Source organism: Capricornis sumatraensis, chromosome 18 (assembly GCF_032405125.1).
Source record: "Capricornis sumatraensis isolate serow.1 chromosome 18, serow.2, whole genome shotgun sequence".
In the NCBI taxonomy this organism is placed as follows: Eukaryota; Metazoa; Chordata; class Mammalia; order Artiodactyla; family Bovidae; genus Capricornis; species Capricornis sumatraensis.
Window position 1 is genome coordinate 11,697,603 of NC_091086.1, and position 71,403 is coordinate 11,769,005.

Genomic DNA, 71,403 nt, shown 5'->3' on the forward strand with positions numbered 1-71,403 from the left:
ACACAAAGGGACGGATGTTGAATTTCAGTATAGTTGGTACTAAAAACAGCCACATTCTTAATATTAAAACCACAGTGCTGGTAAGTGTTCTTTGTTAATGTCTTTTTTGAAAGGTCAACTTGTTTTTAGTGGCGTTTTCAGTGAAGTTACTTTGTGTTGTTTGACAGATTCGCACAGAATTATTAAGAGAAAAAAACAAGTGATCCAAGCAGTTGATTTGACGGCATCCTGGGAAACCTGCTGTTTGTTGTGAAAATCATCTTTGGTCTTGAAATAAAAGTAAAGCTGGAAAGGAATCTACAAACAAGAACAAAGAGAAGTTTGGGCTCAGACTCGCAGGATCCGGGCTTGGAAATGCCTCAGGTAAATCACACAGGGCAGGGGCAGGGCTTCCTAGTTCCTGCTGCGGCCAGGTCTGTAAGTTCTCCGGGTCTTAGTGTCTCTGCTGTTTGTGAAGACGTTCTGCTGCTGCTGTCAGCTGGCTCTGAATAGATATCCTTCCTTTGCCACAGCTTTGAAATTTAGTGAGCTTGACACAGGGAGCAATGTGAACGAAAAATTGGTTAAAAGGTGACAGAAGTGCTGACTTTTATGGGGGCTAAACCAACTCCCTAGAACATTAATCTGCCACAGAAAGCCCATTTCATTCCCCTGTATCTTCTTGTTTCCCATTGTTCCTCCCCCTTCATGCCCATCGGATTCAATTAGGAGGAAATGGTGAGGGACTGCAGTGTCTCTTTCACACACACACCCACACACACACACACACACACACACACACCCACACCCACAAAACATGTCTAAGAATGACTATTTATTTATGTTATGGTAATTACTGGTTTGAGGCAATCACTGAAAGAATAAATGAAGTCCTCCTATTCCCTGCTCTGCATGTCCAAACATCCTCCCTTCCCCCTCCAATGGCTAGCTCTTATCCTTTCCCTTTTTGTGCTGGTGAAAAACCTAGAAATAATGAGAGGACAGGGACTGTAAGGTGGTTTTATGTGGGGCCAGCCAGAACTATGCCTTGAGCACAGGAAATCAACAACTTGCTGAGATGGTCTAGTAGGCAGTGAGGGAAGAAAGGGGTTTGTGGACCAGTGGCCTATCTCCACCCCAACCACTAGACCAGGTGGACTACACATACCTGTTTCAAGTTTTTTCCCATTCACAGTTTCATTTGCTGTTTATTGAATACTTGAAGTTATGTCCATAAAACATTTACTTTGAGCTTGCAGCCCGACAGGTTGCAGAAGATTAAAAACAAAAGAATGGGATGGGAAGTTGTTTAGTCGCTAAGTTGTGTCTGACTGTTTGCGACACCGTAGATGGTAGCCCTCCAGGCTCCTCCATCCATGGGATTTCGCAGGCAAGGATACTGGAGTGGGTTGCCATTTCCTTCTCCAGGGGATCTTCCCGACCCGGGGATTGAATCCACAGCTCCTGCATTGGTAGGTGGATTCTTTACAACCGAGCCACCCCTCCCTGGGGTGGGACATACCCATAAAGGAAACCATGATGAAAGAGTGCGTAAAAATGGGTCAGTCAGTCTTAGGTAGAAAGTCTATGTATATGAATAGAGAAATATAAACAAGTAGACTATAATATAAATTTTTAAGTTTTGACAGTAACTTGGAAAATAACAAAAAGGTAAAGAGGGAATTTTTATTCTTTCCCATCTTCCTTCTTTATCCAAGTTAGATTTCAAAGTGAGGACTTTGACTTGTTTGGGCCACTTTTTAGGAGTGTTAGCCTGAACCTCACGCTGGAGTGATTTGTATAGATACTGAAATGGGAAAGGGAGGATGAAGAGAAAAGAAGGAGTGTTAACTCTGGATGCCAAGTCTTTTTATTTTCTCCCTTTCTTATTTGTCATAGAAATTGTACCCTTCTTAGGGATCAAGATTAAGGCTACTGAGTTCATGTCCCAGTTACTGGCCTCACTCAGCAGATTTTTTGATATTTGGCTCATCCTATCTCTATCACATTCCTGGAGGCATTTTTGGACTAGAGATCCCCAAATGGTCTTTCACTTGTTTGGGGGAAATAAGATATTGAATTCATTGAGGAGTATAGAGTGAGACTGTCTTGCTACCTCTGCTGACTCCAGGAAATGGCAAGGGATCCTCTACTTTGTGGAGTTAGAACAGCTAGTGTTGTTAGAGATGGATTTGAAGACATGTTATATAACTAATAAATAAAAGTACTCATTAGGGTACTATGTGCTGACTCCGGGGCCTAAATAAGCTTTAGTTTTTAGAAATTAGGTACTAGTAACCGTTGCCACTCTGTTCCTTTTCCTATGTTTAATGCATCTTAGTGTTATTTTAATGTTAAGCAGAAAAAAAATACAAAATTGTTCTGAAAATAATTACTTAGTAGATATGGTGGTGGGTCTTGTATGTAATAAATTGGCCTTGAAGCAGTCTTTAACTTTGCAAATTAAAATCACTCTGTTGTAGCCTAGTGTAAGCGGAATGGATCCGCCTTTTGGGGATGCCTTTCGAAGCCACACCTTTTCAGAACAGACTCTGATGAGCACAGATCTCTTAGCAAACAGTTCAGATCCAGATTTCATGTATGAACTGGTAAGTAACATTTTCTTGGATTCTGCTTTAATCAATTTGGGGTAAAGGTATTGTATAGTTGTTTTATTTATAAAGGCCTAAAAAGAAAAGAATGTGATTAGGCCAAACTTAACGCATATCAGTATCAGTCATAGTATTTTGGCAGGATGTACGAAGCCATTGAAAATAGTAGGAGGAAGGATTATCTAAACATCCTTAGATCTAGTTTTTGACAGGATGAGAAGCCATCTTTTAGCCTAACAGTTAAAAGACTTTTCAGCTAGGATATTTAGGAATGATAACATTGAGCAAGGCATGTACTACAGAGAATGTGAGGCAAAAATAGCAATTCCAAGCAATATGTGAATATACTTATCATTTATTCTTGAGGTAAATAGACACTTAATAATTTAAATTACATGCAACTTAAGCAGCAGAGGTATATGAAAACTGGAAAGCTGACACAAATCTGTTAATTTACTAAAAAAACTATCAAGATGTACACTTTGTAGAGGTGAATTTTGTTGTATGTAAACTCTACTTCAGTAAAACTGGTAAAACACACAGAGACATATGCAAGCAAAAGGAAAAACAAAACAAAGCAAACAAACAAATGGAAAAATTGATACAGAACAAAAACAGACTGGAAAACTGAAAATTTCCTCATTCTCTTACTGAGCCTCCACCTACCAAACCTTCTCCCTAAAGGTAATTAAGACCAACAGAGTTTTTCTATGCATGTATAATTAATAATAAATTAATATATGAATATTTTAAATTGTATGACATGTCATTAATACAGTGTTCTGTAACTTAACTCTTTCTAACATAACGTGGTAAGTGGCCTTTCATCTTAATACATTAGAGCTTACGTGCATTCTTGTTAATGGCTGCATAGTCATACTGACATTTTAAAAATTATATCTCTACTCATGAGAAGTACAGTACTAATGAGAGAAGTATTTTATTCCCCAAGCCCAAGAGTTGGTACAGGTTCTTTCCAAAGATTTCATCCTTCTGTGGCTGAGTTTCAGCTCTCTGTGGATTGTTCTTCACTCTGTGTATAAGTTCTGACTTAGGAGGACAGATTCTTCTATGATGAAGGAAAGGCCTTTATTATTTGCTTTATAAATGAAGCTTGTTTCTAAGAAGATCCCCAAATCCTTTCTGAGTTAAAGATCAGGGAATGTAAACTTTTTTAGGAAGAGTGTTTGTAGTGAAGTTCAAGAGCCCTTGACCATACCTAAGTTTCTCAGGGGACATAGTTTCCCTTTTTTTTTTTTCCTTGCCCAAGGAAATGATACTAAATGGAATGGTAGAGTGACATGTAAGTAGTCTTTATCTTAAAACAGACCAAAGGTTGAGTACTGTTTACCTGATATATGAAAGTGAGGATATGGTTATTAATGTTTTCCTTAAATATGTTATGTGATTTTTTTTTTTTAACCTTCCTCAGGATAGAGAGATGAACTACCAACAGAATCCTAGAGACAACTTCCTTTCTTTGGAGGACTGCAAAGACATTGAAAATCTGGAGTCTTTCACAGATGTCCTAGATAATGAGGGTACTTTAACCTCAAACTGGGAACAGTGGGATACATACTGTGAAGACTTAACAAAGTACACCAAACTAACCAGCTGTGACATCTGGGGAACAAAAGAAGTGGATTACTTGGGTCTTGATGACTTTTCTAGCCCTTACCAAGATGAAGAGGTCATAAGCAAAACTCCAACTCTGGCCCAGCTCAATAGCGAGGACTCGCAGTCTGTTTCTGATTCCCTTTATTACCCTGATTCACTTTTCAGTGTCAAACAAAACCCCTTGGCCTCTTCATTCCCTGGTAAAAAGATCACAAGCAGAGCAGCTGCCCCTGTGTGTTCTTCTAAGGCTCTTCAAGCTGAGGTCCCTTTGTCAGACTGTGTCCAAAAGGCAAGTAAACCCACTTCAAGCACACAAATCATGGTGAAGACCAACATGTATCATAATGAAAAAGTGAACTTTCATGTTGAATGTAAAGACTATGTGAAAAAGGCAAAGGTAAAGATCAACCCAGTGCAGCAGAGCCGGCCTCTCTTGAGCCAGGTTCATGCAGATGCAGCAAAGGAGAACACCTGCTACTGTGGAGCAGTAGCCAAGAGACCAGAGAAGAGAGGGACGGAGCCTCTGCAGGGCCATGCCACTCCAGCCTTGCCTTTTAAAGAAGCCCAGGAACTGTTACTCAGTCCCCTGCCTCAGGAGGGGCCTGGGTCAGTTGCAGCAGGAGAGAGTAGCAGCCTTTCTGCCAGCACGTCGGTCTCAGATTCATCCCAGAAAAAAGAAGAGCACAATTATTCCCTTTTTGTCTCTGACAACTTGGGTGAGCAGCCAACCAAATGCAGTCCTGAAGAAGATGAGGAGGATGAGGAGGATGTTGACGATGAGGACCATGATGAAGGATTTGGCAGCGAGCATGAACTTTCTGAAAATGAGGAAGAGGAAGAAGAGGAAGAGGATTATGAAGATGACAAGGACGATGACATTAGTGACACTTTCTCTGAACCAGGTATTGCATTGTTTGGGGGCTTACCAAACTATGTCCTACTCTCCTGAGATAGAAAGTTCCGCTGTAGGCTTTCTTTGTCTGAGTTTGGAGATTAAATGACTTAGTATCTTGGCTTGGATATATAATTGTTCTTACCTATTTAAACAGTTTTAAAATAATCATCCTTGCTCATGTGTGGCTCATATGCTGGTTCCTTGAGGGCTGCTTCTTAATTTATGTTATGTTAAGTGACCTGATTTGTGACTCTTCTAGCAGCTGTGCAAAGATGCCGAACTTGATTGGGTTTAAAAATGTTCCTATTTCTGCCTTTGTCCCTCTGTTAGACTTAAAGTAAGTTTGGAATCCCAAGAACAGTGAATCAAGTGACGATGGTTTGCATTACTCATGCCTAATCACCAACAAAGCCTGTTGGATGAATAATGTAAAAGACGGCTTTTTCTCTGTGTCTGCTGCGTCTTTCATTTGCACAGTGTTTTTCCACTGAAGAAAAAGACGTGCTTTAATTTAATGAGCGTGAGGGCGTCTCTGCTCTGTTTATGTACACACGTTATACATAAAAGGGAAAAAGAAAATGAAACCTCTGGGGCACTGGTTCACTTCAGCATGTACATGGTTGGGCTCTTGTCACTGTTGGACCATGCAGTTTTTATTTATGAAAATGGTATTGGCAAGTGGCACAGAGTTAAAAATTCACAAAGAGGTGAAGATCTTCACATTTAAATGAAAGTTATTCTTCAAAACTAATGTTAATACTATAACTGCTACAAAAAAGACCAAGTTGTTAAAAATTTTATGAATTGTCGAAGAGAGCCCTTTTGTTGTTGGAATTTGGGGCAATATAAACATTGATACTTAATCTTTAGAAAGGTTTTTTTAGCCATAGAAGGTGCAGCAGTAGCTGTATTGTGGCCAGTGAAGCATATTATTGCTGAGAGACTTTCCTCTTAGTGAAATTTTTCTGTTGCATAAATGCTTAGATTTATGCATTTGATACAACTAAATTGTTTGACTTGGGTGGAGTTTCAACTAAGGAAAAGGTATTTTGCTGTGGAAGAACAGGGTTTATGCATTTTCTTTGGTTTACTTTAGTACTCAGTATGGAGAAGGCAATGGCACCCCACTCCAGTACTCTTGCCTGGAGAATCCCATGGACGCGGGAGCCTAGTAGGCTGCAGTCCATAGGGTTGCGAACAGTCAGTCACTTTCATTTTTCACCTTCATCCATTGGAGAAGGAAATGGCAACCCACTTCAGTGTTCTTGCCTGGAGAATCCCAGGGACGGGGGAGCCTGGTGGGCTGCCGTCTTTGGGGTCACACAGAGTCGGACACGACTGAAGTGACTTAGCAGCAGCAGTAGCAGTACTCAGTATAGTCTCGATAGAACCAGTTGTCTTTTCTACTTACCAAGAAAACTTTTCTCTCAGCCAGTTAATGAATCTGCTTTGAGGTGTTTGAAGGAGAGTTGTCTTTGCAGTTAGTGGTAAGTTATGTAGCTCCCTCCCATGGGGAGACCAGAGTGCTGTTAGTGGTCCTTAAAGCCTGACAGATCAGCCCTCTTGTTCTGAATCCCATATTTAGAATTAGGGTAGGAGGGAGGGGAAGGATTGAGACAAGGAGTAATAACTAGGAAATGGAAAGTGTAGAGAAGAAAAATTTCTTTACCAGTTGACACTAAAAGGAATATATTAATATTCCTTTTAAATAGTCAAATATTTCTGAGGGAGTAAACTCTGCCATCACCAGTCAAGGCGGGCAAGGGCTATTATTGTTTATTCCACTTCTGGGTTTAGGTTTGCTTCTCTTTGACTTTAAAAAATTTTTTTGTACAGGATCTTAGTTCCCTGACCAGGGATAGAACCTGGGTCCTTGACAGTGAGAGCATGGAATCCTAACCACTGGACCGCTAGGGAATTCCCACTTCTCACTTTTCTTTGACTTTTAACTCCAGTTTAAGTTCATCCTTGATCTTTTGATTTGGTTTCACCTGGATAAATGTGTTGAGAGATGAGTAGGTCCATGAAGAGAAACCACTTCATAACTTGACCTGCATTTCCATTTTCTCAGTCTTTTGACTCTCCTAGGGAGGGATAAACCTTGTTACAGTTCGTGCTTTTCTGTCCTGCCACATTCTCTTGCCCTCTCCTGGTAGGAGAACCCTGATTTGTGAGTTTGTTGGTGTTAAGCAGCCAACACCACTTTAAAACAGAGATGCATTAGCTAGCCCTTGGCAAGGTGAAGCCTTCCTCTTGGTGCTATTTAACAATGCTAAATGTTTGGATGGCAGTTAATGCACTCACTTCCAGTTGACTTGAAGTAAAACCTCTTTGGTTAGGATTACTTGGATGCTTCTTGCAAATGTCAACAAATGAAATGCTTTAACCTCAAATCAATGATATTTTGTGGTATTTTGGGGATTTATTCACGTTTGCTAATGAAAATTTCCCTTCTTGGAAAAAAGAGCTAAACAGGCTACTTTAAGAATACAAATGTGAATTGGTGAGAGGCAAGAAGAAATTCTTTGAAGCAGAAAAGTGGGATGGTGATAGTTTCTTCAGAGTGCTAGTTTTAGAGAGGGTTGATTGGTTTAATTTACAGCAGACAGTGTACAAAGGCCCTTTTGTGATGACTAGCTCCCTTGATGCTGTTTCTTGGCAGTTGGCTACAACAGTGCCTGAGTCTACAAAGCTCCAGGAAAGGTGTAAAATGGAGTTTCAGTCTCTGCTCTGGACTTGCTCCCAAGTTTTAATAGAGCCTGTTCTGAGGACAGGCAACAACTGTTTGGGGTCATGGGATTACTTGGTTGTAAGGCTAAGATTTAGGTCCCCAGAATGCGAGTTTAGTTTGTAATTCCTACTAAACCTTTTCATGGTTGGCTTTACCAGCTTAATGGCAGTAACCTGCACTAATCAAAGGTGTGTGATCAGAAGTTTAGGTGTCACCTTTTTGACTACCTTTTGGTAATTGTGTCAGGAAGGAATGAATTAGATCAATATGGTGATCCATCAAATGAAAAGAAAATAGAAAAGTCTCCACGGGAAATGTACATTTGTACGTTAAACAAATCACTGATTTGTTCTTAAAAAAAGGGGGGGTGTATATCTGTCTTGTGTTGGACGCTGTGTGTGCTGGATTTTGGCTGTGCAGAGGCCAGCAGAGTCGGCGTGGCTCTTGTCTCCGTGCAGCTCGCAGCTTCGTGGGCTTGTGTGCTGCTGTGCTGTCTTGGTCTGCTGCTCTTCTGGGCACTGTGACTTGCGAGAGAGGCGAGATGAGTGTCTCTTAAATTTATCTGACCACAGAGCTCACTTGGGATTGAGGGCATAGTTCACAGTAATAGTGTTCCTAAGAACACACTTTGAGAAATATTTAATCATCTTAAATGCAAGACCAGTGATCTGGGAATATATTGAATAGTTTTTCTGCATGCTACTTATCACAGTAGTCTTTTAATTGAAAGACTCTAACAAATCCTTTGTGTGTATGTATGTGTGTGTGCACACGTTATTGTGAATTGATGGTATATACTTTAGAAAGTTTTAGGTTAAAGAAAACAGATACCCTTAAACACTTTTTTGGAAAAAGGCTGGACATATGAATTAAGCAGAACTGATAACTAATTTGGATAGGCGAGGGGAAGTTCAAACCCTTATGACTGTTTGGATTTAACATGGAACATATATGGGAAAAAATTCTGTTCAGACCATTCAACTGGATAGATACAGGAAAGTAGGAAGCCAAATTGGAGCTGGAGTCATGGGGCCTGAGCCAGTCCCAGCTTTGCCAAATCACTTAAACCTCCATGAGCATGTTTATGTAAATAGGGTTAATAACCTCTTCCTACCAGGTTCTTAAAAGCCTCAGATGAATATCTGTGAGTACTCACAAAATATGTGAGTACATTCATTAAATGAGAGAGACAGTGTTTTCCCAGAAATCTAGGCCACCTGAGGAGCGTACCAAATAAAGTGTCAGGGGGATGGGTTGCCTGAGAAAGTTACATGTGAAATGTTTCCTTTATCCTTTGGGCTAGGGTGGACTTAAATGTGGGACACCAGTTCTTAACACTGATGGGAGTGTTTCATTTGGAGCATCTGCCTGTGTTGAGGTAGAGTCAAAGCTATGATTTTTCCAGTAGTCATATATGGATGTGAGAGCTGTACCAAAAAAAAGGCTGAGTGCCATAGAATTGATGTTTTCAAATTGTGGTGCTAGAGAAGACTTCAGAGTCCCTTGAACTGCAGGGAGATCAAACCAGTCAATCCTAGAGGAAACTAACCCTGAATATTCATTGGAAGGACTGTTGCTGCAGCTCTAATACTTTGGCCACCTGATGGTGAAGAGTCGACTTGTTGAAAAAGACCCTGATGCTGAGAAAGATTGAAAACGAAAGGAGGAGGGTAGCAGAGGATGAGATGGTTAGATAGCATCACCAACTCAGTGGACATGAATTTGAACTAACTCTGGGAGATAGTGGAGGACAGAGGAGCGTGGTGTGCTACACACAGTCCATGAGGTCACAGAGTCGGATGTGACTTAGCGAACAACGACATGTTCTGTGCACAGCCCATTTGTACTTTTAAGATGGATGTGCTCTGAGGATATTTTAGTTTTACAGATCATCCTGTATTGGGTCAAACCAGGAGTTCCAGTGGCCCAGAATTATTTTTTGAAATTAGTAGGGAAAATAGCTTCTTAAAAAGTGAAGTAAATTCAAATTGCTTCTGATAAAATATTAGTTAGAATAGGCATATGTTTTTATTTGAATAGCCTGTGTGAGAACTGTCGTTCTTGTACTTTTACGAAAAGGATAGGGTGGGAAGTAGGAAGAAAACCACTACTGCCTTAAAGAATTCTGCCTGGTAGGTTACCATCTGAGAAATGCAACAGCTTTCTGTCTGGAAATGTTTCAAAGACATAAATATTAGACAGAAGACATCAAAAAAATTGTATAGTCTCTAAGTACCATCATCACTCCTGAGACTATTCCTTTTCTAAAAGTTGAAGCATAGTTGATTGATGCAGTGTTGCGTTAGTCTCTGGTGTGCAGCTGAGTGACTGAATTATGTACACATAAAATCTTTTTCATGTTCTTTTCACTATAGGATGTTGTATATAGTCCCCTACTGTGCAGTAGTATCTTGTTGTTTATATATATAGTAGTTTCTGTCCACAGATCCCAAACTCTTAATTTATTCCTCCCCACTTTCCTGTATGGTAATCAGGTTTATTTTCTGTGTCCGTGAGTCTGTTTTGTAAAATAAGTTCATTTGTATCATATTTTAGATTCCACATATAAGTGATATCATTTATTTATGATATTTATTTTTCTTTGTATGATTTCACTTAATATGATAATCTCTACTTCTGTCCATGTTGTTGGAAATGGCATGGTTTCATTCTTTTTCATGGCTGAGTAGTATTCAATCTTCTTTATCCATTCAGCTGTCGATGGACATGTAGGTTGCTTCCAAGTCTTGGCTATTATAATTAGTGCTGCTGTGAACATTGTGATGGATGTATCTTTCTGAACTAGAGCTTTCTTTGGATATAGGCCAGGAGTGGAATTGCTGAATCCTGTGGCAGCTCTCTTTTTAGTTTCTGAAGGATCCTTCATACTGTTTCCCATAGTGTCTCTACCAACTTACATTCCTGTCAACATGCACATCCTCTCCAGCATTTATTGCTTGTGGATTTTTTAATGCTGGACATTCTGACTGGTGAGAGCTGTTACCCATTGTGATTTTGATTTGTGTTTCTTTGACAATTAGCAATATTGAGCATCTTTTTCATGTGCCTGTTGGCCATCTGTATGTCTTCTATGGGGAAATGTCTATTTAGGCCTCTGCCCATTTTTAGATTGGGTTGTCTTCCTGTGGCTGGATTTCATTATTCTCTCAATCTTACGTGAGGATGCAAAAAAAGTGTCGTATACTCACCAAAGAGAAACCTAAGGAAGATATACAGTGTAGTTATTTCTGTTTATTAATCTCTGATATTTTATGTTAGAAATATCTATATTAAATGTTATTTTTACAGATTTTATTTATTATCTCTGACATGCTGACGATGTTTTCAGGTAAAATGTGTCAAGTAGTAAATGGAAGGGATCTTTTTGTTTTTCTTGATTAGTTTATTAAAATTTGTGAAACTTAAGAAATATGGGGGGGTGGGCATTTGCTTTTTTTAAGGCTATGAAAATGATTCTGTGGAAGACTTGAAGGAGATGACTTCAATTACCTCTCGGAAGAGAGGTAAAAGAAGGTACTTCTGGGAGTACAGTGAGCAACTCACACCATCACAGCAAGAGAGGATGCTGAGGCCATCTGAATGGAACCGAGAGACCTTGCCAAGTAACATGTATCAGAAAAATGGCTTACACCATGGTAAGAGGAGATTTTGATCATACATGTTGTGTGTGTCCCTCCCTCCCTTCCTTCTTTCCTTCCTTTTTCTTTATTTCTTCTTCTTGTTTTTAAAATATAGTTGATGTTCAATATTACGTTACTGTAGTTTCAGGTGTATTATGTAGTGACGTTTGCATGCACCACGAACACCACAAGGGCTTCCCTTGTGTCTCAGCTGGTAGAGAATCTGCCTGCAATGTGGAAGATCTGGGTTCGATCCCTGGGTTGGGAAGATCCCCTGGAGAACGGAAAGGCTACCCACTCCGGTACTCTGGCCTGGAGAATTCCATGGACTGTAAAGTCCATGGGGTTGCAGAGTCAGACACGACTGAATCGCTTTCAGTTCATTTCATGATCACCATGATAAGTCTTAGTAACCATCTGTCCCTAATATTCTAAGTCACTTTCAGATAGAGATAGTAAATCACAATACTTAATCATTAAACATTATATATAGGTTCAACCCCTCCTAACAAATGGGAGAGTAGAACAGTAGAGCTGCTGTATTTGCTATGCTTGCTCTTTGTTAGTGAATAGCTTTTTTCAGTTTTAACAGCCATCACCTAAACAAGGAGGAAAGTGTGTGTAAAAATGACTTCTAGTCACTTCTTAGTCTTACCTGTCATAGCCAGGAAATGACCAGGAGCCTGCTGATTGTTGACCTGTTGCAGCTGCTGTTAGCAAGAAAGAATGATTGAGGAGGAAGAGAATGGGCTCCGGCACCTCTGTCTTTCATTCTTACCCAGTCTCCAGGCCTAAATGTAAACATGGAGATAGGAATCAAAATTGTGGTGGGAGAAGAGAGAATAGAAAGGAAAAGAAAGGAAGAATAATTGTGGAGAGAAGGAAAGGAGTAGGAAAAACTAAACAGTAGGAATCAGGAGAAGCTTATAGTCTTAGGCCAGATTTTGACTGTGAACCCAAGAGGATGTAATTGAGGAGAATTTGTTCTGCACAGATTTTATTTTTACCTTAATCCAAAATCTGTACTGAGAAGGTGGAGGGCACTAGTAGGTCTGAAGCTCAATAAACAGTTTAGTAGTCGCTCATGCTACAGATTTAAGTTGCGAAGCATTTTTGACACAGATGTTGTATCAGAAGTATATTTGTACCTCATTTTCCCTTTCCATAGCACTCAGGTCTGTATTCTACTATCTTTTAGTGAATGAAAGACCTAGTTTTTGACTTGGGATCAGTTTTCTGCAAGAAATGAAAAGACAGGTCCAATAAACAGGTCCAGGTAGCATGTAATGAGTTCTAGGAAAGTTGTTCAGGGTATTGCCGTAAGAGGACAGAGCCATCCCTCTTGCCTGCAGTGGTAGGGAAGGTCTTTCTGAGTCTTCTGTACTGTTGTTTATCAAACTGACTGAAGACAGAGTTTCTGAAAAGGCAATCTTTATTTGCTGGACTTTTGTGTTCAACACAGGAGTATATATGTCTGCCGTATTTTCAGTCATAGCGGTGTAAACGTCTCGGTTTGGGTAAAATTTCCAGATTTGTTCCTGACCTTATATTATATCTGAGCCCTGATTTTTATGTGCAGATGAGCTTGCACTGTAGTCCTGAGGTTTGATTATTACTTCCATGCAGATAATTAAGAATCGCTCATGGTGGGGCTGCAAACCTTAAGACGGAGAATGGTTGGGAAAAGGATAGAGTTGTGCCATATTACCTCCATTTCTTGCTGTCACAAGGTGGGAAGGAGAGGAGTCTAGCCCTCCTTCCGTAAGATTGTTCATATGCTGAAAAAGAAAAGGGAAGAGAGAGATGGATTTTTAAATGTCTATAGAAAATATATCACTTGTTAAATAAAATGATCTCACTTAAACTTCTTTTAAATCATCTATAGGAAAATATGCAGTCAAGAAGTCTCGGAGAACAGATGTGGAAGACCTGACTCCAAACCCTAAAAAACTGCTCCAGATAGGCAACGAACTGCGGAAGCTGAATAAAGTGATTAGTGATCTGACTCCAGTCAGTGAGCTTCCCTTAACAGCCCGGCCAAGGTCAAGGAAGGAGAAAAATAAGCTGGCTTCCAGGTAAATGCTAATCATGTTCACTCATGTAGTTGAAGTCTGGGAGGTGAGGTTTGACTTCAGTGAGCTTTCATAGAGGAGATGGCCTTCAGCCATTTTTTCAGAAATATCCTTTTATAAATAGTACAATGAGAGTATTATAATTTTTCCTTTGAAAATAAATGATGGTACTTATGCTTCATGGAATAAGTTTTTAAAGGGGAGAAGTGAATGAACTCAAGGGCCTTATATTGTAGCATAAAAATGAAAAATTTTATCATAGCTTTATTTTTTGTTTGTTTTGCAACAAGTCAGGGTTTTTTTTTATTGAGGTATAATTTACTTGTCTTCCCTTTTAGTGTATTCTTCTGTGAGTTTTGGACGAACGTCCAATTATGTAACCACAACCATAATCAAGATACTGCATGTTGTTATCACCTTAAACATTTTCCTTTGCCTCTTTGTAAAGTGAACTCCTTCTCTCACCTGACTCCTCCCAACCACCGACCTGTTTTCTGTTCCTACAGTTGTGCCTTTTCTAGAATACAGACGAAATCATTCTATGCAGCCTTTGAGTCTGGCTTTGATTTCACACAGGGTGAATTTGAGATTCATCGATGTTGTGTGGACTAACAGTTTGATACTCTTTATTGATGGTAATAGTCCTTTGAAGTGATATATTAATACTCCAGTGTATCTGTTCACCAGGTGAAGGATAGTTGAGTGGTTTCTAATTTTTGGTGGTTACCAATAAAGTCACCATAAACATTTACTTGAGTTTCTCAGGTGGCTTAGTGGTAAAGAATCTGTCTGCTAGTGCAGGAGACACGGGTTCAGTCCCTAGGTTGGCAAGATCCCCAGGAGGAGGAAATGACAACCTACTCTGGTACTCTTGCCTGAAAAATCCCATGGACAGCAGAGCCTGGCAGGCTGCAGTCCATGGGGTCTCAAAGAGTTGGACACAACAGGGCAGCTGAGCACACACACACATTTACTTACGGGTGTTAATGTGAACATAAGGTTTCATTTCTCTTGGGTAAATACCTAGTGTGTTTAACTTTATAAGAAAATGCCAAAGTAGCTGTTTCCAAAGTAATGAAGTAAATTAAAAAAATATTTACTATTTTCAAAAGTAGCTATATGTACTGCTCTACATTTCCTCAAGCAACATACGAGGGGTCCACTTACTTCACATCTTCTACAACACTTGATTGTCACTTTCTGTTTATTTTGGTATATTAGCCATAGCTTTATTTTTTGAATGGTAAAATTTTAAGAAATAAGTTTGGATAAATGGTTATACTGTATGTTTTGGGTAATTGAGGCCCTTGATGTAAATATTAGTAGACAGTGATTTTTTTGGTTGCTATTAGAAAATGACAGCAGCAAAAAGGATATTCTGAATGTTCACTTTAAAAAAACAAGGGAAGTAATTGCTCCTTCCTTTCCCAGGGCTTGTCGGTTAAAGAAAAAAGCGCAGTATGAAGCTAATAAAGTGAAATTATGGGGCCTCAACACAGAATATGGTAAGCCTACACGTACATGAACTTGAGTGATCTCCATTTCCCTTGCTGACTGCTCTCTTCTTATTATTTTTGGCTTTGTTATTTGCTCTCCCTGTATTCTGCCCAGCTTTCGGCCAGCCTCTTTGATCTAACGCTTAGTCTTCGGTAGCACTGGGTGTTGGGTGCTGCTCGGGCTTTCTTCTGTTACGGAGCCTAGGCTCTAGGTGCACTGGCTTCTGTGGCTGCAGCCTGTGGGCTCTGTAGTTGAGACTCGCAGCCTTCAGACCTTGGGCTCAGTACTTCTGCACGGGCTTTAGTTGCCCTGTGGCATATGGAATCTCCCTGGACCAGAGATCAAACCTGTACTACCTGTACTAGCAGGTAGATTCTTGTCTGCTGTACCTCCAGGGAAGTCCAGGCCAGCCTCTTTTTTTTGTTTGCCCACTCAGTAAGCTATACTCTTATTTATTCATGTTCTTCTCTTAGTGTCTATCTGTTGCTCCCCAAGCCAGATCTCCTCTTGTGACCGTGGTAATCTCTGACTTCGATTTTACAGTTGTGTGTGAAGTTAGCCAGCTTTATTGACTAATGTATATTTTAACCTTTGAGTGGATAGTTTGGAAATGTGTTTTACAGATGTGATTGCTCATTAGAATCATCTGTGTGTACATACTAAACTACAGATTTCTAGACTTCTCCACAGGTTCTCTGGACTATAATCTATGCAAGTAGAACTCCAAAATCCATATTTTTAATGTTACTCCAGTTTACTCCTACACAGCCATTCTAGTACTTATTTGGGATCCGTTGGTTTAGATCAGTGCTTCCTGATCTTTCACATCCTGGCACATGCAGAAAACTGTCATCTCTAAGCATCCTGGAGTATAAGGGAGTAGGCTGCTCATGGGAGGAGGTCCCTGTGGGGTGAAAGTGAAAGTGAAAATCATTCAGTTGTGTCCAGTTCTTTGCACCTCCATGGACTATACAGTCCAAGGAATTCTCCAGGCCAGAATACTGGGGTGGGTAGCTGTTCCCTTCTCCAGGAGATCTTCCTAACCCAGGGATCGAACCCAGGTCTCCTGCATTGCAGGTGGATTCCTTACCAGCTGAGCCACCAGGGAAAGCGAATCATTATCTCACACACTTGGAACCCTTTTATAGTGAACTAGAGGGTGGGGAAGCTCTGCTTTTGATCTTCTATAATAAGGACCACCCCTATTTTATAATAGAACCCAGCTGACTCACAATGCAGGGAGATGTGGTAGGTCACTGGATCCCTTCTGGGTCTCTTTTTTTCTGGATGCATGTAGGCATATAACTGTGTGTTGTTCAGTTAATAAATTTATCCATAATCATACCCGTCTGTATGGCCATATATTTTTGTGCTTGTATATATGTATGTGTAGGCCCACAAACACATATTTTCTGTGTTCTGGGGTGGGGAACAATTGGGAAATGGATTAAGAGCCAGGAATATGTATATTTCTGAATGTGTTCCTCTATTTCAAATTGAGTTTTTGATGGCCTTTAATTTTTCTTATTTCCAAAGCTAACTTAAAGCCTGTAGATATTTTCATGTAGGAAAAAAACTTATCTCTAGGTGCATTTTCTTCTCAGTTAGTCAGCACAGAGGAAAAGGATCTTCTCATTCATTTTTCTCTTCCACATCTGTCTCACAAGCTTCTCTTTTCCAGTGTTGAGAAGCGCAACCTTGACTTGGTTTAGAAGACATGTCAGAAGCAATGTAATAGTTGCTACTTCTGTGTGGTTTGCCACATGTATTTTTTTTTTATAATTACATTTATTTATTTGTGATTGAAGGATAATTGCTTTACAATATTGTGTTGGTTTCTGCCAGATTACATGGGGTTTGCAATTTCTTCCCATGGAACATACATATATCTCTCAAGGGAATGGTGCCCTTGATTCCTCTAAATATCTGGGAGTCACTGTTACCGCTTTGTGGAACACTTTTATCCATTACCTATTGACCCAATGGTTTCTAAAATCAGTGACACTGGAAACAAATTTTGGGACTTGGGAACCATAGGGCTGCCAGCTTTATATTTTGCCACATGAGGACATTAAAACGAAATCATCTACAATTACTGTCATTTCATACAGGGAAGACTGTTTTAGTGTTAGAAAATTAAGACAGGCATAATCTCAGACTAAAGTTAGGTTTATGAAAAAAGGTACCGTATTGTCCTTACCTGTTTTACTTTTTCATCAACTAGCACTGTTCCAAGGACTAGCTTCAGGGCCCACTACTGTCGTCCTCATTGTGTCCTATGCTGCCAAACCTCTTCCTCCTCTTGATTCCTTCTACCAAGGCTCGCAGGAACTCTGTGAGCTCTGTGAGTCAAATGGAGATTTGTTGACTCAGAATGAGAAGTAAAGCTGCGAAGAGGACTGGATCTTCATCCTGATTAACATAGTTTATCCCCAGACAAGCTATATAAGGGTAAAATTCTGGAAGATTCTTAGATGATCATGAAATCAGAACAGGAGGGAACAGTCTTAAGAGACTTTGGGCTTCCCTGGTAGCTCAGACGGTAGAGAATCCGCCTGCATGCAGGAGATCCAGGTTCTATCTCTGGGTTGGGAAGATCCCCTGGAGAAGGGAATGGCTGCCCTCTTCAGTATTCTTGCCTGGAGAATTCCATGGACAGAACAGCCTGACAGGCCGCAGTTCATGGAGTCATGAAACAGTCTGACACAACTGAGCGACGGACTGACTTACAAATTTAAGGTTGGTCCTCACTTTCTGAGCCAGATGCTTTTATCTCTTCACCTAGAAGTTTTTGATGGTAGAGCCCTTCACCTCTGCCCCCCTGCCCCCAGTGTTCTGGCATGGACACTGCCCAGGTTGGGGAGAGCTGTTCTCCTGTTTCAGTTTTTAGGGCTCTTCTCACTTTTAAACAGTGAGCTGGTTTGCTTTACCTATTGAGGATGGGGAGGCTTTTTGCTTCTCATCAGTCCAGCCTTCATGTAAATGTCCTTATTTATATTTGAGTTAATGGTTTTCTCTCTCGTTTATTTGAGAAACAAGCATAAATTTCTTGTTTCATGTGGTTTAGGGAGTCAGCTGTGCTTTCCTGTTTAGTGACACATTTTTTAATATATTGTCTCTGCATGTAGTTTTAAATTATTTCCCCCCCCCCCTGCCAGTTATTTCTGATTTCCCTCTTCAGTATTAGTCTAGATTGGTGTCTTCTAAGTTTTACAAGATAAGGAATAACAAATCATTAATTTCAAAGCAGTGTCTGAAGTAGTAGAGATTTATTTCAGACCATAGGACTTACACGTGTTGAAACTGGAGGTGAGTTGCCCCCAAACACCCCACAACTTGACTGAGGTATAACTAAAGTAAAATAACTCCACATATTTAAAGAGTATTATATGGTTACTTTGGACATATGTATATACATGTGGAATCAGTCAGGATGGTGAACATTTTGATCACCTCCAAAAGTTTCCTAGTGCTCCTTTGTAAGCTGGTCCTCTCTCTTCCTATCTCTGAGTAACCACAATCTGCTTTCTGTTGCTATAAATTAGTGTACATTTTCTAAAATTTTATATTAATGGAATCCTACATTCATTCTTCTCTTTTTTGCCTGGCTACTTTCATTCTGCATATTTATTTAAACATTTCTCCATCTGTATCAATAGTTAAATGGTTTTCTTTGTTGAGTAGTATTCCACTGTATTAGATATACTGCAGTTTGTTTATCCATTCACGTGTTGGTGAATATTTAAGATTGTTTGCTGTTGCTATAACTACTATAGACATATGTCTATAGAGCTGCTATGAATATTCCTGTGGAGGTGTTTGGGTGGACATATGTTCTGTGAGTAACCTTATAAAAAACTGCCAAGCTGTTTTCCAAAGTGGCTATACCATTTTACATTCTCAAAAACAGTATAGGGAGGTTTTAGTTGGTCCATATTCTTGCTAACACTAGGTAAGGTCAGTCTTCCTACTTTTAATCAACCTGATGGATATGTGGCAGTATATCATTGTGGTCTTAATTTGTATTTCATTAATTTATGATGTTGAACATCTTTGCTTATTGGCTGTTTATATATTTTGTGTGTATGTGGGTGAAGTGTCTGTTAAAATATTTTGCCATTTAAAAATTTTGTCTTCTAAAAGTTCTTTATTGTAGATACAGGTTCTTTACCTGATATATATGTTGAAAATATTTTATACTAATCTTTGGATTGCCTTTTGTTTTCTCACTGACATCTTTCAAAGAGCAAAATTTTTAATTTTGATGAAGTCTGATATGTTAGTCTTTCATTTTATATTTTTGTGTGTTCTAATTAGAAACTTTGCCAACTTCAAAACTGTATTTTTGTGTATATTTTCTCCTAGGATTTATATAGTTTTAGATTTTACAGTTGTTTTTTTTCCCCACAAACAAATACCCAGTTGATCAAGCACCATTCTTTGAAAGGATTTCCTTTTTCCATTGATTTTTTTTTTTCCACCTTGGTTAAATCAGTTGATCCTATATGTATGGATCTACCTCTGGACTCTGTATTCTGTTCCATTGAGCTGTTTGTCTATCTTTATGTGAATATGCAGTATCTTACTGTAGTTTATCAGTTCAGTCACTCAGTCGTGTCCGACTCTTTGCGACCCCATGAATCGCAGCACACCAGGCCTCCCTGTCCATCACCAACTCCCGGAGTTCACTCAGACTCATGTCCATCGAGTCAGTGATGCTATCCAGCCATCTCATCCTCTGTCATCCCCTTCTTCTCCTGCCCCCAGTCCCTCCCAGCATCAGAGTCTTTCCAGTGAGTCAACTCTTCACATGAGGTGGCCAAAGTACTGGAGTTTCAGCTTTAGCATCATTCCTTCCAAAGAAATCCCAGGGTTGATCTCCTTCAGAATGGACTGGTTGGATCTCCTTGCAGTCCAAGGGACTGTCAAGAGTCTTCTCCAACACCACAGTTCAAAAGCATCAATTCTTCGGTGCTCAGCCTTCTTCACAGGCCAACTCTCAATATCCATACAAGACTACTGGAAAAACCATAGCCTTGACTAGACAGACCTTAGTCAGCAAAGTAATGTCTCTGCTTTTGAATATACTATCTAGGTTGCTCATAACTTTTCTTCCAAGGAGTAAGCGTCTTTTAATTTCATGGCTGCAGTCACCATCTGCAGTGATTTTGGAGCCCAAAAAAATAAAGTCTGACACTGTTTCCACTGTTTCCCCATCTATTTCCCAGTAGTAGATCGTAAAAGTCTTGGTAGTGTTCGTCCTTGTTGGTCTTCCAATTTTGTTCTTTTCTTTCAAAGTTGTTTTGGCTCTTCTAGGTCCTTTGCATGACCATTATCAATTTTGGAGCCAGTTTTATCACTTTTTATAAAAGAAGTCTTCCGAAATTTTGATTGGAATTGCTTTAATCTGTAGATCAATTTGGAGAGAATTACCATCTTAACAAAATGGAGGCTTCCAATCCATGAACTTTGGACCTCTTTCCATCTGGTTGTCTTCTTTAATTTCTCTGACTTGTTCTATAGTTTTCAATGTACAGTGCTTGAACATCTTTTGTTAGATTTATTCCTGAATATTTTATATTTTTGATGTTATTGTAAATGGACTCGTTGAAATTTCAAATTTGTTGTTGCTAATATGTAAAATGAAACTTTGTTTTATACCCTTTTTAACACTTACGTTTCGGCTGCGCTGGATTTTCATTGCTGTGCCTGGGCCTTTCTCTGGTTGTGGTGAGCGGGAGCTACTCTTCATTCCAGTGCACAGGCTGCTCCCTGCAGTGGCGTCTCTTGTTGTAGACCACGGGTTCCAGTGCGCTCAGATTTCAGTAGTTGCAATGTGTGGGCTCAGGATTTGTGGCCCTTGTGCTTAGTTGCTCTGAGGCATATGGGATCATCCTGGCCCAGGGATCAAACGCATATACCCTGCATTGACAGGCAGATGCTTAACCACTGGGCCACCAAAGAATTCCGTGTATTACTCCTGCCGTATTTTCTTGCTAAATTTATTAGTTCCAATAGTAGGTGTGTAGATGCTCTGGAATTTTCTATGTAAGTAGTTGTCACCTGCAAATAGAAATGGCCTTATTTACTCCTTTTGATTTCTGTGCCTTTTAATTCTATTCTTTGCCTTATTGCAGTGTTTAGGACATTTGAATAGAAGTGGTGACAGCCTTGTTTGCACCGGAAACTGACTTTTAAGTTGATGTTGGCTGTAGGTTCTTTGGTAATTGAGATGCCCTCAATTGTTTTAAGTTTCCTTGTTTTCCTAGTTTCATTTTTCACGAATAGATTGGGAATACTGTCATTTCTTTTATTTTTAAATTGCATTTAGTGGAACAATCATTGTTCTCCTTTATTCTGGTATTATATCACATATTACCCTGTTAATATGGTGAATGATATTAACTCATTTTTTATTAAACCAACCTCACATTCTTAGAATAAACTGTATTTGGTTATGATGTATTTTACTTTTTACTTAGAGTCTATTGCAAAGATTTTGCAGGATTCTAGTTTGATATTTTAGTCTGTTGCTAATACTTTGTCAAGGATTTTTAGGTCTATATTCAAAAGGGATATTGGTCTGTTAATTAACTTTTTTTGTAATGTCTTTGTCAGGCTTTGGTATTTGAGGATACTACCTTATAGAATGAATTCAGTCATGATCTTTCTTGTTTTTTGAAAAAGTATGATAAGATTGCTTTTATTTCTTCACTGTATATTTGATAGAATTTTACATTAAAACCCTCTGAGTTTTCTTTTGGTAGTATTTTTGGATGAATTCAATTCCTTTGTTAGAAATGGGCTGTTCAGATATTCCTTTTCTTCATGTTAAGTAACATTTTCAATAAATTTGTTCATTTCATCCAAGTTTTTTAGTTTGTTAGCATAGCATTTCCTTATTATCCTTATAATGGCTTTGTTTTAAAGTGATAACCCCTTTTTCATTCTAGCTATAGGTGTTGGAGCAGTCTAGCTGGGGATGGGGATTAGGGTGGGAATGAGTACCAATATTGTTGATATTTTCAAAGAACCAGCTTTAGACTTTGTTAACTTTCTCTATTGTGTGTGTTCTGTTTATTGACTTCTCTTATCTTTATTATTTTCCTCCTTATTTACTTTTGGTTAAATTTGCTCTTTTTTTAAAGCTTCTTAAAGGCAGAGAATTTTGTTTTTAAAGCTTTGTCTTTAAAGAGCTATGATTTATTTAAGAAACATTTACTAAAACTCTGAGTCAGTATCAGACACTGTCATAGGTCTTAAAGCTGTGAAGGCAAGTAGGACAAATTGCTTACAGAATAGGGAAGACTGATACATGTCTGCAGGCTGTTACAAAAGTGGCACATCATTTGAAATTAATCACTTTGGATAAGAAAGCTTACAGCCATCACTGCCTAATGTTTTCTTATATGTTCTTCATTTTTAATTATCTGTTATTACATAATTAAAAGTAAATTTTTCCATGTTAGTGACATGTTCCAAGTGTCCTGTTCTGTCTTACAGATAATCTATTGTTTGTAATCAACTCCATCAAGCAAGAGATTGTAAACCGAGTACAGAATCCAAGAGAGGAGAGAGGACCCAACATGGGACAGAAGCTTGAAATCCTCATTAAAGATACTCTTGGTAAGAATACTGGATAAATTAATAACAAATAATAACATTCATTGTAAGGTATGTGATTCAAGGGAATAGTAAAAGTTTTTTTAAGGAAAAACTCAAGTGCTCTCATTGTAGTCACTTTCCTTTACAAGAAGATTTAGCATTCATAAACATATCCTGCTGGTAACCACACTTATTATTTAGACTTCATCAGTGAACTATTTTAACACTTGGGAAGGATAAACTTCTAGCAACTTTAACCTTCTTTGGGGAAAATAAAGGTCCTTGACCTTGTCAAGCCTGCAGTATATACTTTTAGAGGTTCTTACCTACTTGTTTTACTCTTTCCCAGGATTCTAACAAACTTGCTTACCTGGTTTTCCATCCCTGAACAGATTGTGCCACATAGGGAGGAATAGAGAGGCAGCCAAACAGAAGTCAGGCAGAGTGACACCTGACAGGGAGGGTAGAGGTAGCTAGAGTAGACAGACATTCGAACCCTAGAGAACCAAGAGCTTAGCTGCCACAGGAGCGAGTCAGATCAGCCTGTGATCAGTAGCATCCCAAGGGCATTACAGCATAACACAGTCTGGGAAACCCTGAAGCGTCGTAAAATTGGTTCTTTGTTTAACAGTGTTTTTTCTAAGATTGTCTCTTAAAAACTGGTTCTTACATCGTCGTTCTGTATAGTAGTAAATTTCACTTACCTGAAAATTTTCTTCCAGTTCATTTTTCCCCAGAATGCTTACTGTATACTGAATCAGTTCACTTAAGAGAATTAAAGCTTACTTTTCAATCATTAATTCGTTACCTGAATTTAGAGTGCCAAACGCTATTATTTTAAAAAAATTCAATTGTAAATATCTTAGAATTTAAGACAGCTTTTCTGATACCCAGTTATTATAAATTCACTCATTCCACAAAATTTTTTCAATGCCTTACTATGTGCCAGATGTTGGGGAACACAGGGATTAAGCAAAGACTTTGTTGCTACTCTTCTTAAGAAGCTTGCAGTCTAAAAATGGAGCATAAAGAATAAACAGAAAACCAGAAATAATAATAATATTGTGGTAATTGCTATGAAGAAATTAAGATTCTTAGATGGAGTGGAGTGAGCAAGAATATTTTATTTCTGTTTATACAGAAATATTCCTGTATACCAAATCTGCTGTTAAAATAATTGCATTTTCTTTCACTGAAAATAAATGCACGTTGAATACTTCCATGTACTTAGTAAATTTCTCATGGTTTTTGAAATGACTGTTAGTTTCTCTTGTCAGCATTGTGTTCATAATGAATGTAAAATATACTAGTGTTTCTGAACGGCAGTTGGGAATCATTAGTAAAATTAGCACTGCATATAGATTTTAACCCAAAGAGTTCATGAAATTTGACAACTTTCATGTTTGCAGGCCAGTGGAGACGATATGACAGAGAGATTTAAGAGACAAGAGAAAAGAGTTTGTTAGTCTAGAAAGAGGTAAACGGCTCGCATTTTTATAGTACTTACTGTGATCCAGGATCTGACTATTCAGGTTGTTTAGTCATTTACTTCCACAGTTCTGTGAAGGAGGTATTATTATCCTGGTTTTACAGATAAGGAATTGGAAGCCCCACACGGTAGTAAGTAACTTGCTATAGGACAACAAGCCAACAAGTAGGGGGGCCAGGAGTAGAAGTAAGTTCTGCCAGTCGCAGATGCTTGCACTAGACCCATGTATCATCGCTTGGCCTTGTCATCTGACACTCATTCTAGATAGTTTAGTATGTGTCTGTATAATTCACAAGTGGCCCACTGAGTGCCTTGTCCAATAGACTTCCTTGAGGATTTATTTTTCTTGACATTCTGTGTAACATTTGATTCCACTGGACACTTATCTTCATTCTTGAAACATTTTTATTATTTTAAGATGCTTTAGGTTCTGCATACCTTGTTCCCTATCTTTTTACACATGCAAAAAAAATGCTGGTGGTTTCTCTTAGGCTCTAGCAATATCCACTGGTCATATGCGGAAATTAAGACATGTTTTAAAAACACAAAAGCTCATTTAGCATAATGGTTAAAATGAGAGTATTTGAAATCAGTTCTAGATCCAAGTCCTGACCCTGCCACTTATTACCTAAGGACCATGGGGAAGTAACTTCACTTCCCTCAACCTAATTTTATTCATCTATAAAATGTGGACAGTTGTGTGGATTAAATGGAAAGAGTACGTATAAAGCACTTAGCATACTACTGAACACAAATTCTCAATGCTCAGTAAGAGTTGTTGATATTACCATATTACATTGTAAACATTTGAGTTTTTTTCCCCTAAAAGACTTTTATTTCTACATAGTCTTCCTATGTTAGGTAGAGAGAGGAATCTAATGTTTTGTAAGAAAAAAATTCTTCCTGCCTTTTTATTTTTTAATTTAAACGTTTATATATTGATAAGTTTGTGCTTTTCCCTTTATACCTGATCATCAGTTTTACCAGATACAGTCCTTTACTCACATTTTCCTGCCTTGAGTATTTTAAATATGTTTCTCCATTTTTATTCTGGGATAAAATATTGCTTTTGAAAAGCTAATAATTGTCTGATTTTTTTCCCCTATGTCATTTCCTGTTTTTGCCCAGATGTCAGCAGGATTTTTTTTTTCTTTTTATTTAAATCTTAGTAACTTTACTAGACTATGTCTTGGAGTTGGTCATTTTAGGGCGGTAGTAACATATACACTCTGTGCTCTTTCAATAAATAACTTCAGATCTTTTAGTATTTAATTTGTTACCTTGCTATGGTTTTCTTTTTTGGGGACACTTACTATTTGTGGATTGAATCTTCTTTGTCTATCTTCAGTATTTTCTGAGGTATATTCACTTTTTCTCAAATTTAAGAAGATCTCTTCATTTCTAATTTTAAAATTCTTTCCTTTTTCACTGCTCTTCTCTCAGATGTGTTATCTGTTGTGTTTATTTGCACTCTTACATTCCTTTTAATTTTAACTTCAGGGATTTTTTCATTTTGCTTCTAATTTTTTGAGGTGTGATTAACATTTTATGTTTCAGGTGTATAAAGTTCCGGTTTGATATTGGTATATATTACAAAATGATCACCACAATAAGTCCAGTTAACATCCATCAGTATGCATAGTTAACAAAATATTTTTTTCTTGTGATGAGACCTTTTAAGATCCTTTCTCCTACCTATGTTCAGATATATGGAACAGTATTACTAACTATGGCCACCATGCTGTACGTTACATCCCCTTCATTATAGATGAGTTTATCTTCAAGAACATATATTTTTTTGGTTTTGATTACAGCTTTTTTCATGAATTCAATCTTGTCTGATATTACAGTCATGAGTATAACTTTCTTATTATTTATATTTGCTTGGTAACTCTTTGCCTACCCTTTTTTTCTTTTTTGGTAAGATTTTATTGAGGAAATCAACTTATAATTTGTTCTTTGATTAGGACAAGATAAAGGAAAAACAGAATTTCAGATGGAACAATGACATAAACATATCAGGATATCCAGAAATGTACATGTATAGAAAAGTTTTTAAACCTCCACATTAGTTTTTTTTTTTAATTGGAAGAGAATTGCTTTACAATGTTGTGTTGGTTTCTGCCATATATCAACATGAATCAGCAGTGGGTGTACATATGTCCACTACTTCCTGAGCCTCCCTTCCATCCCCATCCCACCCCATCGTTCTAGGTTGTCACAGAGCTGGCTTAAGCTCCCTGCAGCTACATCACATTCGCACTGGCTGTCGGTTTCACATATGGTAATATATATGTTTGCAAGCTACTTTCAGTTCATCCCACCCTCTCCTTCCCCTGCTGCGTCAACAAGTCTATTCTTTATATCTGCATCTTTATTGCTGCCCTGCAGATAGGTTTATCAGTACCGTTTTTCTGAACTCCATATATTAATATGTGCATTAATATATGATGTTGTCTTTCTCTTTTTGACTTCACTCTGTATAACAGGCTCTAGGTTCATTCACCTCCTCAGAACTGACTCAAATTTTTTATGGCTGAGTAATATTCCATTGTATATATGTACGATTACTTCTTTATCCATTCATCTGTCAGTGGACATCTAGGTGTCTTTTAGAATTGTGGTTTTCTCAGGGTATATGCCCAGCAGTGAGATTGCTGGGTCATATGGCAGTTTTATTCCTAGTTTTTCAAGAAATCGCCACACTGTTCTCCTTAGTGGCTGTATCAATTTACAGTCCCACCAGCAGTGCAAGAAAATTCCTTTTTCTCCACATCCTTTCCAGCATTTGTTTGTAGATTTTTTGATGATGACCATTCTGATTGGTGTGAGGTGATACCTCATTGTAGTTTTGATTTGCATCTCTCTAACAAACAAGTGAGGTTGAGCATTTTTTCATGTGTTTATTAGCCATCTAGTCTTCTTTGGAGAAATGTCTGTTTAGGTCTTCTGCCCATTTTTTGATTGGTTTGTTTGTTTTTCTGATCTTGAGCTACATCAGCTGCTTATATATTTTGGAGATTAATCCTTTGTCAGTTGCTTCATTTGTAACTATTTTCTCTCATTTTGAGAATTGTCTTTTTTGCCTACCCTTTAATTTTCAGTCTTTCTGTATTGCTTTATATGAGATCTCTTTGTAAAAGGTCTTAGATTAAAATGTAGACTTCATTTTAATACTGTAAATTCACTCCTGGACTTTTATATATAACTTACAGTTTGGCTATAGGAGTTTTTCTTTCTTTTTTACAGATTTATTTTTGGCTGCAGTGCAGCGCATGAGCTCTTCACTGTTGTGCCTGGGCTTTCTCTAGTTGCGGCACGTGGGGGCTGCTCTCGAGTGGTGGTGCGTGGGCTTCCCATTGTGGTGACTTCTCTTGTTGCAGAGCGTGGGTTCTTGGCGTGGCTTCAGTAACTGCACTGTGTGGGCTCTGGAGCACAGGCTCAGCAGCTGTGGGACCCAGGCATGCCCCATGGCATGTGGGATCCTAGTTTCTGGATGAGGGCTCAAGCCCATGTCCCCTGCATTACAAGGTGGATTCTTAACCACTTGACTGCCAAGGGAGTCCCCAGGAGTTTTTCTTTAATGGATGTGTTTCACTCATTTTTATTTATTGATGCATGTTTGGTTTTAACTTTTGTCATCAAAAGATCTATTAGGATTGTTCATATGACTTTCTTGCTTTCTGTTGTCATACTATTCGTATTCTGTTGTCATCCATATTATTATAGTTTCATTTTGTATGTGTCCTCTGATTATTTTCTACTTCTGCATTTTTGTCTTGCAGGCTCACTTTTTAATTATAATGTGTACTTAATTTTTTTCTCAACTTTTCATTTAAAATATCAGTCCTACAAGAAAAGTAGAAATAAATAGTCCAGTGAACATTTGCATGTCATTCAGCTAGATTAACCAGTGTTAATATTTTTGCTGCATTTGCTTTAGTTCTGCCTCCATCTACATTTTCCCCTAAATATTTGAAAATAACTTACAAACATGATTATTCATCCCTAACTGATACTTCAACATGTGTTCCTCAAGAACAGGGACACTTTCTTACCTAGACATGATACTGCTGTCACTTCCTGGTTCAACATCGCTATAACGTCTATGTGGAGTTCCTATTTAAATTTCCCCAGTTGTCTCAATAATGTCCTTTATAATTTTTTTGTTTGTTTTTGATCTAATTAAGGATCATGAGTTGCATTTAGTTTTTTGTTGTTGTTCTTCTTTAATCTAAATCAGTCTCCTAGTCTTTTTTCTTTCCATAAAAAAATCCAGGTAGTTAATCTTGTAAAATGTCCCAACATCTATCTGTTTCCCCCGATCAGATACAGTTAAATTTTTCTTGGCAAGAATACATTGTAGGTTATATCTTTCTCATTATGTCAATCAAGAAACATAATATGGTCCCATGGTTAAGACTTGGCCTTCCAATGCAGGTGGTGTGGGTTCTATCCCTGGTTAGGGAGCCAAAAATGGTCCACATCAAAAAAAAAAAAAAAAAAGTCTTGAAGAAACACACAGTATCAGTTTGTCCAGTTATTGGTCCCAGTGAATTTGATCACATGTTTAAGGTGGTGTCAATACTCTTACAGCATATCAACTTCTTATAAGCAGTTACTAAATAAATTTTTCTGCTTCCATCTCCTTTTAATTGCTTATTTTTTACTACATTTTCAAACACATATACCTCTGTTATTGAAAATCAATAAATCAGATATCTTCAACCTCAGTCATAGAGGATGAGGAAGAGAAAAAAATCAACATACATGCAGTATCTCCCACCTTTCTTTCCTCTTCCAAGTTTGCTTATTTATCCACTTACCTTTAAAATGAAGAAAAATGCACATAAAATTGATCGTATCCTTATGAAAAAATGACTGAAAACATCCTGTAGATACGTATTTTTGGTCACATGGGTGAAGCCCATCCATGAGATACAGTGAAGTTAAAGCAGTTGGAAGAGACTGGCTGTGAGAGAACAGGAAGAAGACTTGTTGGCAGGTTTTAGGAAACAGTGTCTGTTGGCAGGCTTGGGATTTGGGTTTGGACTGTTCTTGGTTTGACCCTGCTAGTCTTGTGGGCACTAGTTACTGTGGGTAGAATTATTTTCTGGGCTGCAGTAGCAAGCAGCAAGCACTCATCTAGGAGTCACATCAAGCTGAGAGCCACCCCTGACCCTCAGATTTTCCTGTTCCTTACCTTCAGATATATCTAAGTGTGCCTTTTACTCTTTTCTTCAGGTCTCCCAGTTGCTGGGCAAACCTCAGAATTTGTTAACCAGGTATTAGAGAAGACTGCAGAAGGCAATCCCACTGGAGGCCTTGTAGGACTAAGGATACCAACATCAAAAGTGTAATCAGCTTCATTGGACCACTGGTCAGAAATGTCTGTGTTTGTCACGTTATTCATTGTAAATTTTCATTCTGTTTTGCATGTCAGTTTAGCATTATGTAAACATTTACAATTAGGTTACATTGTTTTAAGAACTAAGTAGCATAAGTGAAGCATGATCCAAAATACTTGATTATTGCATTTTTCAGAGCATAAACCATGGTTAAAACTGCTACAGGCATCAGAGTTGAAAATCATACATTTAAATAGATGTTTAGATACAGATTACAAAATCTGTTAAAGCAAGACAAGACACTTTGAAAGAGTGAAGATAATAGTAAATGCCAAATATTGTGGCAGGTTTATGCTCTGAATCACACACAAAAAAATTGAGGAAGCATTTTTTTAAACAGTCAGTTTTGATTGTTTTTAGAATTATTGCTTTTTGTTCTAATTTTCCACAACTGTTACTCTCACTTGTACATGGCACAACCCAGCACTCACGCCCATGTGCCATATTAGATGTTCATTTTCCGAGCTCTATATGGTATATATAAATATATATATAAATATATATATATAATGTCTGTGCAAGTAAGAAAAAAAAGCATATTCTTTGTGCCTTGTATTTTGGGGAAACTATAAAACTGGTAATATTTTGTATGATGAAAACCCTAATGAGGAAAAAAAACAAGATATATAGGTGGAAAAATTATGGGGTTTAAATGTTTTTTTGTTCCAACTCTTTTTCAAAATTTTTGAATGTATATAGGACTATGTTGAAATGTAGATATATGCCACAGAGTCTGTGTATTGTATAAAAAACAAAACAAAAACAAAAAAAAAGATGGCTCTAGAAAACTCATATTTCGGTACTTGACCGGAAGAAGACAAATACTTGCACATTATTGCGATTGTTTTATTTTTTGTACCAAAGACAAATGCAACTGATATGGCAAACTGCCAGTCTAAGTAAAGTTTTGCACAGCTTACATGATACTGTATGAATGTATGAAAAAAAAAGGAGAAAAAAAAGAAAAACGAAAAGGTCAGGGTTAGGGATCTTACTGAACTGTGAATTTTATTTCTGTTTGGGTCCAATTATCTACAGAAGGAGCATCCACACACACAGATACTATTTTGCTGTTCCTCTAGTTCGCTTCCATAGTAGATAAGTTGGTGGCCATTTAGGTGTCTGTAAGTCTTTTTATTTCTGCACTTATTGTAGGAAATTTTAATATATTTCATTTTAGTAAGCTATTGGTAAAATAGTTTTTGACCTTGAAAATTAAAAAGTTTATTTAGCTTGTTGTAGTATACTTCCACCAAACAACCAAAATACAGATTATTTTTATTGTATTATGTATATATATGTAAAGAAAGAAAAAAGCTAAAAATATCTAATTCTTTAGTTGCCACTTTTCCAATTGATGTATTATTGTGCATGTAATATTTTCAAAGATCAACACAAGCTTAAAACAAAAACAAAAAAATTTATAGATTTTTTATATTTTTGTACAGGTATTTTCAAACTAGCTTCTTCAAACTTAACATGTGACTTCTTCTATAGTTTCTAGAACTGAGAAATAGTAACACATTTAGTTTTTAGGTGCTCTTTTTGTTCACACAAAACAGCTTCATTAGTCAGTGTTCTAACTATGTTAAAGCTTTACCTCTTGATGAGAAATTTCTTATGTCAAGGCAGCATTATAAACCTTCCCTACAAATCTTTCCATCCTGTCTCTCTCACTGTTTTATTTTCAGATTTTGTGTTTTGAACTCTGAAAACTGATAACTTAAAAGTTCTATCTTTAAAAAAAAAAAATCCTATTTAGCCAGAAAAAAAAATACCAAAAATTTCAGACCTAGCTGCTGGGAAAATATCTATTTCTCCAACTACTTCTCCATACCCCTTGGAGAATTTCTTTTAAATTATATTTTGTCTATACAGTGTGTTTCCTTTTGTTTTCTTTCTGCCCACCACCCTCTCCCATTTGTAAGTGATAGCACATGAAGCTATAGCTTATAAAGGTTTGGTTCTAATACGCACAGTAACAACCGAGCAATGTTGCTTTCATGCTTTGACATTATGAGGAATCTCCGAGAAGGATGGTCTTAACACCTTAGCTGGACTGTGATGCACAAGATTACCTGTGTGCTTGGTGGAAATGTACATGGTTAGTGCATCCACACTAAACAGATAAGCTCAGATCTAATGGTTTAATAGAATGTAAGCTTATCAGTCAGTGTTTTCCATTTTTAGATGGGAGAAGGCGAAGCACAGGTTTGTATCTTAGAGGTATATGAAGTTTTGACAGAGTGTGTCTGGGAAATTGAAATATGTTCCAAAATATGGCAGTTTTGCAATCAGGTGAAAATCACTTCATGGTAGAGACTCAGCTGATGAGGTTTATAAAATTGCCCCTTTCTAGCTGCTCTGTTAGGAATTCTGGTTTTTTATACCTTTTTCTTGTCTGCAAACCAGAATTTGATTTTTTGGTCTTGCATTTCAAAAAAAAAAAGACTTTGAATCTGTTTAGTAGATTCCATATCCTTGCATTTCAGTGTTTTATATGTACTACTTAAGTTAAATAGTTAAAAGCTTTTAAATAGTTGAGCTTTTTAATGTTGACACTTTATTTTGTACCTACCTATTTATATATGTATGTATATCTTAGAAAAAGCACTTTGTTAAAAAAAATTGCATTTTATATGATTCCTGCCATTTGCTGCTAAATCTGGGCTGGTCAGAATGCTGCAGCGATACTTGATCTAAATAAAAACCTGGCAGTAAAATGTAGAGTGAAAGTTAAATCCTCTTGCTGTTTTAACTTTATCATAAAGATGACATAGGCAAGCTGTGCAGCTTTACATTTTAACCAGGGGACTCTGTGGCATTTAAAACCGTCTAGAAATGGTTGTACTTTAATGCCAGTAATAATCTGCTTCCTCTATTGTCATTAAAATATATACGTTTAGTGTATCACACAAACAAATCTTATAAGGGTAACGTAAAAACCCCAACAATTGTACATGTTCTGTTTTTGAAAATTGTGGCATGTATTTTTGGGTGAAGATCATTAGAGAAGAGCTCTCTAAAGGTTTTCTGTGTTCATTCATGGTATACAGATAGCTCATAATGAAGTCCAGAATCTTACGTTAAGTGAAAGCATTGTGAATTCACCTCAAATAAACCCATTGTTCCCAAAGCAGTTATAAACTTTGACTCTAGTACTACTATGATTTAAAAAAACAAACGATATTCTTCCTCGTTTCAGATACACTGGATTCTTTATAGAGTTTGTCTCCATGTGAAAGCATGCTGTCCGGTTGTCCTTGTTAAGATCTTGTCTGAGTTTTGAATTGGGTGCCACACTTTTTCAGTCAGTATGATTGCTTGTCCTACTGTACCATGTACGATTCTTGTCCTTTCCTATATCCTTCATGACAGATTATGATGTGGCTTTATATTGTGCCTTACTTGTACATTTAAAACAAAATGTCTTCATTCCCTTTCACTCCCTAACTCTTTCACTTTGAACTTTTTGGTAAGAGAATCAGAGCTATTATAAAAACATCATGAAGGATTTCAGATGAGTATGGTTTTAAATTCCCTCTCTTTATTGTTATTTTATATTTGTATGAAAGACCAGTTTTGAATGGTCTTTGAATATGAGGGGGAAAGATTAGCAGTAATTTCACTACATCCCTTTTTCCTAACTTTCATGAATTTGTCATACATCTTCTTTCTGATGCTTGACTTTATTTGCTCCTTAGCAATAGTCTGCATTTAAAGAAAGGTGTGTTCAGTTCATCAGCTTGAAATTGACCATTTCATTTTTCCAGAATTTTTTAGGAAAAGAGTACTCATTTTGTTTGTTTTATAAAACAGATGACAAGTCTCTTTAAAAGAAACAGAAGTACAGTACTTTTGGAATACAATGCTGTTAGTTTGGATTTCTTTTTTTATATATAATATTCATACAATTATCTGATGTTTGCCTTCATTAATAAAGCTGTTAGTTTATTCACCAAAATGTCAAGAATGGATGTGCTTTTCTTTATTCCATACATTTAAAAATATTTTAGCTGCTAAGATTTAGTTAACTTTCTAAGAAACAAATTCAAGTTGCCTTCAGCAGGAATTAACACAAACTTATGTTCCCTTTCTTTATATAGTCTTCCTAAAATGCTGTTCAAGTATTTTCTAGTTAATTATGTAACAGAATGTTAGCATCTCTCCAAATCTTAAAACTTGAATTTTGAGAATGCATTGAATTATGCTTTCAGTGTTAAAGGTTTCAATTATCCTTCTAGTGAAGTCTGTTGTGGAATACCATTTCCCATGGAACTGAGGCCATTTCCACAACTTTGCACAGAACTGCAGTCTTGTTCTTCCCTCAGATCATGACAAATAAGTCTCACACAGTGCCGTAATACTTGTGGATTCTTTTGTAATCTTTGTAATCTTAATAAGGGCATTATGAGAAGATGACTCCATGTTTTTTTAATATTTCAAACACATTGGGATGTAACCATGAATGTCAACCGTAGGAACGGTGGTTTCGTTTTAAGGAATAAGCATGTTGGGGAAGATGACCACAATGTACTACTGACGGTTTTACCCTTCCGTAGGCGAGTGGGGTTATGTGTTGAAGCATAATCCTCGTGCTGAGTAAACTGACTGAAATTGTAGAAATTACACCTAGGGACTGAATTATGCCAAATTGCCATTTTCCTTTAGGAAAGAGAGATTTGGGGGTAGTGGTGAGGGAACAAAACCTTAAAACTACTTCTGAATAGTATTTTGGAATTGACAACTTGGTGACTAGTGAGGAACATCAGAGTTGGGTATTTCAATGTGCCAAGTTTGGGTGAACTAGGTTTGCCTCTTTCATAGCAGTGTAAACACAGTTGTGTAGTTGATTAAATCCTGGGTGGATGTGAGCGGGACTGATTCCTGTGTCTTGCCCTTCGCCCTTTGTTTTTTTCAGAACCAAATAACAGAAATGTGTGTGTGTACTGTATCTGCCTTTTCGCCACATTTTTATGACACTGTATTCCACTGCCTGCTTTTTTTTTTTTTAACCTTCTTTCCCTAGGATTTGTCCTATAACTTAGCATTTGTGGTTAACAGTGATACTAGGGCTGACTGCACATAAGAAGTCACAAGAGAAGAGCGGAAGGGCAAGAATTCAAAGCATTTGTTCATACAATGTGGCGACCTCTTTGGCATAGCGCGTAGGACCTGTTTGTAATGCGATCATGAATATTCTGTAGTTTTGTTTCCCTCCCCGCCAACTGGAGCTATGAAACTTTTTATTGGATTCAGTCTTGTCTGTTGTCTAGAAAGAATTTTATCTTGTTGACGCATGAGCTGTTTAAAAATTATTCTATTAAATGTTGGTTAATAGTTGTGCAGTTTTTTTTTTTCAGAGGAAAAGGCAATACAGTCGTTGCCTTTGTTTTCTGTCACCTTCCAGCCCCTCAGCACTTCTAGTCAGATACAGATACATCAGTGTATGCAACATCCTTTGTAATTTAAAATAAAAAAAGCTGAAAAGAAAAGGTTTTCAATTGTTTGCCTCGTGTTTTCGTCCTTCCTTTTCCCATTGCTGTTCTGTTGCTGTCTGAGGTGACCATCCACCCTTCAAAGTAAGCCACTGCAACAAAATCCTGAGCTAGAGACAGCAGTGAACTCTTGATAGCACTGCCCCTCTCTTGGTGTAGTGCACAAAGAGCTAACATTTTTTAACACTTAGAGCTGATTTTTCAGCATGCTAGTTAAAATGTGCTCCTACATAGTATTATTTATTGACAGAAACACACTCTTGATAGTTTAGAACATGGTTTATCCTTATTTCTTCCCCTTGATTCTTTGGCCAGGTGAGTTCTCTGAGGGAAATAAAGTATTTTGAGTCTTGCCTGACTTAAGCTTTGTATGTGTGTTTCATAATTCTCAGTAAATCTCCAAGCTTGGTTGGGCGTGTACATAGAACCATTAAATCAGTGGACCTGAGTGAACCTCACTGCAGCAATGTTCCTTCGGCCAACAGACATTCGTTTAGCAGTTACTCTGTAAAGACTTGTGCGCTAGGTACTGGCTGGGAGGAAGTTACAGAGACCTCCAGGAATATATTCAGTTTGCTGAGGGAGGCCACATGGTCTGAACAGAACCACAGAACAACACAAGAGCTTTACACACGCAAAGGGTTCTAGGCACATCACTACAGAGGACATTACCTCAAGGACACTGGTACCACATCCAGTGGGGGCTGTTAAGAGAATTGACAGGCTGTGTTCATGATAGCCCTGGTCCCTTGAAGAAGCCCTTTTCGCTTCATTTGAGTGATAGGCAGTCAGGAAGCAGAGTGGACATAGCCTCTCATGGACTGGTTCTGCTTGAGGACTTAACCTCACAGGAGCCTCTGTCGAGGTCTGGGAATTTGAAGGAGCTGGGTGAGGTGAGCCCTTCAAGTAGAGCTCTTAGGAAACTGAACCTTCTGTGGGTAGCACGCAGTGAGATGGGTGGTTCAGTTGTCCCTCCTTGCCAACACTGGTTTCAGAACCAAGAGAACACCTTAGCCAGAGAGAAAAACATTAGTTCAGAATTACTTTCATGTCCAAACTGAAAGGTTCAGAATAGGAAGAAAGCATTAGAAAGCCCTGGAAGGCTAGGGTGGCATTTGTTAAGCCCCTGCTAGGTGCTTTTACATCAGGGAAGTCACCTGCTGCGTTCTGTGACCCAGTCAGGTAGATGATCATGTCCATTTTACAGAAGAGTCAGACTAGACCTAGACTTGACTGGTGTGGAGTCACCCCAGACCCAACCTACCTGGTACAGAACTCTCAATTCAGATGGCAGTCTGCGCGCAGCACTCAAGAGGCCGTGCATACTCTGCTGTAAGCGACCAGGCAAGTCACAGGCAGTATTTGGATGGTTTTCTATGTAGGAGGGAGACAGTGGGCTTAGGATTTGAAAACCAGAAAGAAAGCCAAAACCTAGTAGGTGTAGTAGCCAAAAGCAAGTCAGGATTAGAAGGTACAGGTGATGAGAGCAAAAGAGCATTGACAGTAGTCGGTGATGGGGAGTGCAGGTCACCAAACTATACCTATCCTTCAAAGATGGTCTCTAGCTAAAGGGCTTAGAATTGAGTCTTTTTTTATTAGAGTGTTGTAGCATGGAGAAAAGAGCTATGTTGTGTCCTTCTGTAACTGCCCCTTGGAGATGCAGTTGGCCACCGTTGGCTGAAGAGGAATTTCCAGCAAGAAGCATGATGAGAAAGGGGCCCAAGATCACGTGGGCCCATCTACTACGTGCAGACTTCAGGTTTCTTCACTGTCTTGAATCGGGAACTTCTACTTGAGAATCCAGAACGTTTGAGTGACTTGAAGAACATCAACCTCAGTTTCTTTTAAGGGTTTTAATTTTAAGATGTTGCCAAGAATGAACCTAACAGAAAATGTTCAAGCTCTATGGAAAACATTAAAATACTACGAATGACACAGAAGAAGACTTGAACAAATGGAAAGATAGACCAAGTTGTTAAACTGGAGCGGTCAATGGTGTCAGTCTTCCAAAGTTAAAGTAACAATTTAGTGCCATCCCAGTGAGACATACCAATACAATTAAAATTAAGTTCACATGGAGAAAAAGGGTGCCTGATCCTAACGTTAAACCACATTAAACTGTAATAATCAAGCTGTCATTATGGTGCATGAATGAGTAGTAGGTCAAGACAATATAATGGAAAGTGTAGAAGTAAATTCAGATGTAAGAATTTATATGGTAAATACAGCATCTGAAACCAGTGAGAAAAAGATGGATTGTTCAGAAAATAGTGATGGAACAACTGGGTACTCCTCTGGAGGAGGTAAACTTGGCTCTATATTTCACACCATAAGCCAACACATACTTCAAAGTGGTTAAAGATCTAAATGCAAAAAAATGCAAATAAAACTTCTTTAAGGCCCCAAATACCGTAAGCCAAGTCAAAATTCTGTTAACTAAGATAAAGCTCATCTCTCAGGGCAAATCCTCCTAGTATATAAATAGCTCTGGGAGCTGATAGAAAAAATACCAACAACCTAATAGAAACATGAACAGATAGTAAAAGAAAAACAGTTTTCAGTTCATGATAAGAGAAATGAAAATTAAAAGGTGGCACTTTTCACTTAATCAGATTGGCAAAAATCCTAGTGTTTGTAAAGACACCATGTGTACAAGGCTGTGAGAAAGCAGGCATTAGTACCGCATTGCTTGTGGGAGTGTAAATTGATACAACCTCTCTGAAAAGCAATTCGGTAGCATGTATCCAAATTTTAAAATGCATCTGTCCTTTGACCTAGCAATTCCATTTGGGCTGGGCAAGTCATTAGTCTCTCTGTGCCTGTCTCCTTATCTGTAAGAAGTGGATAATTCTACCTTACAGGATTGTTGTGAGAGTTACATTAGAATGATACACATACAGCACTTAGTACAAAGTGGCTGGCACAAGGGAAGTGCTTCAAAGATGCCAGTACCACAGTAAGAGCAGTCACGTGCGTTGCATTCTCCCCATGCTCCATGTTACTACAGTGTGCTTGGTGCTTTTTTGTATTACCTCATTTAGTCCTCCAGTCAATGCTGGGATCACCAGCAGTTAGCCTCTGAGGAGACTGAGGCACAGAGAGATGAAGTGGGTGGTCAAGCAGGATTCAAGCCAGGGCAGATGCCCAAGATGCGTTGCCCAGCCAGTCTATTAGATGCAGTGGTGCGATGGACGCTTCAAGGGAGGGTGTTCTCTCCAGGACTAGACTTCCAAAAAGAGCTTGAAGAATCCAGGAAGGAGACAGGGCTGGTGGGGTGATTGATGCCCTTGAGATCCAGCTAAGACACTGGGACTAGTTAATAATAATAATAATACAATGAAAGAGCCTCCATCTGTTGAGGGTGTGCTCTTAACTATTTCCATTAAGTAATTTAAGGCTTCCCTGGTGGCTCTAAAGACGGTAAAGAATCTGCAGTGTGGGAGACCCAGGTTCAATCCCTGGGTGGGGAAGATCTGTCTGGAAAAGGAAATGGCTACCACTCCAGTATTCTTGCCTGGAAAATCCCATGGGCAGAGGAGGGTTACATCCCTGCCAGGTTACAGTCAGTCCATGGAGTCACAGGACTAAGCGACTCACTTTTGTTTCCATTAAAAACTACATTAATCCGTCAAAACTACTCCAGCAAAGTATATTTATTAAAACCAATTGCACACAAAAGGGAAACGCCAGGAGTCAGAGAAGGGGTGTAAGTTGGAATGTGACTTGATCAGTTGGGCATTTTAGAAAGATCCCTCCAACCGTGGGCTGAACTGACAGGGAGTTGTTAACCCTAGCAAACTGCCTTGAATTTCATACATTTTAAAAAATAATGATAACATTTGTCATTTTCTTTCACCCTACAACTTATTTTCATTGTAGAAAATATGAAAAATACAAGAAAGTTTAAAGGAGTATAAAAAATTGTTTAATTCCACCTTCCAGAGACATCCCAATGGATATTTTTCTTCCAATCTTTTTCCCCTCTCTGTGCAAAAAATATGCAGTCATTAGAATGGCTGATGGGCAGAATATGGGGAGACGCCCCTGTTAAAGCGTCCTGACAATTCCCTCCTTTCTTTCTCTACCGTCTTCTAGGTCCACAACAAGAGGCCGACTGATTTTTCCCACGTGTCAGGCAAAGGCCACAGGACTTGGCGCCACCACCCTCGCTCGCCTCAGGCCCGGTCTCTAGGGGGCGCTGCCGTAAGATCCGGAGGCTAAAAAGGAAGCCGGTGCGAAAACGCGTTGGAACTCGGCCTCCGCGGCTTCCCGTAGCCGGCATTTCCAACATGGCTGCTGCCCAAGATGTCCACGTCCGTATCTGTAACCAAGAGATTGTCAAATTCGATCTGGAGGTGAAGGCGCTTATCCAGGTACTAATGCCCGGGATCCCCGCCAGGGTCCAGAAGCCCTAAATCCAAGCCCAGCTGGCCTTCTGTGAGCTCAGCGGTCTTACTCCCGAGCTTTCCCCACTTGGTCATGTCTCCGAGGCCACTGGCCCAGCTCCCTGCCCACTACCCCTCAACTGTCTCGCCCCATGGCCCCTCCCCTGGATCGTTGGCTTTGGTATTCCGTCCGACTGCCGTTAGCTCGCCCTTTTCCAGGACACCCCCTCTACCTCCACTCCTAACTGGGCTTCCCCTATGTGGCCGCTCCCCTACACACCTCTGGCCGGCATCTCGCCACCCGCAGCCAGCCTCAAAACATACTTGTCATCCTGCCTGGCCCCGCCTTCTGATCCCGTCCTCCTCATCCTTTAGTAGCGTCCTGTAGGCCATCAGCCTCGCCCCCTGCTGGTCTGATGCCCCGTGGCACCAGAGGCCACCTGGCACAGGAGGTACTGGGTGAAATGAACGTGACCTAGACCGTAGTTGTGATTTTGTAAATGAGGAAGGAGTCTGCCTGAGCAGAAAGTAGATAATGGCAAAACTGGGACGCGGACAATGAAAGTCATCCTAGAAAAAATTCTTGGCGTCTACTTCGTTTAACTGATGGGGCGATTGAGATCCTTTGCCTAAGCCAATTAAGGGTAGAAGGTAATAGTTCAATAAACCAGTTGGCATAGGCAAGAGTTGGGAATGTAGAAATAGTTCCTTTAGTTTATCAAAAAGAAACCAAGAGTTTTCAACCTTTCTTTTGGGCAAATGGTTTCCATTTCCAGCAGTGTTACTCAACCTTAGATGCTAAGTAAGAGTCTTCATCTAGCTATGGTAAAACGTGAAGGAAAGTAAGCTCCCTACGGAAATCAGGTGCAAAATAAACCAAATTAATAGCTGTTAAATGTTGCATGGAACTGTGATTTAATGAGTAATCCAGAGAACAAGAACAACTTGATACAAACATTTAAACTTTTTGAACTTCACCTTTCCCATGTATAAACTACAAAACATCTGGGCCAATTCTAGAAGAATTAATTTAGGATTCATAAAAATGAAACTGGCTTTTCAGGTGATCTAAATTGCTTCAGCCCCATTTTGCACTCTCTAAGATTCACTTTCTCCTGAAGAGAACAATTGATTATAGCTAGATTTAGCACATCCTTACAGTGTGGCAACTCCTGCTGAGCCCTTTATGTGGGTGCCTGGTTATGAAGTGGGTAATGATGGGGAAACAGACACAGAAGTTTCAGTAACTTTTTCAGGATAATACATCTGATAAATTGCTGCAACTAGAATTTGAATCCACATGGTCTGGCTCTAGGGCCTACTTTTTACCTGGCCCTGGTAATTCTGAATGTCCAGAAACAAATTCAAAATCTACATTTGAACATGTCTGTAAACTGTGTGATTTATAATATTAATAGATGGTTTGTAAAATTAGTTCAAGCAGTTAAAGAGGTTCGTCTTGTTATATGCCAAGAATTTAGCATCATCATTTTAAAGTTGGAAAGACCTAAAGTTACAGTACCCTCTCAGGTGTTCATTCTTGTCAGATATGCAAGCTGCTTTAAGTCTTTCATAATGGCTAGATGGTGTTCTGTTAAACCTCAAGACTTCTTAGTTCCTTAGTTCGTTTCTGGTTTTAAAAACGTGTTTATTAATTAATTTTTGGTTGCACTGAGTCTTCGTTGCTGCGCATGGGCTTTCACTGATCGCATAAGTAGGGGCTACTCTTTGTTGCAGTGCATGCACTTCTCATTGCTGCGGCTTCTCTTGTTCCAGAGCACAGGCTCTAGGCCCCACAGGGCTTCGGTAGTTGCAGAGGCAGCCTCCGCAGCTGTGGTGTGCGGGCTTAGTTGCTCCGCAGCATCGGATTTCCTATCCACTGTACCACCAGGGAAGTCGCACTGTTGTCTTTCTGCTTATGCTTCTATGTTGCTCACTCAGACTTGCCTCCAAAGAGGGATGAAAAAAATGTAAATTATAATGCTTCTGCTTGTGTTACAGAGGTAAACAGCAGAGATTAGGATGAATTACAGCCAGTAGGTCCAATTTAGTTGTGGTCTAAGCCAACTCTCTCATTGTACAGCTGGTGTCATTTCCTCTCATTGCCTTGAGAAAGGCCCGTTCATCTCTTCAATGTCTCCTAGGATATTCGAGATTGTTCAGGACCATTAAGTGCACTTACCGAACTGAACACTAAAGTGAAAGAGAAGTTTCAGCAACTGCGGCACAGAATACAGGTGAGTGAGTGCGGAGCTGGGACGCTGCGCCTGGGGAAAGAAAAGAAGGTGCATTGGAGAGGTTTTGCATTGTATTAAGTTAATGATTTGTTTAAAATCTAGATTCTTTAATGGAGTGTAAACTCGATGACAGCAGGACTGTTCCTGGTGTTCGCTGCGTATCCCTCATGATGGTACAGATTGGGCACCATCGTTGATTGGAAGGATGGGTGTGTGGGAAGAAGGGAGGGAGGGAGGCAAGGTGGGGGAAATGGAAGTTCTGTCACGAGAACCAGAGAGAGTTCTAGAGGAAAAGAAAGTGAGGTCTGCTGCCCCTCACTGAGGTGGATGGCTGTGTCCTGGTGTTTGGTTATCTGGGGCTCTGAGTCTTTCTTTTCAGAACGCCTTACCTGTGGGGCTTTCGTGCGACCTGGGTTGAATGTAAGTCTCTTCAGAGGTTTTTGCATTTGCTTTTGCCAGGTCTCCTGGGATTACCACAGGTCTGGGAGCACTTTTTATGTTCGTTTCTCCTTGTGGAGGTTCTTGAACCACTCAGGGAGGATGAACTTGGACCCTCGATCCATGTGAGGGGAGTGCCATGGTTATAATCGGGAGAGACATTTATATCCCTCTAGCCACATCTCACAACAAAAAACTCCACAACTTCTCTGTGCTGGTTGACAGACGTTTTCCTAGCTCACCTTTTCACTGAGGGTATTTGTATCCCTTTGTGCTCCTGGCTTTGCAGTGGTCTCAGTTCCAATTCCCAGCCTCAGGTGTCCAAGGCTTTGTTTTCTGTCCCCACATGGACTTGAAAACCGTGTTTGCCGTTCAGTCTGAAATGTGTACCAAGATTGAGAGCATGTAGAAACAGATAGCAGTGTATTATTTCCATCATATCTCAGAGTGGGATCAGTAGGCTCCTATGTTACTGTAGTTTTTTCCCTTTTCCTTTCAGGCACGTCCTGGACTGCAGGAACGCATCCCCTGCTCCAGGGCAGCCTCACACCCCTCACAGGAAGGCTGCTCTGACTCATAGTTCCTTTCTCATTTTGAGTTCTTGAGGATGGCCCTTTCTTTCCTTTTAGACAGCTATCTATGTTAAAGGATGTTTGTTGTGTATGAACCAGCATTTCTGAGTCTTCTGTTCGAGGAGGGTTTTCAAGTGCTGTTGCATAACTGGTAGAAATAGAAGTGCTTTCCAGTTTTTCATTACCTTTCAAAATCATTTTAACTTAGAGCTGATTTCCTCCCAAAGGAGCTTGAGCAGTCGGCTAAAGAGCAAGACAGAGAGTCAGAGAAGCAAGTTCTGCTCCAAGAAGTGGAGAATCACAAAAAGCAGATGCTCAGGTGGGTGGGGCCTGGCCTCCTGCCAGTGGCCTCCGCTGGGCCACCTGCTCCCTGTGAGGCTTGTGCCTGAGTTTGCCTAATAAACCTGCTGAAGCCAGGGGGTAAGCCGGGGCTCTTTGGTAGCTGGGACTGTGTATAGTGTACAAAAGCATATTTAACATTATGCTGTATTTTATATTTTTTAAAAAGCAAAAAATTCGTTGCTTTTGTAATATAGGGTCCTTTTTAATCTAAAGAGAATTGATAGCAGAAAAAGTCCACCAAAGGTGCCAAAAAGATTGGGGACCACTGGTGTAAAGAACAGCAAACCTTGAAGAAATATTGAAGAAAACTGTCTTATACTGCCTATATTTTTCTACTTCTTACTGCCTATATTGATCGAGCAGCTAATGGGTCAATAACTGTTGTCCTGGGTACTGGTGAAACAAAGATGAAGGAGGCATAGTTCTCCAGGAGCAGAACCAAGCCACGCTGCGGGCAGAACAGTAATGTGTAGGAGATGACTTTGAACGGGGCCGCGTGCGCCCAGCTGGGCAGTTTGGCTGTTACCCTTTAGTGGAGCCACTGCAGGCTGTAAACACAGGGGCGCTATGACCGGTCTTCTCCCTCTGGCTGCCCTGGGGGAGAGGGACTGTTGTGGGTGGTAGGAGAATGGAAGCAGTTTCTGGGGCAGCCAAGAAGAGGACGTGGTGGGAAGGGTGATGGACTCTGGGCTACACACAGGTGGCCTCCCCATCACTCCCTGGCTGGAAGGCTACCGTGACTTGAACTGACTGACAGCCTGTCGGCGTCAAGAGAAACTCACACATGGCTTTTGTAATTCCAGCAATCAGACCTCATGGAGGAAGGCTAACCTCACTTGCAAAATTGCTATCGACAACCTAGAGAAAGCAGAACTTCTCCAGGGAGGAGACCTATTCCGGCAAAGGTATGTATCTTCTTGTCTTTCTGGGTTTTGATGACAGAATAGACAGCAGTTGGCAAGGTGCAAAACCTACTGTGGGGAACCCTCTCTTGTTTTCAGCATAAAATTGATATTTTATAAATAATTTTTTTAACTATAAAAGAAATACATTCTTATTTTTAGTAAATTGGTAAAATTATAATGTGAATCACAAAGTGAAAGTAGGAATTGTGCTGTTCACAACTATTTTGATATATTGCCTCCTTTCATTATTTTTTCTTCCATATTTTTTATAAAATCAGCATGGTACCATACATTATCTGGTCCCATCACTTCATGGCAAATAGATGGGGCAACAATGGAAACTGTGACAGACTTTATTTTCTTGGGCTCCAAAATCACTGCAGATGGTGACTGCAGCCATGAAGTTAAAAGACGCTTGGAAGAAAACCTGTGACCAACCTAGACAGCATATTAAAAAGCAGAGACATTACTTTGTCAAAAGGTATATAGAGTCAAAGCTATGGTTTTTCCAGTGGTCATGTTTGGATGTCAGAGTTGGGCCATAAAGAAGGCTGAGCACTGAAGAATTGATGCTTTTGAACTGTGATGTTGGAGAACTCTTGAGAGTCCCTTGGACTGAAAGGAGATCCAGCCAGTCAATCCTAAGGGAAATCAGTCCTGAATGTTCATTGGAAGGACTGATGCTGAAGCTGAAGCTCCAGTACTTTGGCCACCTGATGCAAAGAACTGACTCATTTGAAAAGACCCTGATGCTGGCAAAGATTGAAGGCAGGAGGAGAAGGGGACGACAGAGAAAGAGATGATTGGATGGCATCACCGACTCAATGGACATGAGTTTGAGTAAGCTCTGGGAGTTGGTGATGGACAGGGAGGCCTGGCGTGCTGCAGTCCATGGGGTCGCAAAGAGTCGGACCCGACGGAGCAACTGAACTGAACTGAACATTAAACATAGTCTCCTGGTCTTCACTTAGTATTATTATCTTCACAAAGATTTGCCTGTTTTTTTTAAAAGCTCTTTATAACTAATCCCCTGCTTGTGTGGGTTTATATTTCTCATTATGTCCGTATTATGAGTCACACACGAGGGCACATGTTGGTACGTAAAGCTCTGTCCGCATTCTGTGTATTTCCTTTGGAGAGATTCCCAGGGATGAGATTATTGGGTCAAAGGCGTGAGCATTGCTAAGGCCCCTAACACACATCGCCAGCTGGCTCTCGGAAGCAGCACCAGTGGGCGTCCCTACCGGCAGTCTTCACGTGCGTGCGCTCGCATGCCCTTGCCACCACTGCGGTGTGCTGAGCCGCTCAGTCATGTCAGGCTCTTTGTGACCCCATGGACTATGGCCCGCCAGGCTCCTCTGTCCATGGACCCTCCCAGGCAAGAATACTCGAGTGGGTTGCCATTCCTCCTTGAGGGGACCTTCTCAACCCAGAGATCAAACCCGCGTCTCCCGAGTCTCCTTGCTGCAGGTGGGTTCTTCACCCCTGAGCCGTCAGGGGGAGTCCTTTGCCACCATTAAGTATGACCATTTAAAAAGCATGCTGACTCGGTAGATTAGAAGGTGGGATCTTGTTTGAATCCGGGGCTTTCTTGAGCCAGGCTTTTGTTGACATTCCTCCTCCTACTCTGTACTTCTAGGAAAACTGCCAAAGAGAGCCTGGCCCAGACGTCCAGTGCCATCACAGAGAGCCTCATGGGGATCAGCAGGATGATGTCCCAGCAGGTCCAGCAGAGCGAGGAAGCCATGCAGACGCTGGGTAAAGTCAGGCCACGCCTGCAGTGGGAGGCTGCCGCTGGGCTCCAGGCCCTCACCCCTGGGCTCCTCCACCTCTGCCCACATCTGCCCCGCCTTCACTGATCTGTGTGGCTTCTCACTTCTGCGACAGCGTGGTCTTACCCAGTTGGGATGCACTGCTCTCATTTCCCTTTTTGGTTTTTATAGTTGTACTGAAGGATCCACACACCCCATCAAAATGTTTGGAAGAACTCCTAGGCTCTCTCCTGGAGAGTGGGTGCCAACAGGCCTGGAGGAGGGGCTTGAGAGTCTATGTTTTATCGCGGGCTCTGGGGACCTTTCTGGCCAGGCAGGGAGAGTTATTGGCTGCCAGCTGGTCTACTAGGACATCCACTTACAATTGTACTCCCCAGTGTTATTTTTCCTGTGAGCTCCTTTTATTTATATATTTGTATATATATTTTTTATTTTTGGCTGCGCTGTGTAGCATGTGGGATCCTAGTTTCCCTACTGGGGATTGAACTCATGCCCTTTGCAGTGGAAGCATGGAGTCTTACCCACTGGACAACCAGGGAAGGCCTGTGAGCTCCTTTTGAAAGATACGGTCAGAGGCTGAGCTTCTTGAGACCATCTGGTTCTCCCCAGCAGCTTTCCCAGCATCCTCCCTATAGGAGAACAGAGGCAGAGGGTTTACTCTGAGACACCTTTGGAGGAGTCGCACAGAGCCGAAAGTAGAGAGCCGGGGACACGACTCCCAGGAGCCGCCACCCAGCCGCGGCTGTGGCCACTCCTGGCCAGCCTCAACTCTGTCTTCACTCTGCCCCCGTTTTGATGACTTTGAAGCAGATCTCAGATGTCATCCGTATAAATGCTTCCATATATCTTTCTAAAAGATAAGAGACTTTTGAAACAAGAAACAAAAAGCAACACCGTTCTCACCCCTAGAAGTCATCTGCAATTCTGAACCACTCTTTTGCTTGTTCGTTTCCAGTGCACTATCCTAACAGGCAGACGCAGAAAGGAACCCGAGGAGCTTGTCCCCAAGGTCACTGCCTATGTTTGAAACTCATCTGGGCATTTAGGCTCGGAACCAGCTGGTCACCTCCTCTGAGTGTGCACTGGGGCCATGGCCCGAGGGGAATGTGAGAGGGAGGAGCCCACCTGGCCCTGGAGTCCAGGGCTTCTGTGCTCTGGTGTGAGTAACAGGCACCCACCCCCAGCAGGCGGATCAGAAACTGACCATAGAGTTGCGTGCTGAGAAGGGGACACAGATCCTGGTGGTTTCTGGGGTATTGAGGGTTGTTTTCGGGGCAGACGTTATAGGCGAGATGGCCATCAAAGAAAGAACGGTTATTAATCCTTGCCTGTGACTCATAAATTCAGCTTGATTTAAAAATCTATTAGGACTGCAGTTTTTTGTCTTTTTTTTTTTTAAGCCCATTAAGGATATGATGTCTGCAATTTGCTGCAAAATTGTAGCGGGGCCAGAATTGTTTGGGGGTCTTGAGGGGACAGGATTACCGAGGAGTTGATGGTTCTTGGGTATGGGCAGTGGCACATGGCATTTCATGATTCTATTCTGTCTGCTTTTGTGATGGTTAAAGTTCTCTGTAAAGAAAGTTTAAAAGGAAAAGCCAGGTTTTCAGTGTGGCAGCAGGCTTGGAGAAAGAGGAATGAGAGGGACTTTTGTTACACGAGTGTTTGTTTGTACCCCTCTGTTTTTCAAGCTACTGCTCCATTTCCTCTGGTAGTTTATTTGCTTACTAGCTTGTAATTTTGTAAAAGGTAATATGAATGACATAGTTAAGGGAAAAACCCTCCAGGTCAGCACTGTCCCATAGAAACGTCATGGGAGCCACATACTTAAAATTTTCACTAGGCACATTAAAAAAAAATAAAAACAAATATATGAAATTGATTGTAATAATATATTTATTTCAATATGCAATTCATAGTGAAAATTATTGAGAGACATTTTACATTCTTTTTTCACACTGAATCTCTGAAATCGTGCGGGTATTTGCCTATAGGGACGTTGCGGTTTGGATGGGGCACCTTTGACGCCCTCAGGGGGTGTGTGACTTGTTGAAGTCAGCACCGGCTGCACAGCTCTGGACGGCACAGGCGGGAACAGCTCTGCCTTCAGACCTCCCGGCCTGCTCCCCAGAGGCGCCCACTGCTCCCAGTTTGTCTCGTAGCCTCCTGAGACTCTCCAGCGTGCATAGCACAGGCAGGTGTTAGTTATCCCCTCTTTTGTTACATAAATGGAAGCATCTCACATGCTGTTCTTCACACCCAGCCTTCTCACTTGACAGCGTTTCACTCTGGGGATATCCTCATGATGGCTTTATAGAGGAGTCTTGCTAGGTACGCCTTCTTCCCCAGGTGTCAGGCCTAGTAACCGGCTCTCCAGTTCGTTTGTCACTGGGGCACAATGAACCTTAAGGGATGCATGCCTCTCCATAGGTTTCCCAGGGGGCTGGAGCACGGGCATCATGTGTTTAACACCACAGCCAGCGTCCCTGGACTGAAGGACTGGCTTGTATGAGGGTGAGCGGCAGGGCCCAGGACACCCCAGCTCTTTCATGATCCTGCAAAGAGCAGATCTGACCAGCAGGCGTCCTGGCAGGGTGCACCTCGCAGGTGCAAAGTCCTGTCCCCACAGAGACCTCACAGTGCTGTCCACGGTCCCCTGGGTTAGTTTTGTGACCACCGGTTCTTCTCAGCAGCGCCTGCCTCCTTCAGAAAGTGGAGGTTGGTGGTGAGAAAAGGAACGCGTTTCTGCCCTTTTCCCTGTTGATGTCCTCATTGGGAGGAGGTTTAAGGTGTCAGGTTAGGAGTCCTCCCTAGTTATGGCCCTGTGACCATGTGTGTAAGCAGACCTCATCCCTCCCTGAGCTGGATGAAACCCAGGGAGCTGCCTCTCCTTGCCCTGTCCTTGTTCTGAGCTTCTCTGTGCTGCCTGTCTTCACATCTTTTGTTCTGGCCCTGGAACTTGCTCCCAAGCGCAGTGTTACACCGGGAACCTAGCCAGCAAAGTCTCTGGGTTTGGTGCCATACAGTTTCTGAGTCATGCTCCCTCCCTTTTGTTTCAGTTAATTCTTCACGGACTATCCTGGATGCAAATGAAGAATTCAAATCCATGTCAGGGACCATCCAGTTGGGACGGAAGCTCATCACAAAATATAATCGCCGAGAGCTGACAGACAAGCTTCTCATTTTCCTTGCACTGGCCCTCTTTCTTGCTACAGTCCTCTATATTTTGAAAAAACGGCTCTTTCCGTTTTTGTGAGATCTGAGAGCTGCCAGCTTCTGCCCTCTGAACTCTGCTATCAGGGTCTGGCCGCACTCCTGAACTCTGGCCCCAGCCTGCTTCAGGTGCTCAGCAGGTGAGATGGAGATACAGCCCCGCGAGTTTCTGCAGGGGGCTGGTGTGACGGGCTGAGCAGAGGACAAGGAGGGAGCCTGTCATCGGGACCCTGCAGGGACGCCAAGAGCCCTCACGCACTGTGGGTGAAATCACGTGGGACACCCGGGCTGGCCTCCCATGTCCCCCTCCCCCTCTGCAGCCTTAATGCTAGATCTGGAGGAGGGAAGAGAAGAAGGGGAGAAGGAGGATGAAAACATCCATTCCTTGAATAAAGTTGACTGTATTTAATAGCATGAAATGCATTTGGTTTCCTAAGGCATTCCTCTGGGAATTCATGTGCCTGTTCTTGAAGTCCAGCTATCTAGAACTTGAACTCAGATCATTCACTTGTTTGCTCAGCAAAGAAGTTTTAAGCAACAGCCACACAGAAACAGAGTGTTCTAGAGGCTGCCATGGTCCCTCAACGAACAAGACAGACAAGATCGCACAGGCCCTTAGAGAGGAGGGTGCACCTCCCGCTGGCGGTGGCTCGCAGCAGCGTCTGAAGAGGCCAAGGCGGACGCCCTCTCTGCACACAGTGGCTGGGGTGTGCGCCGTCTCAGGGGCTGGCCCACACCTTTCTCTGTGAGGGCCAGGGCTAAATATAACCCAGAGAGTGAAGCCAGTGATAAGCTGGGGCCTGTCTGGGCCTGAGTTCTGTTGAGACCTGGCGGGTAGCAGGACCCAAGCTAGGCCCGGCTGGGAGATGTTAGTGTCTCCTTGTGCTAAAGGCCTGGCTGACCTCACCCACAAAATCCCAGCCTCCCCCACTATTTATAGCCCCAGAGGCCCTGGGAGGGTAATGGGGCAGAGGAGAAAGTGGAAGAAACGTGTGGATTTGAACCTCAGTGAAGAGAGTTGGTTTTGAGTCTTGGTTCTGCCGCTAAGGAACCACGTGACCGTGGCAGGTTACCTTAGGCCACTCAGCCTCAACCTCCCTGCCTGGGCGGGCGGGTGATGGTCCATATGTAGACGCTTGTGGAGGCCGTCTGAGAATCACACAAGAATGCAAAGTAGCAAGTGCCGCTTCTGTCTGACTGAGCCACAGGCCTCCCAGTCCAGCCACCGTCAGGCCTCTGGCCCTGAGAATTCCTGGGGCAAACAGCTAGGTTCTCCAGGGGAGGCTGGCCTGGGCATCGGAAGTTCTGTTTGCATCTGTTTGAGCAGAGGGTGTCCGTGTTAATGCCTCCATTATGAAGTGTCAGATCATCCTGGGACCAAGTTATGAGAGATTGGCTGCACACCGCAGACTAGTGTGCTGAGTGGGTTCTGAGTTAGTGTGTGCACACAGTTTATATAGATCATCCTTAAACAGCTCCTGGCCCAGAAGCTGCTCATTGTAAGTTGTGCTCGCGTGTGTCTTATTTATAGTCAAATTAAAGCTGAGACTAAAGCACAGATGGGAAATTCCCACTCAGATTCCAGCTGTAAGTGCAGCAGATGGATGTGATCATTTTAGGATTGTCTTGTCTTAACGTTTTTCCTTACTCCTTCCCACTAATTGTCAACATCCTCTTCACGATATGTAAATGTGTGGGCTGTGCACTCCCTAAAATTCTGCCCTTGATACGTTATTCCTCTTGCCTCCTTCTGAAAATAAGGTTGAATTTGACCCAGTTTGAAACGCCTTCAACAGCATGTCTCTCAACCCCCATCAGCCAGCCTAACTTGTCCCCGTTGGGGCTGGCAGTGCGGGAGGCCGCGTCTCCATGTTCAACCAGGAGGGGGCAGTGCTCACATTTCATGCTTATGGTCTTGCTGTAGACTATTTCCATTCATCCAAATGAAATGTTCAGTTCAGTCGCTCAGTCGTGTCCAACTCTTTGCGACCCCATGAATCGCAGCACGCCAGGCCTCCCTGTCCGTCACCAACTCCCGGAGTTCACTCAGTTGCGTCCATCGAGTCAGTGATGCCATCCAGCCATCTCATCCTCTGTCGTCCCCTTCTCTTCCTGCCCCCAATCCCTCCCAGCATCAAAGTCTTCTCCAATGAGTCAACTCTTTGCATGAGGTAGCCAAAGTACTGGAGTTTCAGCTTTAGCATCATTCTTTCCAAAGAAATCCCAGGGTTGATTTCCTTCAGAATGGACTGGTTGGATCTTCTTGCATTATATATATATTTTTAAGCAAACATGCAAATGAACAAAGTTCACCTGTATAGTTTTTGGAAGACATTTCATGAATTACCTTAATTCACTTTTTGATTTTTAATTTTTTTTAATTAAAACATTTTCAACACCAAAAACATTTTGTATTGGGGTATAGCCGATTAGCAATGTTGTGATAGTTTCAGGTGAACAGCGAAAGGACTCAGCCATACATATACATGTACCCATTCTCCCCCAAACCCACCTCGCATCCAGGCTGGCACATATTGAGTAGTTCCATGTGCTACACAATAGGTCTTTGTTGGTTATCCATTTTAAACATAGCAGTGTGTACATGACGTTCCCAAAGTCCCTAATTATCCCTTCCCTCTGACAACCATAAGTTAAACAGCAAGGCAAGCTTTTATTTACTTTGCTGAGCCGATAGTCATGGTATTAAAGTATTAGAACAGTCTTCAAGGGATTGTTTATTCAGGTATTTACTGAACACCTACTTTGTCCCTGGCACTGTGTTAGGGATTTCCGGTGAGCAAAACAAAGAGTCCCTGCCATCTTGGGACTTATAGCGTGGGATTGCCAAAGAGGAGAGGTAAGGGAGGGGGACACATGAGGGGTATGGGGTTAACATACCAACTGCTGAGTATCAAGTAGGTGAACAAGGACATAGTGTAGAGCACAGAGTTATGGCCATTATCTTGTAATAAAATGGAGTATAGTCTGCAAAAATACTGAATCACTATGCTGTATACCTGAAAATATTATTGATACCTGAATACACTTCAATAAAAAAAAAAGTACTAGATAAGTTATTTATTGTGTTAGAAAATAAGTGTTTTGGGAAATGTGGCACTAGCTAATGGAGATTTGGAAAGGGAGGAGGGAGGGAAGGTTTGGAATATTAAGTAAGGGGGTCACAGTTGGCCTCACTGAGGAGGCAAGGTTTGAGCAGAGTGAACAGCTGGGGGAAGAAGGCACCGTTCAGGGACCATCTAGAGCAAAGGACTGCAGTAAGAGCATCTGTGACATTGTGATTTTTAATAAGATACAGAATGTATTTGAGTATATTCAATATATTGAATATCTTTGTCATGTTCCTGGCACAGAACTCCTAAAACCATAGGAATGTGTTCTGAAGGAGAGTGATAAAATTGTCCTTTGTTAGGTTCATAAGGTGACTTGGGAGAGCACTCAGGATGGGCTTGGTGACCAAGGGGACACAATCACATAATTAGAGGGTTGGAACGCTCAGCCCCGCCCCTGACCTGCAAGGATGGGAAAGGAGCCAGGGACTGAGTTCAGCCACCCATTGCCAGTGATGTAATCAACCATGACTATGTAATGAAGCCTCCACAAAACCAGAAGGATGGGATTCCGAGAGCCTCCAGGTCGGTGAGCATCTGGAGGGTGCGGGGACAGGTGCATTTTGGGAGAGTGGGGACACTCCACCTCGGGTACATCTAGGCCTTTGCGTCTCTTCCATCTGAAAGTTCCTGAGCTACTTCCTTTTATGATAAGCTGGTGCTGCTCTTGTGAATTAAGTGTTTCTCTGAGTTCTGTGAGCCACATTAACAAACTAATCAGACCCAAGGAGGAAGGGTTCATGGGAACCTCCCATCTACAGCCTGTTGGTCAGAAACAGGTGACAGACTGGACTTGTGGTTGGAGTCGAGGTGGGGGTGGTGGAATGGGGCCGCGAGGAGTCCCGGAGGACTTAATATGGGAGACCTGATGCTATTTCCAGGTGAAAAAAAGGTGAAAGTGTTAGTTGCTCAGTTGTGTCCGACTCTTTGCAACTCTGAACTGTAGCCCTCCAGGCTCCTCTGCCTATGAGATTCTCCAGGCAAGAATACTGGAGTGGGTAGCTGATGTTGGAGAATTGCTTGATCTGGCGGGAAAAAAACCAAAATTGGACCATGACTGGCAAATGTGGGGACTAGCAAGGAAGTCAGCATGGCTACAACAGAGAGTGAGAGGGACAGGAGTCAAAGGTGGTCAAAGAGACAGTGGGAGACTAAATCGTGACTGCTTTGTAGGTCATTGGAAGGACTGGCCTTGTGCTCTAAGGGACACGGGAGCCATCACGGGGCTTGGAGCAGGGGATTGGCTTCATATGACTTATGTGTCGATAACAAAATGAAAGGGATACTGAGAACTTCCCTGGCGGTCCAGTGGCTAAGACTCTGAGATCCCCATGCAAGGGGACCTTGGATCCCGGATCAGGGAACTAGATCCCACAGGCTGCAAATAACAGTTCACGTGCCACAACTGAAGACCCCACATGCTACAACCAAGAGTGAAGATCCGTGTGCTGCAACTGGGACCTTGCAACCAAATAAGTCTTAAATGTTTGTTTCTAAAAAAAAAAAGAAAAAAAAGTGAAGGGGACACGGGCAGGGCAGGGAGACCAGTTCGGTGGCCAACGGCGGCCACCCTGGGGGCAGGTGATAGTGGCTTGCACCTGGCCAACAGCAGTGGAGGTGGCAAGAGGTGGTCACATTCTGGAGGTATTTTGAAGGGAGAACCAACCCAGCTGGACAGGGTTTCCTGAAGGAATGGATATCATTTTTGAAAGGAGAGAAAAGAACTATGAGATTTTGGCCCTGAGTAACCAAAGGAGGAAGGCAGTCAGGAGCTGGGCTTTGGACACATTGAGATGTGTCAATGAAACCGTTTACCTCAGACTGGGACTTGAACACACATTCTGGAACTCGAACCCAGCCAAAACCCGCGGTACCTGGTTTCAGGGCCTAATAAAGCTCATGTTCTTGCTGTCTCATCATAGAAAGAATTCAGTGAGGGACAAAGTGATAGGTAAGAAGTGTAGTTATTCAGATTCGGAGAGAAGCACACTCCACAGCACCCTCCATCGCAGAGGGCGAGAGCGGCGGCAAAATGTGGGGTGGTCAGTTTCATAGGCTGGGCAACTTCATATGCTAATGAGTGGGAGGGTTATTCCAGCTATCCTGGGGAAGGGGTGGGGGTTTCCAGGGTTTGGGCCACGACCTGCGCCTTAGTCTTTGACAGTGCCGTGGTGTCATGGCGCCTCTGGGTGTGCCGCTTCACTGGCTGATTCAGGGTCAAGGTCTAGGCTCGCCTGCCATCTCGGTCCCATTCGGTTCTAATCCGTTTATGTTGGGCCTTGGACCAGGTCATTCTTTCAAAAGTTGTGCCCTACATAAGGACACCCAGGTCAAAGTGAGAGATGGCAGGTTTGGAAATCCTCCATTTGGAAGTCTCTGGCACACAGAATTTAAAGCCATGAGGTCAGATGAAATCACCCAGAGACCTAAGTATAGAAGAGAAGAAATAAGGATGAAGAGGAAAGAGGAGCCAGCAGACAGGGAGTGACGGAGACGGCCAGAGGCAGAGGAGGCGCTCTGCCAGTGAGATTTCTCGGAGTCTGCCTGTTCCTCTAATCCTCCAAGCAGGAGTTTTCCGACCCTCAAGAGTCTGCGTTTCCGTCATTGTCTCCATTGCTGTCGTCACGGTTGTGGTCAACATCATCCAAAGCATCTACTGTTTGCTGAGCTCCCTGTGTGTGTTAGGCACCCGAGGACTGCATAGGAACGGAGGCCCTGCCCTTCGGGACGGCACAGAATGACAGTGAAGCCGGTGTCCTGGGTGCTGGCTGGGGGGACCTGTGCAGGCAGAGGGCGTCCCTCTGGAAAAGACATGAAAGAGTTTGTTTCCCTCTTGAGCCATTGCTTTGTCTTTCTTTTTTCTGCAGACTTCTGTGACACGTCTCCTCAGCTCCCACTCGCCAGGCTCCTTCGATCTGTCTTTTATTTCGAAGAATTGATGCTTTTGAACTGTGGTTTTGGAGAAGACTCTTGAGAGTCCCTTGGACTGCAAGGAGATCCAACCAGTCCATCCTAAAGGAAATGAGTCCTGAATATTCATTGGAAGGACTGATGCGGAAGCTGAAACTCCAATACTTTGGCCACCTGATGCAAAGAACTGACTTATTGGAAAAGACCCTGATGCTGGGAAAGATCGAAGGTGGGAGGAGAAGGGGATGACAAAGGATGAAATGATTGGATGGCATCACCAACTCAATGGACATGAGTTTGAGTAAACTCAGGGAGTTGGTGATGGACAGGGAGGCAGTCCATGGGATCACAAAGAGTAGGACTCAACTGAGTGACTGAACTGAACTGAAACGATTGCCATCATTCTCTCCAAAACAAGCTCTGCTAAGGTCATCAGTTATCTCCAGGCTGCTGGTCTAAAGGCCTTCGCCCCGGCTACCTCCTCAGCGTTGGCCAGCGCTCCTTGCGTCTCCCCGGAGACCTCCCGCCTCTGTGACACACCCCTCTCTGTTTTCCTCTTGCCTCCTCGGCCACTCCTGCCTCCTGTTGCTTTATCTTCTATTCAGCCTAAAGTGCTGGCTTGGGTCTTCCTCACGCTCGTGCACTACCTCTTCTCAAAGGCAAGGCCATCCACCCATGTCCTCGCAGCTGCCACTGTCATCTAGAGGGGCATCATCAAGGATTCCGGAAACAGACTATGGCAAAGAACATGTCTGTGTATACAGCAGAAACTGAAGCAGCATTGCAACCAACTCCAACAAAACAAAACTTTAAAAATAGGGTAGCACAGGGCACTACACTCAGTATCCTGTGATTAAGCCATAACAGAAGGAATATGAAGAAGAATATATGTGTAACCGAGCCACTCGGCTGTACAGCAGAAATGAGCACATTGTAAATCAACTACACTTCAATAAAATTCATTTTTAAAACTTTCAATAAATAAGATTCAAAAGTAGAAAAAAGTTTTCAAAGCTTTATCTCCTCTCAGGTGAGCTCTGGACCCCGTCACCTTCATTCATACATCCCTGAGGTCCCCACCCTGGCCCAGCCCTGACCTCACCCTCCCAGCACAGCCTGGCTTTCTCCAGGCTTCCCTGTGTTCCTGACACCCTCCCACTTCCTCTTCCTTTTCCCATCAGCAAGCGCCTCTCCAGAACACCTCTTCCCACTAGCCCAGGAGATGGGACTTTAATTCAACAGGCACAAGTCCCCATGACTCTGAAAGTCTGCCTCCATCCGTTGTGTGCGTGAGTTTAGGGGGTCAAAAAGGCCCTGCTGGAGGCAGTCTGGCAGGGTGGCTCAATTTGGCAATGCTTCTAAGGAAAAAAGATGTTTTTGAAAAGATAGTAAGGTGTGAAATAAGCTCTGTTTTCTTCCTTGGCAGTGGTGGTCTCCCCTGGCGCCCGGCCTGAGGGTTTGTCCAAACTTGTGTTTCTTCCCTCAGCAAGGGGCAGAATAAAAATAGCTGGGGGCTAATCTAAGAGATACCAGGCAGGAGTCTCAGCCATGCTGTCGGGAATGAAGGGCTGCAGGCTGGGGTGAGGGGAGGCGGGTGTTGTCACCCCCTTCTCAGTACCCAGCAGCAAAGCCCCAGGGCTGCCGTGTAGGTCAGTACAGCACCGCGGGGGTGGTCAGAAGTGCCGCCTGGGTGAGCTGCCCTCTCCCTGGCAGCGGTTGCCCCTCTGTGGCTCCCTCCTCTCGAGCACAGGAACAGCCGACAGCGCTGACCTCTCTTAGGGGCACTGGGAGGATTAAAAGGCAAAACTCAGGCCAAGAGCTCACACCATAACCTCAATGGCCACTGCACCCACTCCCTTTTCCCTTTGAGACTGTATTTTGGGGGAAATGGCGCCTAGGCCAAGAAGAGAATGCTGGGATCGGCAGGGACTCAAGACCAGGGATGGAGCAGATTTTCCCAAATGGGCAAGGGCTGAGAGTGGGACAGAGCAAACCAGGACAAATTCGTCATCTTTCCTAATCCATCTAGAAAACAAAAGTCAATGGGTAGAATTAACTCAGTGTAAAATGTTCTCTTTTTTTATTATTAGGTCTTTGCTCTTCCCCTCCTCCCCCGATAGGTTTTTTTTTTTTTTGCCCTGGATGAAATGAATCCGCAGAATAGCCAATGAATATGGGCTGAAAATTGAGGAAATGGCCCATCAGTTTTAATCTGACAGCTTGACTGGTCTGAAAAACAAGAGTGCTCCTGACAGAAGTGTTAGCACTTCTCAGAAGGGTATCCCTGGTTAGCACTCCATAGCATTTCCAGGGCATTCTCTGCCTCCACCCAAACAGGTTTCGAACCCAGGGGATCAGAGGAGTAAGGAGGTGTGACTCATTAGACTCTGCAAGCTCTGACTGCCTTCCTGAATGACTTCATCCCCCTAGTGATTCCAGAATCTTCCTGCATGTGAATGCTGGCTACACTCTTCTGGGTCCCGAGGACTGAGAATTCCACCTGCCTTGCAGAGCTTGCAGCCTGTCGCAGACAGACCTGGAGTCAGACAGAGTAGCAGGTGGTGAGTGTCCTAGAAGGGGCCCCCGAAAACCTTGGGAGCAAAGTGACAACTCTTTCAGACTGCTTAGGAACAGCAAATGGTAGTCAAAATAAAATGAATGAAGCAATTATAATGAGATCCAAAAACAATATTTGGTGAGGTGTTTATGTTCTGCGGTGGTGATGATGTTAATAAACTTACTGACTGCTTACTTATTTTTTCACTTAATCCAGGAATTCTATAAGGTAGGTAGTGTTATCATAGCTGAGGCAGTTAAGACCCAGAAAGGACCGGAAACGTACCCCAGATCACACAGCTAGGAGCTGATGGATCTAGGGTTCAAATCAGGCAGCTGGGCTCCAGGGCCTCTGGAATTCTCTCAACAGCAAGAATAAGGGAGGCAAACAATAGGGGCGCAGGGCCTAGCCGCATCTTGATGCGGACCCCACCCAGCACCACAGAGCTCTAAAGGGAGGGGTTGAGGGGGTGAGGATGCCTGCTGACCTGGGGTTGGCGAGGAGCGTTTAGGATCAGGGCAGTCACCTAAACTTTTGCTTAGGTGGGAATTCACTGGCTCATAAAACATGGAGAGTGCCTTCAATCACACCTGGATTCAGGTGCTCTAATTACAATGTTAGGAACTCATCTCCCTCCATCTCCCTGTTTCTCTCCATGTTGACTTCATTCTCAAGGGGACTGGCCTGAGGTGGCAAGTCTCCCTCTTCCTCCACAGGCAGCTTCAGACTTACATCCTCTTAGCTTGGAACCCCAGAAGAGAGGGCCTTTTCTCTAAGAGTTCCCGAAAATCCCTGCCTTGGTCCCTGCCCTCATTCTTGCAGCCGAGGGGGGCCAGATGTCCTGACTGGTCAGGCCCAGCACGGGGGTGGAGACAACCCTGCTTCCACCAACCACAGAATGGAAGGCAGGAGGGGTTGGTTCCCACCAGGAAATCATGGGGCTGATATCAGAAGGGGTAGCTAGGGTTTGGTGGATTCCAAACCTTGGGATGTAGTGATGGGGTGCATCTGAGCGTTCAACCACCAAAGGGCCGGTCCTTTCCAGATTGCCTTAGCTTAGGAGTTTCACCCCAGTTAATGGAAGCTGTCTGTGGGATGTTTCTTGTCAGTGGAGGCATACTTTGGTCAGAGTGCAGTTTCATATTATGAAAGCAATACAAGATACGCCACTTACAGGACAGCTGGCAAGTGTATTTAATCACGGGAGTCTCCCTGATGGCTCAGCAGGTAAAGAAACTGCCTGCGAGGCAGGAGACACGAGTTCGATCCCTGGGTTGGGAAGATCCCCTCCAGGAGGAAATGGCAACCCACTCCAGTATTCTTGCCTGGAAAATCCCATGGACAGAGGAGCCTGGTGGGCTACAGTCCGTGCAGTCACAAAGAGCTGGACAACGACTGAGTGAGCACATATTTGATCAGAACAAAATTCTCCCCTCAAAGTTAGGAAGAAGTCATAATCCCATCTAGAGAGAACTGCCATTAACATTTGGGAGTACATTATTGTGCATTTTTCTTTTCCATTTTCTCAAAAATATATTAATTCAGGTTGTATGAACTGTTGTGTGTGTGTTTTTTTTACTTTAAAAGCAATTTTACTGAGATGAAATTGATAATTAATGGACTGCACATAATTAAACTGCACAACTGAGTTCTGACATATGCATACAGTCACAACCAAGGTGACAAGCAGATCCGTTACCCCCAGAAGCGGGGCGCCCCTTTGCGGTCAATGGGCCCTCACTGTTCCTACCCCGCTCCTGCGTGTTCTCCAGGTGACCACTGACCTGCTTCCTGTCACTATCACACTATTTTGGGACTGTGGCTCCTTTCACTTAGTGTAACCATTGGCTTCCTTCACTCAGGATAAGTATTTTGAGATTCACTTGTGCTGTTCAATGTATCAATTGTCGACCCCTTTTTGTTGCTGGGTAGTATTTCATCATGTGAATATATCACAGTTTGTTTGTCCAAGCTGAATAATGAGCATTTCCAGGTTTTGCTATAACAAATAAAGTTGATGTAAACTTTCGTGTAGAAGTCTCTGTATAAACTTATGCTTTCGTTTGTATGTGGTGAAATACCTAGGAAAGTACTGGTTGGATCATGTAAGTGTATGTTTACATTTTCGAGGAATTGTCAAAGTGTTTTCAAAGTGTTTGCCCCATTTTGCATTCCTACCAGCTGTGTGGGTGAATTCCAGTTATTCTGTGTCATCACCTGCACTTTGTATGGTCAACCTTTTAAACGTGAGCCATTCTGGTAGGTGTGTGACAGTATTTACTGTGGTTTTAATTTGTATTTCCCTAATGACTAATGATGTTATATGCTTATTTGCCATCTGAATATCTTCTTTGCTGAAGTGTTTATTCAAATATTTTGCCGATTTTTTAATTAGGTTGTTTGTTTTCTTATTGTTGAGTTGTAAAAGTTGAGTATTTGTTGAGTATAATCTTACATTCAGTCAAAAGCTCCTTAGTTAATGCACAATCACAGACATCAGCTTCTTATATCTCCTTCCAGAAATGTTCTAATATATCATTCACAAATTCAGGTTTAATATTCAGCGTGGTCTGCCAGCATCCATGCTAACTGGATGGTACCCTCAGTTCAGTCGCTCAGTCGTGTCCGACTCTTTCTGACCCCATGGATTGCAGCATGCCAGGCTCCTCTGTCCTCCACTGTCTCCTGGAGTTTGCTCAAGTTCATGTCCATTAATTAGGTGATCCTATCTAACTGTCTCATCTTCTGCCACCCTCTTCTTTTGCTTTAATCTTTCCGAGCATCAGGGTCTTTTCCAATGAGTTGACTGTTCATATCAGGTGGTCAAAGTATTGGAACTTCAGCCTCAGCAACAGTCCTTCCGATGAATATTCAGGATTGATTTCCTTTAGGATTGACTAGTTTGATCTGCTTGCAGTCCAAGGAACTCTCAAGAGTCTTCTCCAGCACCACAATTTTATCTGCTCTATCAATTGCTAAACATTTTAAATATTGTCCCTGTACTCAAGTATATGTGTGTGTCTGTGTGTGTATATATATGTACACGTGTGTATATAAAATTATACAAGTGGAAGAATCCTATGCACAGTTTTGCACCTATATCAGTATCTCTTAGGATCCTTCCATTTCAGTTTTCACAGAGCTGCCACATTCTTTGAAATGGCTCTGTGGCACACCACTGTGGGGAAACGCTGTAAATGATTTACTCTGTTCTCTGTTAATGGACTTTGAGATTTTACTTGGTACATAATTTTTTGTGATTGCATCGTGCTCCGTGACACATTTAATCCGTCCCATAGTTCAAAGGGTATCTCAGTTATTAACTTTCCCCCTGCAATAGAACTTGGTTAATATTTTTATTAACATACATCCTTTTTAAAAAGCCTACATTTTTATTAGCATACATCCTTTCTTCCTGGGTAGGTTACGTAATCAGGCTGTTCGCTAGCACTGGTGCTTGTGGGCACTCATCAACCAGCAAATGCCTCGGGGCTCAGTCAGGCACTTCATGCGTTGTACTAATAATATGGACCTGCAGCCTGATGTGTGGAAAGAGGAGATGAAGTTATACTCAAAAGCTCATATGGCAGGTCTTGGCTTTAACAGTTTTTTTTTTTATAGCTTTATTTAGATTTAATTCACATATTGTACAATTTATCACTTAAAGTGAACAATCCAATGGTTTTAGCATCAATATATTCGCAGGTCTGTGCAGACATCACCACAATGTTAGAACATTTCATCACCTCAATGAGAAACTCAGTGCCTGTTGGCAATTACGCCTCCATTCCCCAATCCCCCCCCAGCCCTAAACAGCCACCAATCTCGTCTATCCCTGTAGGCTCCCCTCTTCTGGACGCCTCCGTGCTTGGAGCCGTGTGCAGTGTGGCCCTCGGGGCCTGGCCTCCTCCGCAGAGCATAACGGTTCTGGCCCGTCTATGTTGTCACGGTCTGCTTTCAGCTTCATTCCTTCCGTGGCTGAACACTCTTCCAGTGTATACACTGACCACAGTCTACATATTTTGTGGATGTTTCTTTAAAAAAATATAAGTTTTTTGGCCATATTGCATGGCATGTGGGATCTTAGTTCCCCAACCAGAAAACAAACTCATGCCCCCTGCACTGGACGCATGGAATCTTAGCCACTGGACCGCCACGAAAGTCTTGTTTATCTTTTTGTCTGTTGGTGGACATTAGGGTTGTCTCCACTTTTTGGCTATCATGAGTATGTTAGGAACATTCATGAAATCGTTTTTTTCCCTTCTCATTTAAAAAATGTATTGAACAAACATTGGTTATCATGGGTCTTCTTTTAATATATATATCTCAAAATTAAAAAAAATTCTTTTGTAACAGTTTTTGTAGGGACACATGTTTTCACTTTTCTTGGAAATGTACCTGAAATTGCTGAGTCATGGGATAACCCTAGATTTAACTCTTTAAAAGGACTGCCAGACTGCTTTCCAGACAGTTTTTACATTCCCCGGCTCTAGTGTTTCTGATGCTGAACAAGTTCCTCGGCTTCTCTGAGGCCCCATGTCGTTCAGCCAGGAGAGACTAAAAACCCAGGCTCTGAGGGCGGATAAACTGAAAAAAATAGATAAATAAGAGGGCACTGCAAATTAGAAGTGAATCTAGGGGACAGTTGTTTTGTTTTTAAAAAAGTTTTGCTCAGTCGCTAGTGCCTGTGTGTGATTGGTTCTGTGATTTGGGGGACTTGCTCTCACGCGAAAGCAATTAACGAGCAAGACACACTGAGATGTCACTATCTTCTCTAACCCACTACCGATCAAGTCAGAAGGCCAGCACTGTCTAAAACTCAGGGCCCCTTCCCCTAGCCCTCTGCTCACAGGGACCCCTGAGGGGACAGGTGCAGATGATCAGTGCCCTTCGGTGATGAAGGTCACTCTGAAGGTCAGGGAGCCTGTGGCCGTGTGGAGCCACGTGGTCTTAGAGCGCACAGAGGACAGTCGGACCATCTGGCTGAACGTGCCTCTCGGCTCCTTTCGGCATTTCCAAATGACAAGTGGCTCTATAGTGTGGAAGGCTCTCCTAAAAGCCCCAGCGAGTGGCACATACCCTTGATCACGTGCTTCACACTGTGCCTACTCTCTGGCCATACCAGCTGGTGTTTAATTGGGCACTTCCCCAGGAGAGCCTAGAAGGCCCCCAACCTCCCCTTCTGGGAGGAAGGCAGAGGAGCCCAGAGAGGAACCAGGTGCCGGAGTCAGACTCCTTCCCAGCAGCGCTCAGACAGCCCTGCTTCTTGGAATGTGCTTGTCTACCCCATTTGGAAAGCTGCCTGTGGGAGAGCCTGTCAGAGATCCTGGGAATTTCTAAAGGTTAGACTGGAGGGAGTTCAGGGCACTAGCTGGAGACGGTCTCTCTGTGCCCAGGCAGTTAATGGGAGTCAAGAGATACAAACAACAATAAAGGATGGAAAGATGCTCTCCCTCAACTGGAAATCCATGATCCACAACTGAAATGAGACACATATGATGTCTTGCCCAGCAAAGCGGCAGCCGTGAAGACCTGTGATGACCGGGTCTGGCATCGGGTGGGGAAATGGGGACAAGCACTGCTCATCACCCCAGTCCTGAACCCCTATCCTGAACTGTGGACTTCAGAAGGCACCAGGATGCACCATCCTTGATCTGAAGGAGAACCATCCTAATATCCAGTCCATCCAGAAATCCCAACCGATTTCCCCAAACATCACGGCAAATATACACTCTTAGACTCCTGTCCTCACAACTTATCAGATATTTTGGGATAGTTAGACATTTCAGCATAATATTCAGCATTTAAACAACTGTTTCACACATGCAGTGAGTGTGTTTGTGTTCAACGTGAAATAATGCCATACAGTATCCAGTACAAATGACGCTTCCTGATTGGTTTTTCTTTGTCACTTACGACTTCTCTTCTAGGTTTCTTAGGCGATATTGTTTCTTCCAAAGCTGTTCTGCCTTTTAAGAAGTCGTTTCCACACAGTTGGATGGGGTGTTGAATATGCTGATGAGCGTCAACTGTGACCCCGCAGCATTACAACACGCCTGCCAGGCTCTCCATCCTCTCCCTGGGTCCCCGTGCAGCTTTGATGTCGCCCTGGTACTGTGTGCAGGTTCATCATAGTCAGTTTCGACTTAACTAGTAAGCTTGGGGCAAGCATCTTTGCACACCGCCATAGGGAGTCTGCAGACAGTGACAGCAGCCACCCTCCTTCTCTAGGCGAGGGCTAACTGATTCAGCCTCTGAGAAAGGCACTCTCAGCCCCAGGACCCTGCTCCTGCTGCCTCCTGACTCTGCGTCTCTGGAAAGGCTTTGTGTTTCAGCCTCTTCACAGCAGGATTCATGCCCACTCGCTGCTCTGGGATTTAAGAGGACCGAGGGAACTCAGTCTGACATATTTAGTAAGAAAGATACCATGATGCATGAGACAAAAAAACTGGAAACCTCAACGTCGTGTTCAAAGGGGACTTGCTTTCGGCCGACCCTTTCCTGCCTTTTCCCACTGACCTGATCTGACTTGGGCCGCCTGATTGCAATAACTTTCCGAATGGTTCCCTCCCCCAGGCTCTGAGGGACTGGCTTATTTAAGGTCAGGAAACAGAGCACATTCCAAGAATGTGAAGGAAAAGGGAGAGAAAGGATGGACCAGTGGGTTGGGTGAGGTCGTGGAGGAGGTGAGGGGAGAGGGGGCACCTTGGAAAGAGGGTTCAGATTCAGCCCTAAGAGTTCGAATGCGTGGGGACATCTGCTGTGTCTGGTTTCCCTTTCATGAGGGGACCAGGTCTCCTGCTGAGAGTAGAGGGTCTGAAGTGGGGGCAGGGATGCTGAGAAGACAGATAAGACAGGAACTCACAGGGTGGTGGGAAGGATGACTGCTAGTGTTGAAAGATCACAGAGGTGCTTGGGAGCTTTGATTCAGGAAAACACGATGTAATCCCTCTTAAAGATATTTGCAAATTTCCTGACAAGCCTCCCGTCATAAGATGGAGTCTGAGTCCTCTCCCCTTGAATATAGGCTGACTTTCGTGACTTTTGCTTCTATGACTGCAGTGGGAGTGTTACTGTGTGACATCTGAGACAAGGTTATCAGGCAATGCCGCATCCTTCTGGCTCTCTCTCAGGACACGCCCCCTTGGAACATAGCCCCCATGCTGTAAAGAAGCCCAGCCCACACGAGGAGCCTACTTGCTGGTGTTCCAGCCCATGAGGTCCCAGCAACAGCCAGCCTTAAATGCCAGGCGTGTGAGTGGGGAAACTTTCAAAATGATTCCAGCATCAGCCACCATCTGATGTCAAATGTGCGTGAGAAACTGAGACATCTCTAGCTGAGCCTGGACAAGCCCCAGAACCACGAGAGGAAATAACAACGGATGAATGAGTGTTAGTTTTTGCCACTACGTTTGGCACATTTGTTACACAGCAATAGGTAACTGCTGCCTGCTGCCAAGGTGGTCTCCAAGCATGAGTTCCTTTTGTTGATTTTGTGCTCACTGAATGAGATCATTGATTTTTTTTTTTTCTGATGATAAAAGTGATACAGGCTTATTGGGGAAACACTGACAAATTCTACAGAAGGGAAAAAAAGTTATTGGGAAACCTCTTACCCAGAGATAGTTGCTGGCACATAAAAGGCACTCAGTGGTATTTGCTGAGTAAGTGAATGAACCTGGTGGTCTCACCCACCTCCATTCTTTTGAGGGCATTTAGGTGGTTTTCAGGTTTCTCGAGTGGTAGGGTCTGGACTTCTAAAGCAAGGTGGGATGGGGCAAGCCATTCTAAGGCCTGCTCCCTCCACGTGTGTCTTTCCCAGGTAGCAGAGCGTTTCACGGGCTCCTCAGCTCCCTCCCACCTGGGGCGCCGACTCACCGCAGGTCAGAAAAGAGATCTCAGACATCTTCTTTCTGGAAAACGGATTTACACAGGAAGGTGAGCTTTCAAGGCTAATATTTACATCCATCTTTCAGCCCTGCTGCTCATGTTACTCCACACCACGCTGACTTCAAACATTTCAATCCAGCAAGTTATAGGCGTCACCCTCAGCTCTTCTCAGGAACAAAAGTGGTTGTGTAATCCCAAGGCCTGTGTGGAATGTGGCAGCAGCTGAAACCAAATTATTAACCATTTTCCAAACCAAAATCCTGGAGAGCGATAGCAGAGATACTTTTGAGTGGACAACGATAGTGATCCAGAATTTTCTCAATCCTCTGACCCAAATACATCCAGTCCCTCCTGATTTGAAAGTCTTTACTGACATGGTTAATGTTTTTCCTTATGTGCTTTAACATACTCAAAATTGTTTCCTTCCCTAGTGTTTTTGCTGTGATGTAAAACAGGTGTGAGCAGAGTCAAGGTGGGGGAGGGGGGCTCCCTGGCTATCCAGAGGTCCTTCCCCCCTTTCTTTAGGGGTGGGGGAGTGGGTCTAGCTGAGCACAGAGGAGGATGTTTTGTTGCGGTAGGAGATGGTCTGGGAGAACTCCCACACTCCTTCTCCTTGGGCAGGGGAGGAGCTCCTCCTCCCTTTGACCTCAGGGTTGAAAGGCAAATGGCCTGTGGTGGTATCCTGTGTGTCTGCCTGCCCTGCATCCAGTCGCCTTCATCTGGGGTTTTCCTCTGTGGAACCACTCCTTCCCACTCTCAGTCTTGGTCAGGGTGGTACTCACCTAACCCCCTATGCCAGAGTTGGATAATTGGGGTCATAGTGATTGGCTCACATAACCAAAGCCAGGCCACCAAGCATCAGTCCTGGGATGTTTGCTGGAATTCTCTAGATGGAAGCATTCCCTTCATCTGGGATCAATAAACCTGAAGGAGGGGATTCTGAAGCTATAGGGTGACTGTCTTTGGGGGCAGTCTGTTCAAGAGGAGAGCTGAAAGACAGACGGATAGCATCCTGTTGGTATCATTTGAGTCCCTGGATCCAGACAATCCTGAAACCAGGTGTATCTCTGGTTTCCCTAGGTAGGTCAGCCAAAAATTAGCCTCTTCTACTTTGGGTTTCTGTTACTTGCACTCCAAGTGTCCTTAATGATATAGCCTCTGGGTATTGGAAGTGGATGAAATTAAGAGGATGGGATTGGCAGACCACCCTGGAGAAGGAAATGGTACCTTGTCCTGGAAAATTTATGGACAGAGGCGCCTGATGGGCTGCAGTCCATGGGGTCACAGAGGGCAGGAGACCACTGAGCACCCACACATGCACACACACTGGCAGGCCAGTGCCCTCCCCAGCACGGCTTTCAGGGAAGAGCAGAGTGGCCCCAGAGCAAAAATTCTCCCTGCAAACGCCCCAGGTCCCTTCGCAGCCCCTCGATGGCCTTTGCAGCTTACTTTCCCCTTTATCGCCAGTTGTTCCATTGACCATGAACTGGTCTAACCCAGAGCTGGGATTAGCATTACCCCAAAGCCTGAGATTTGGCTCTTCTTGAAATTCAGCCCAATCCTCAGTTTCATCACAGGGCTCTGGCCCAAGACCAGACCTCCCCTGACAGAAGGTTGCAGAAGGTAGGTGAGGGATGCCTGCTTAAATAGGACAGTGACAGAGGATGCAGAAGCTGGGTGTCAAAACCTTTATCAACCCCAGGGCTGCCAGTTTGGGTTGCAACCTTATCCCCACCTGAAACCCTCCCTCACCCTCCCTGGCCTCTAGTGCCAAAGCCAGAAACTCAACCTGTTTCCTATATCCTATTTTTTCAGCCATGTAGCATGTGGAATCGTATCTCCCAGCCCAGTGATCAAAGCCCATGAAGCGGAAGCACGGAGTCTTAACCGCTGGCCACCAGGGAAGCCCCTTTCTCATGTCTTCGGCCCTCCTCCCTGGTCGGTCACAGAGGCCCCCACTTCTACATGCAGCCTCACCCCGGCTCAGGCCTCCCCATCTCCTGCCTGAATCACTCCAGTGGCTTCTGACTGATCCCAATCAGTCTTTCCTCATTAAATCAGTGCTAGACATCAGCCCCTCTTTCAGAAGCTCACGCCATACCCTCCTTGAATCGGTCCGTGCTCCTATTGCCTGTGGCAGGGGTCATAACACAAGCATCTTTAGGCCAAGCAGGGACCCCGGCTCAGGAATGTCACATGTTCAGGTTTTCCTAGAAAAGCAAGATAGTTGGATTTTTTGAAACTCTTGACTCTTAAATGTTAGCCACTGATTAAGAAGAAAACAAACAAGCAAAAGATAAACAAACCCAAAAGATAAACAAAAACACCCTGCATGGATCCTGGAAATTGATGCCGTACTCTGGGTCACATGCTGCTCGCTAGGGGTGTCACCTTAGCGATCCAGACAGGGGAGGCTTGTGAAAGGATCAACATGCATTTGGCTAGAGATTTACTGCATCCTTCCTTGGAAAAGGAAAAGATAAAATCGTAAAAAGAAATGGCTGGTTCAAATTCCAAATTCTTACCTTATGGATGTAAAATGTCCAGATTCCTGCAAGATCCCCGTGGTTTTCAGCCATGCTCACTGTTTTCCGTTGTTATACATTGTGTGCTTGCCGACAGGAAGAAAGGCCAGGTTCACAGTAGGGTGTTCGTTTAGAAGAAAGCAACACTGATGATCCACACAACTTCCCGAATTTGTATTCCATCACAGAAAGCCTTAGCACTTCAGTAATTCTTGTTACTTTACCAAGATAACATAATTATGTATTTAACTAATTTTGTAGTTAATTTAGCTATATTTAAATTTTAAGGCATACAATAGCTCTCTCCTATTTTGATATCAGATTTTCAAAACAAGTTTTGATTACGGGCAAAACAAAACCCTGCTCAGGCCAAACAAAACACATCTCTGCACCAGACTGACACACAGTCCATCATTTTGCAACCTCTGTGCTCGCAGAATAGAGTCCAAATGTCCTGGGGCATCCTCCCTGGGAGGAGACATCTGAGCTGAGCTCTTAGAGTAAATAGCAGTCACCCAGGTGGGCATGGGGTGCTCCACGCAGAGAGAAGAGCTGTTACCATTCCAGGAGGTGCTTCTTAACTTTTGTATCCTGAATTTCATCTGATTCCAAGATGCACATGGCTTTACTGTGAGCATCTCTGAACTCAAGATGTCTTACAGTCGTGTGTTGTGGTTTAAATAGAAGCACATTTTCTTTCTTTGTGGTACACAAAACAGTGGTAGTCTTACAAACTAGAGCATCTTAGGTTTGATGAGATATGGCAAGTTATTTTTTTTTAAACAAAGCAAGGTCCTCTTATATATTCTGTTCTGTTGCTTCTGCAAATATGAATGAAATACAGCAAAAGCGATGGTTGCAAAAGACCATGGCTTTCATCTTGTTGGTTCCTTTTCTCCGGCTGACATTCTTCCTGGGCAACAGGAGGCCCTGGGCTGTGAGTCAACATAGGGAGCCCGGATGAGTGTGTGGGCCTGATGGTGGCCCCTGGTGGCCAGGATTCAATGGGACATCCTGGTCTGAGCTGGATGCTGGGTGCAGCCAAGGAGGTGCTGTCTCCTGGGATGCTGGACTGTAGTCAGCGGCAGAGGGCCTGCTGCATGAGATGAGAAGGGCCTTGAGTCTGGAGGTGCTATATTCTGGGTGCTCAGGTACAGTGGGTATGGCCACGATGGGGCCCACAGAGGTGGGAGGGAAGGATGGAGGCGGGCGTCTGGACAGGCCCAGCCCAGGGTGCTGGCGTGAGTCTGTGTCTCTACACAGACACTGCTATCACTGTGGCGAATGTGTCCTCTTTGGGGGCAATGCTACCACTAAGCCTGTGGGGGGTCCATTAGGACAGTTCAAGGTTGATAGAATGAAAAATAAAACCACATGAACCACTGGTTTCAGTGTCACCAAAAGTGGCATGGCGGTACAATGGCTGTCTCTTCTCTACTTTTTAAATTGGTTATGAGACTAACACACTTATCTCGGACAAAAAGAGCATATAAATATTCTCCCATATGCAGATTCTATATAGAAGGAGCCCCATCTACAAAATCAGTGTGAAAACAAGATGATTTCTCTTTAGAAAAATGACTAACTAGCTGGTGTTATAAATCACAAATTCTAAAGTCTTTGCAGATCATGACATTTTAGCAGACTTGTTCCAGATAATAGAGAAGCTTAAAACTGAACATTTTCTTGGGTACTTATCTCATAGGAAATGAAAACATACACCCATAAAGAAACCTGTAGACGAATGTTCAAATCATCTTTAGTAGCCCAAACTGGAAACAACTCAAATGTCCTTCAACGGGTGAATGGCTAAATGAAATCGGGCTCATCCTTACAATAGAATACTACTCAGCGGTAAAAGAAATTAAACTGTGCATAGATGCAACCCTCTGGATGGATCTCAGGAGAATGATGTTTAGTGAAGAAAGCCAATCTCAAAGGTTGCCTACTCTGTGAGTCCACTTATATAACATTCTCAGAATGACAAAGCTAGTGAGATGGAGAACAGATTAGAGGTTGCCAGGGTACGAGGTATGCGTACCTGGGATTGTGAAGTGGGGCATGAGGAAGGTCCTATGTGGGGATGCATCTGGTCTGGGTCTTGATTTCAGTGGTGGTGACACCAGTCTATTCCTGGGATAAAATTACATAGATGCACACACAAAAATGAACACATGTGAAAAAAATTGGCAAGAACAGAATAATAGTTGACAGTATTATACCCAGGTCGGTCTCCTTTAGACAGTGGCCACTGCTGTATAAGCAGTGGTCACCACTAGGGGAGGCTGGGCGAAGGGTCCACAGAACCCTGATCTGTTTGTACTATTGCTGTGACTTCCTGTGAGTCTGTAAAGATTTCCAAACAAAAAGTTTAAAAAGCCTTCAAATATTCGGAGTTATCGAAGATGAATATAAAGAAAGAAAGAAGGCTTCACCCTGGCTGCTGGGGTTCATTTCACTCATGCTTCATCACGCAGTGCCGTTCAAGGGCAGGAGTTCAAGTGCAGAGTGCATTTAGCTTGTACACTTGTGAATTTGATCTGTCTAATCCCCTTAGAGTTCATTCTTGTCCAGGAGCCTGGGGACCTTCACACAAAATGCCAAGGAATGCAGGCAATTCAGGGTGGCAGGTAGCATGAGCGGACGCCCTTAAAATGTCTACGTGGTATCAAAATCAAGTTTTGCATCTTTCTTTTTCAGGGTCCAACTTAGAAATTCACTGGAGACCAAGACTCCGTTCACAGCCAGGCAGTGGGGTGGGGGGGCTCAGAACAATTGGAAAATGGCCAACATTTCCCGAGCCCCTGCTCTGTGCTCCTTTCCCAAATAAGGTCACATTCACAGGTTTAGAGATTTGAGGTGGATGTATCTTTGAGGGGCCACCATTCAGGGAGACTCAGCTAGCAAGAAGCTGGACTAGGACGTGAACTTATGCTGGTCTGATCATTTAGAGTCTGGGGGCAGGGGAGTTGGCCTGGCCACCTGGCAACCTCCAGTGCTGAGCCCAGCAGGACCACATAAACAGTGGGCTCTCAATCACTGTGCTGAATGATGGAAAGAAGAAATGAGTGAATGGAGTAAGGAAGGAAAGAGCTCCCCCTTCCAAAGAGCAAGGGCTTTCCCTTCTAGTTTCACTGTCCACCAGGAAAAGGCTGGGCTGAAGCTTGCCAGCTGAAATGGGAAGTGGCTCTGTCCCTGGACTCTCAGTCCCCTTCGATCCCATGGTCATCATTTTGTTCAGGACCAGAGGTCACTGGCAGGGAGGTGTATTCCTCCTAATGCTCTTCTCACCTCCTGGTAGGGGCCATGGGTCCTTTCAACAGTCTGGCCCCTCCAGGTGTGGCCCCGTTTCCTCCTCTCTGGCTGTGGTGCCCACTCAGGGGAGCCATTCAGCGCTCCACTGCCAGCTTCAAAGGCAGCCCTTTCAAGAGCGCAGACAGAGCTCAGCTGTCTGTGCCTGCGAATAGTTATGAGTTTGGGCGGGA

The 71,403-nt window shown here is 42.5% G+C and overlaps 2 protein-coding genes across 3 annotated transcripts; both read left to right on the plus strand.

Annotated features, from left to right (window-relative positions):
- Nucleotides 1-271: 271 nt before the first annotated feature.
- On the plus strand, nt 272-29,498 carry CREBRF (CREB3 regulatory factor). Its single transcript, XM_068990738.1, has 8 exons — nt 272-363; nt 2,463-2,588; nt 4,024-5,110; nt 11,296-11,490; nt 13,361-13,550; nt 14,979-15,052; nt 22,548-22,670; nt 29,383-29,498. Exons 1-8 carry the CDS (start codon nt 355-357, stop codon nt 29,496-29,498), a joined length of 1,920 nt encoding a protein of 639 aa, XP_068846839.1. The 5' UTR covers nt 272-354.
- A 9,835-nt stretch (nt 29,499-39,333) lies between these two features.
- Nucleotides 39,334-49,254, plus strand: BNIP1 (BCL2 interacting protein 1). Of its 2 annotated transcripts, XM_068990647.1 has the most exons (6): nt 39,334-39,417; nt 41,574-41,666; nt 42,904-42,995; nt 43,822-43,923; nt 45,563-45,681; nt 48,755-49,254. In XM_068990647.1, the coding sequence occupies exons 1-6, from the start codon at nt 39,334-39,336 to the stop codon at nt 48,949-48,951; spliced, it is 687 nt and encodes a 228-aa protein (XP_068846748.1). In that variant the 3' UTR covers nt 48,952-49,254. The 2 variants fall into 2 exon arrangements, with proteins under 2 accessions (XP_068846748.1, XP_068846749.1); XM_068990648.1 differs by lacking the exon at nt 43,822-43,923.
- The last annotated feature ends 22,149 nt before the right edge of the window (nt 49,255-71,403 follow it).

What these genes read in the sequence shown, in the direction of transcription:
- BNIP1 (XM_068990647.1), top strand. Translation starts at nt 39,334, where the DNA reads ATGGCTGCTGCCCAAGATGTCCACGTCCGTATCTGTAACCAAGAGATT. An exon ending in AGGTGAAGGCGCTTATCCAG is followed by an intron (nt 39,418 to 41,573) that starts GTACTAATGCCC and finishes AATGTCTCCTAG; the next exon opens with GATATTCGAGATTGTTCAGG. An exon ending in GGAGACCTATTCCGGCAAAG is followed by an intron (nt 43,924 to 45,562) that starts GTATGTATCTTC and finishes CTGTACTTCTAG; the next exon opens with GAAAACTGCCAAAGAGAGCC.
- CREBRF (XM_068990738.1), top strand. An exon ending in CAGATTTCATGTATGAACTG is followed by an intron (nt 2,589 to 4,023) that starts GTAAGTAACATT and finishes AACCTTCCTCAG; the next exon opens with GATAGAGAGATGAACTACCA. An exon ending in GGGCCTCAACACAGAATATG is followed by an intron (nt 15,053 to 22,547) that starts GTAAGCCTACAC and finishes TCTGTCTTACAG; the next exon opens with ATAATCTATTGTTTGTAATC.